Raw genomic sequence first — 72,089 nt, forward strand, 5'->3', positions numbered from 1 at the left:
TGTGCGATTCCACCCGTCTGTTTTGATCCATGACGTCATAAATACGGCGAAAATGGCTATTCTGTCTCCTATGACGTCACTACATACACACAGCAACAAACACGAAGGTACTTATAAATAAGACCATAACATCTCCGCCGGCCAGAGTGGCCTAGCGGTTCTGGCGCTGCAGTCCGGAACCGCGGGACTCCTACGGTCGCAGGTTCGAATCCTGCCTGGGGCATGGATGTGTGTGATGTCCTTAGGTTAGTTAGGTTTAAGTAGTTCTAAGTTCTAGGGGACTGGTGCCCTCAGATGTTAAGTCCCATAGTGCTCAGAGCCATCTGAACCATTTTTTGAACCATAACATCTCCCTTCAAAAATAGAATCAAACTAACGGGGCAACTGCGGGAAGTCGGGGTTTTTAATGTGAGGACGAGCTAAATACAATAGTAGAAAAAAAAGAAAACATACCACGATCCCAAAACACAAAATGACGAACAAAAAGAAAAAAAAAATTACAACATTCTTCTACACCAACAAAATCTGCAGGAATCGGACACTTCCCTTGAGCTATATAGGTCAACCATAGGCGACGATACCAAAACACCAATACTTACAACTATAACGACGAAAGTTGGAATCGGACAGGAGATTTTCCTTGACCTATATAGGTCATGACTACCAAAACACTAACACGTGCAACTACAAAATGGGAATCGGTCATTTCCCGTGACCTATAAAGGTCCACCACAACTATTGATGCCAAAAAACCAACACCAAGAATTGCGAAAAATAAAACGAAAACTACATCATCAAAAATCAACAAATCATACATCCTTACATAAATTACCACATTCAATACTCCATAAACACACAAAACATCACAACTAGAAAAAAAAGACGGTTGCTTACCACCAGCAAATTCCGGCGCTGCAAACTAGATCAGCCAGCCCAATACCCCCCTCCCCCACATACACTTGTCATTCACAATGGCCCCACTAACTATCGTCTATGGAAGCATCACCGAGTCAGGAACACAGACACACTGCTATTCCGTTACCAGCTTCCAGGTTACCTATAGTAGTGGCCCGATGACTGTCAGAGAATGAGAACTACCAGAGAAAAGCACCGATCTCTGACACTTATTTCGATAGTCTCTCGAATTCCTTATGGTAACTCTCTTTGTACTGCCCATCCAAGCTAAATTGACTTATAAGGCGGTGACTCAAGGGAACGACCTTACTTGTTAATGCCTGTACTGCAGCTCCTATCAAACACCGCTCTGACATTAACTTCATTTAGTTGTTTATGCTAAAACTAACGAAGGCGCACGAAATAGTACACAGTTCTTATCAACAGATGGCGCGCAGTCTCACAGTTATTCCCATGACCTATAGAACGCCTTCCAAATGGTCAATCTCTCTCCTTCGTAGCCAGATCTCTGATGAGTTGACGCGAAAGCGTAGCACGATATTCGGTCAACAGATAGCGCGAGGCACTGTTGGCAGTTATTGAAATAACTGTAAGTATCAGATGAGCAGTTATCACAGTAACCGTTACTTCTCAGTAACCGGTTAATTCTATCAGTTACGTTATTTTCTGCCACCTCTAGTGTGGCTGTGAACGCCACGGCAGGTGGAGTTTTCGAAGGCTGTATTATGAACTCACTCTACGCGAGCCCTCTGGGACAGCGGAATAAGACAAAGTCGCCAGAGAGCATCCTGTGCAGCGTTTGGTGGAATGGGTGGGTGATGTTATCGAATTTTTTTATCACGAGTATTGCGGTACGGAAACGAGGTTTTTGACAGTGGGTAGCTTCGATCAGTCTACAACACTGTATAGCGGAAGGGCTTCAGAGTCAAGTGAGGGAACTGTCAGCTCCTATCGGAGATGTTCGTGCATGAAGATGAGCGCTCTGGGGCAGTAGTATAGGTCGAGAAACAGAGAGATCGCACTTTCTAGCAGCAAGAGTGTAGGGTGTTTGCCGATTGGTAACTTGGATTGGGAGTAGAGCAATGCAATGGTGTTATTGTACACTAGCTCAATTGAGCCTTGTGGGGTAGAGGTTTTAGACGGCATACACAAGGTTGATGGTGGGGGCAGCTGTGGAGGAGGCTGTGCCCGCAGAATGTGAGGCAACTGTAGGACAAAAAATAAATAGAGAGAGTAACTTAACATCCTTCCCCTCCAGCAGCTCGACACAGACTGAGTCTTTCACCCACTAATTCGCAAGTGGGGAAGGCGTGGGCGGAAGAGGGGGTTAGGAGGGGAAGTTATGGAGGGAGAGGGGTGTATGGGTAGTGACGTCATGCGATACTAGTACATCTAATCTGCATGGAGAGGAGGTGAAGAACACCCACCCTCCCCTTCCCCCAGGGAGAGCCGCCATCTTCAATAAATTTGGCATCAATTCAGAGTGGCATCAAACGAACATAGATAATCCAACAGATCTACTCTCGTGAGACCTGTCTTCCTGTTCGTTATAGTGAACGGAGCTTCATACCTCACTGGTCATCCTGTTCAACCTCAGAACACACTATTATTCTCTAGACCTTCAGAGATTCGAAAGTTGCGTCACCAAATGTTCGTCGTAAGTGGAAAGGAAGCGGTCTTTGACTTAAAAAAGTACACGTTTTATTGGAAAATACTACGTATTAAATGATGCATTCTGCGTCTCAAGACAAAGTCGAGTCGTAACAGTATCAGCCGCAATGGCTTAACTGCAATATTCTCGTCTTTTGGGAATTCGCCCGTTTTAACAAGAAACGTTTTCATCAGAATATATTTCACTCAAGGATTGAGAAGGTGCTACCGATTCAAAAAATGACGAGTTTAAGTCCCTTTCTTCTGGACATCCTTATCAGAGTCGGACATTTCCATTTCTCTGAACTTCCTGGCAACATAAAATTGGGCAGCACCACCGTGAGGCAGCACCACTGCGAGTGTATTCTAATCACGTACATGCACGTTCGACTTCATCATTTCTTTGTAGTCATTGTCATGACAGAACTGAGAGAAGAATTTTGGATATTTTGTGAGTCGGGGTTCAGCTACGCACGCGAGCGCAGGACCCACCGTGTACATTTGTGCTTTCCTTAGGAGCATCTGCCAAGAAGTCAATATTATCTGTGTTTGTACCCGACTGAATAGTGTTACTTACGTTTAGAGCTTGGGCGTTTATTCTCTGCATTTGCTTTTGTGTGAAAAAAGCTTCCAGTGTTCTAGCACACCACCATAAGGGCTGCTTTCGCCTGATTCATTTTAGTCTAGACGAGTTATGATCCGATTCTGTGGCATTTTGGATACGTTAAAAAGCAACACGTGTTTGAGTTGAATACCACTTCAATCGCGTGAGAAGCAATTTTGCGCAGGGTTATGGCTCATTTTTCTTCATTTCACTGGACTATTTCAATTAGTGACCGTTTTGTACAGTAGGTGATTAGTCAGTGCAGCTCCAGCTTCAGGGTAATATCGTACACACACCCAACTTAAAACGAAAATCTTCGCGCGACTTCCCCCCCTTCTATCCCAACGCCCACGCGCGCGCGCACACACACTCACGCACACACACACTCACACACAAGCGCCCGCGCGCGCATGCCCACACAGACACGCTAATGGAATTTGACTGATGTATATATAAACAAAAGTTTAGACTCTTTCAGTACTTCCATTTTAAACGCTTGTACAGTGTTGGACATTCAGAAATAAACGTATATTTTCGTATTCTTGAACTATCGACTGTAAGCGTTAAGAACCAAATAAGTGTTTCGTTTGCAGGGAAAAAACGTCAAGTGGTCATCAAATTTGGTTAATGTAGTTTTCCAGGCATTTCACCAGAGCGTGGAAGACTTACGGGCAGCCGATACCTTGCACCAGAACTTCAAACTGCTATAACTGTCCGCACTAAAAATAGTGTGGTATCCTTGAGTATGTGACAGATACATCACACCAGTGTGCGCATTCCGTGATACTGGTGCTGGAGAATAATCCGGCGAGATAGTAACGATGCCGTGTACTACGCGAAACTGACTTCCATTTGGCTGAGGCAAGACTTGTTCTACCTTCGGAAATAATGCTTTGCATGGAGCTTTGTTTTTATGTTTTAGTTACGCTTTGTTATGTGTGGCTCACTCTGAAAAATATCATCATATTCGTCAGCTAACGTGTTAAGCTACCTTTATTATTGTAATCTGCCCTCGATTTATAGAAATCATTGTAGTTTCTCAAGAGGCAAGCTGTATTGGTGTATGTAAATCTCAGTTTGTTGAGTTCCAAGAGTTAATCGCCAGACTGCATCTTAATAATAATTTGGCCACTCCAGAATTGATTTCATATTTAATGAGATACTACCAGAGCGCAGAGACATCTTTTTCATTCATATTTGTAGTCGGAGCCATTCGTCAAAGAAAATTTATCTCGAAAAAAAAAAAACAACGAAAAATAACAATGCAGTTAGTTGAGAACAAAGGAGAGATATGCCGAAATAAAGATTTTATTTATTGCAGTGCTTTCAGAAAAACTAAAATCGTATATTGTTCGCTAAATTGCTTTCCGTTTTGAATAAAGTACAGAAGGTAAATAAGATCGAATAAACCTATTATGAAATGGTAATACACTCCAAGACGAGCGCTGACACAGAGTGTGTGAGATATATGTTATTGTACGTTTCGAATTTTATGAAATTTTTCAGTTTTCCGCCATTATCTGCACCATTTCATATTCCCAGATGAGCATTCACCTGTTCAGAAAGCTCGCAGGAAATAGAATTATGTGGGTAAAAGTTTTAACTTGCAAATGCAATCTTGTCAGAAGATATAAGCGTAAGCAGAAGAATCCATTGATGTCAATATTGTGGGTGGTTCATTTTGAGATACATCTTTCCACAATAGAGAAAAAAGAAGGCGACGCAAATCAGAAATTAATCCTCACAATAGCAGTTTGGTTCCATGAGATTCTCGCCTTTAGGCTACAGTCGCACTTGACGCTGTTCGTGACGTTCTGCTGAACAGGTTGGAAAGCTTCCGCCCAGTCACGACGAGTCAGCGCGCCTTGCTGGCGACTGAACTCGGTGGAGGGGCGGTGGCCCGCGACACGACCGACCCCCTGGACTGGAAGCTGACCGAGGGCAGCGGCGTGGTACCGCTTCTCGTCGCCAGGGAGCGGTCCTTCCGCGCCCGCAGCCACTCGTGGATGAGGATGCGGTCCACCGTGATGCGCAGCGTGATGTCCGGCTCCAGGATGTGTCTCACCAGGGCCTTGGCCTGAGCCGACAGCGTGTCCCGCACGCGCGTTCGGAAAACCCAGTTGCGTTCCATCTGATCCTTGAGAAGCCTGCGGAGATTCGAGTCATCGAACGGCATGCCGGCGTTGAGCATAATGTACAGGATGATGCCGAGCGACCACACGTCGGCGAGCTTCGGGTTGTAAGGGGTCCCACTGACAACCTCCGGAGCCGCGTAAGCTGCCGAACCGCAGTACGTGTGGCTGAGCACTCGACGTCCATTCTGGTCCACGCAGAACCGCGCGAAGCCGAAGTCCGCAAGTTTCACGTTGAACCTGTGACAGTACGTCGTAATTCTACAATCGAACGAGACTGTCTGAAAACAGCTGTGAAATACATTATAAAAATACAATTAATTTGAATATATGGTAAATAACTACAGATTGATTTCTATTAGGTCCTCATTCGAGACGAGACACAAGCAAATAAGACAAGTCCTGTACTGGCAACTCAATTTTCACCGAACATCTCTCTGGCAGTGGAACCCTATTGGGTAAAATTGTGTTTTTTGGTCCCAGATGAGATGGATCGTATTAAGCTGAAGGTCGTGCTATCGACTCAGGTCAGCTGGCCATGTTGCTCAAAAAAATATGTAAGAGACATAAAGTATTAATATCCTCAGATATAACAAAATACAAACTATTTGGATCATAGTAAAAAGTGATACAAGACAGATCATAGTAAAAAATGAGACATGTCAAACGAGTTTCGTTAAATGCAGATAACGAACAGATCAAAGGTAACGTAAAAGTGACAGGCGATTTTAATAACAAATATCTGTCATTAGACTATAATTTATGTTTGAACATTTTCTCTGTGGATAGTCGACTACTCTAATAAAACTGAATTGCATTCTACATTATCAACTATGCTATAAATCAATCTTCAAATGGTATCAATCAGATCAGTGAAAATATAATCAGTTGTTTATTTTGGCTTTCCGCCGTATTGGATGGTGCGACTGCAGCCATGTGATTATATTCAATTATAAATAAATTAGTCTTCGGCTGCAAGGATGGTTTTTAAACTACTTTTTTGCAAAAAGTAATTAGAAAACAATCTTGCAGCCAGAGACTAATTTATTTGTAATTGCCAGTAAGCAAATGTTGTTCAGCTGAATTTTGTGACATACGAATTTACTCGCGTAATGAACTTTCTGTAGTAGGTTTCTCCATGCAGGCTTCTCAGTGGTTTGCAGACAATGTTTGTAAGTGTTGAACAACTGAGGCACTGAAACCCATAATACTCCAAACACACAGACAGTATTGAGAAAAATAGATATTCGTGAAAATCAGATTTGTAGGCAAACTACCAGTCTCATAGGTTTGACTTGTTTTTTAACTAAGTCAAAGTATAAGCTATTTCCCGCGAAAAAAATAATACGCCCACTTTGTTATGAAATTTGAATTAATATTTGCGAGTATTTCTACTAATGTTAATTCACCAAATATTTGCTTGTAACCTAGTGACAACAGTGTCTTTTTGAGTTTTAGTTTACGGTTGTAAAACATGTAATTAATGTGAATCTATAATTACAATATTAAAATCAGATACTGTATGCTCCACGTACACAATTATTCCAGCATTCCTTGTTCCTCTTTATTATTTTCATAACCGGATTTTGTGGCTTCAGGTTCAGACAAAACTGTCTGTCCATTTCAGGCATGAAATCTAACAGTTTTGTTACGTCTTTCGGTTTCAAGGTCGATATTTGCCTTGCAACTACGTACAGGGGCAATAGATTTTGCAAGGCATATACAGACTGTGAGGAAATGACAAATTGTGGTCGCCCTTGTCGTGATTTGCAGAAAATTTTGGTCTCCCAAGACTCCAATGGATAATATGTTACTTTAAATATCAATCTGTGGCAAATTTTTGAAAACTTTATCAGTGTAAAATGATGTACATCAATGTTTGGTTTGGTAGTGATGGCGTTAACACTTGTAAAGGTTCTGAAATCATTTGTACCAGTTTTACAGACTATAAGAGGTTTAGGTAGCCTTGCTTTCTGTATAATTTGACACCAACCGTGAAACTGTTATCCTCTTCAATTTTTCGATACGACCGCAGTCAGCATCATATGACAGAAAAGTGTGGCCGGGAACAAAATTGTGCTTTGTGCCCCTCGGGCGCATGTGGAAGTGAATACCAAAAAAATCGGCGAGACAGGTTCTTGCGAATGTTCATATATAGAATATGGGCCTACACCACGGATAAAGCTAGTTCACCATAACATCGACGGATGTCAGGAGCGTGCATAAATGCTACACTCTCGGAATTGACGTTGGAGAGCTTTCGGCTTTATGGTTCTCAGCGCCTCAGTTATAATTACTACCCTTTTTGTAGATGATACCATAAGAATAAAAACGAGTAAGAACTTTCTCACTGCAAAAACAATGAATGAAATATTTGAATACATCAACAGGTGATTCAAGACACATGGATTGACACAGAATTATACGACGGTGTGCTGAAAAATAATGCCTCCGAATTTTTATTTAAAAACTCTTAAAGCTTTTTAAATGAAACTAACGTTATTAACATTCTTTATCTTTATTCTTCGTGACTACGAATTCATTTCTCTCCCTGGCGACGAACACATTTCACCCAATGAGACACCAGTTTGGGGATACTGCCACTGTCTAATGTTTGACTTTGTGAGGTCGTCAAAGTTGTTCTTTACGTTTTGGAAACAAATGAGAGGGTGGTACAGGTGCGGACGAACTCTTCCAATTTGAAAATAGATTACAGCATGCTGTTTCTCACGCATCAACATAGTTACATTACAAACTGCCATCGAACACTCTACAATTCAGAGTCTAGGATAAATGTGTAGAATGTTAACAACGTTTGCTTTATTTAAAAACGATTTAAGAGTTTTCACGTAAATATTCGAAGGCATTACTTTTCAGCATGCACTCGTAATACGCCGCCTGACAAAAAAATAAAGCATCCATAAGACGTGGTAACACACACACACACACACACACACACACACACACACACACACACAAACACACCACTGGCAGTTACGTACATGATTGGAGTTATGATTCTGTGTGACTGGGAGAACGCCCACCACAGTGCATTAAAGCCGTTCGTGCTTAGTGTCGGTACCAAACCTGCTAGCGTATTTATAGATCGTGAACAGCTAATAGCAACTTTTTTTTTAAACGAAGACACCACAACAAGAAATATGCAGCAGGACTACGTTGGGCTAAAAACTAAATTATCACCCGTACTTCTAGCATGCGATGTAACTATCCGCTCCCCTACCACTGTATACTTGTACTGGATTTTAAAAAAAATAATAATAATAAAGGCGATGACGGTTCTGCAGAGAAAGGTATATCTTTCGCTAGTATTCTCCACTCTTGCGGCTCTTCCACCGGGATAAGAATAGGAGTGTCAGAGCTACAGACGTTACTGAAGAACGAATAAAACAGTGGCACCCGTAATCCGAACAGTGTTTTCCTGTTGCACCGCACCGCACACTCCAGAATGCTTGTCTTGAAATCATGAAGGCTGTGGAAGGAGTTCGAGAATTAATTCGTTGTTTAAAACTGAAAAAAAAAAATGCGATAGGACTTCTCCCGCGAAGTATTCAAAGTGCATTAGACCGCTCGGCAGTCGTTACACCTGCCGACTCGACCGCCACGACAGCGCTCTAGCTGTCCGGCTCCGACACATGGATAAGCAAAACGCTAAGATTACACTGAGGCGACAAGAGTCATGGGATACCTTCTAATATCGTGTCGGACCTCCTTTTGCTCGGCGTAGTGCAGCAACTCGGCGTGACATGGACTCAGTTGCAAGCACCTACAGAAATATTGAGCAATGCTGCATCTGTAGCTGTCCATTTGCGAAATTGTTGCCGGTTCAACATTTGTTCACGAACTGACCTCTCAATTATGTCCCATAAATGTTTGATGGGTGAGCGAACCATCCGCTCGAATTGTTCAGAGAGTTCTTGAAACCAGTCGCCAACAATGGTGGCCAGGTCACACGGCACTCACTTTGTCATCCATAAAAATTCCATCATTGTTCGGGAACATGAAGTCCAAGAAAGGCTGCAGATGGTCCCCAAGTAGCCGAACATAATCATTTACAGTCAATGATCAGTTCTGTTGGACCAGAGGACCCAGTCTACTCCATGTAAAGACAGCTCACATCACTATCTAGTCACCATCAGCTTGCTTAGTGCCTTGTTGACAGAATGGGTCCATAGCTTTGTGGGATCTGCGCCACACTCGATCCCTGTCATCAGTCTTACCAACTAAAATCTTACCAACTGAAGTCGGGTTTCATCTGACCAGGCCATCATCGCCTGACGTATGTGGAACGGAGTAATATGTCTGCTCACAACACTTATAAAAAGCAATTAAGACACCACCTCTCAGCCTCCCTTTCGTCAGAGTATCGCTTACCCCCTACCCCCCCCCTTCCCCCATGCTCTCGCCATTCACGAATATTCCAGTCTTCGATCTATGGCTTTTGCATCTACTTGATTTTGACTGACAAGGGTGGCTCTAGATGTCACCAACCAAGTCAGAGAGCCCTGATAACGCTCTTGAAATCCCATCATGTTGCAACAGCACTGTTCCATTCGTCGCAAGGCTATATACGCCTCTACCCGTCACTGGCCATGTAAAGAGCTATCACAAGTAGTAAAACTAGCACACTAACGCACAAGAAGAAACTCACAACCATTGCTCACATCCAGATATTTTTTACGATTGGTACTGCTCCTAGTGATTTGCAGTCAATGACGTAATCGAACAGTATCAGCTCTCTTCGGCTACATTACATTCAATAGTTACATTGATCTACATTCACCTCCAACGCCCGCCAGTCCTCAATCCTCTGCAAATCGCTATAGCTTAGCATTTTCGCAGCCCTGCTGTAGACAGGAGCCTACATCAAATGCTCAAATGTTCAGATGTGTGTGAAATCTTATGGGACTTATCTGCTACAGTCATCAGTCCCTAAGCTTACACAAAACTTAACCTAATTATCCTAAGGACAAAGACACACACACATGCCCGACGGAGGAGTCGAACCTCCGCCGGGACGAGCCGCACAGTCCATGACTGCAGCGCCGTAAGACCGCTCGGCTAATCCCGCGCGGCGAGCCTACATCTAAATACATATTACGCTAACCATAGGACAATGTGCAACATGTCGTAGCAGTGTTATCGATTTCTTCATTCTTTTTCCACTCACATGCATAATGATCGAGTGAAAATGAATGTCTGTATGCCTCTGTACATATCAAAAATCTCCCCTAAGATCGTAACGTCGGAATAGGTTTTTAAATGGCCAATTAAGCCTTGCTGCTGCACCTTTAGTATACGAGGACAACATGTAAAATCTGATACCTAAGACTTGCAAATCATCAATATCGAATGATTACCTATACGTATGCCCCTGCGTGTGGTCCTGTTCTCCATTATCGTATTCTATAGATCACTATGCAACATATGCGATGCTGTAATGATATAGGAATATTCGGCAACAGCATAGTGTTTTGTGAGAAATACATCATCTGTTTTTCAGTTGAGGTACACCTCCATAATACGATTCTAACAGTATCACAGAGCTTTTAACAAACACACTATCCGTTCAGTCATTTACATTGGTACGACAGCCTTGCAGTTCACCGCACAATTCAGAGTTACTGCAAGATTAGGGAAAGATTTGGAGTTTAATGATCGTTCGCCAAATAGAGTAGGAGAACCTGTTCTGGTGTACAGTGAGGGACGTTACTGAATGGATTTATTAGTATAACAGCTGCTGGGAGCGGACACGCCGTCCGCTCTCTTCTGCTGGCAGCTTCCGACCCGACCAGACGTTCTCCTCTCCTGCTCTCTTTGGCGGCTGCCCATTCAGTCTCGGTGGCTTCTCTAGGCCTGCCTTTCCTTTTCACGGCATTAAAACTTCATACAGTTAAAACTATGTTTGATTTTTCACCTCAACGGTGCCTACTGCTTTCCCCTCCTGGCCAATCCTGACGCATTAACACCGGAAACGCATATATCGAGTGGCAGCTGACACCTAAATACGGCACACTGTGTTTTGGCACTCCTGTCTTCAACAGCAGAAGTGCGAGTACACCAATACTCACTGCGTGTGCTGTTTCACATTTCGGTCGTTCAGCCATTGTAATATCATCCAAAGTGCAAAGCAAGATGGTGTACCTACTCCAGCAGGTTTTGGATGCAATAAAGGTGGAGCTCAAAGCATATAAAGAACAGTTATTTGCGAAATACTGTCGCGTAGTTTCCAAACTTCTGCCAGTACTATTTAAGTACAATGATGCTGTGTGCGATACTCCTTCCCACCATTAACAAATGTTACATTAAAACTACAGTCTTCTACACCATATACAACTCATACTGATTTTCGAAATGTACTTCTGTATCGGTAGTATTTAGACAGGATCATACTCCAACAGTACATTTCCATAGTTATAAACCAGGACTTAAAAATATGATAATCCCTCGTTTTATCCGGATTCAGAAGTTAGTAGTTTTCAACACACGGCCATTGGAATAGTATAGGTTCATGATACATTTCAAAGTCAACCACTTCTGCTTCAGATGAATTTCTTATATTCCCTTTGCATTCGTACGTAATCCTCCTGCTCCTGATTGTGGCCAATGAAACAATGTCTCTAGAGTGCACAGACTTCACCTATTAAAGTACTTTTATGACATCATCAATCTCTCAAACATATACCACATACATTAAGAAACGAACCACCTTCTACCGTCAATTACGATTTCACCTGCTGTGTACTGCTCTTTACTAAAAGTAACACGACACATCGCCGTAGGCAGAGCTTAGATTTTCTTTTACTCCTTGCAGTACACCTAAATGCAGAATCTAGTCGCTATTAGCTTGCAATGCACTTGTTACCGGATCGTTCGGAAGTGTGTAGCACATGTCGTAACAGTAGTATTTTGTTCGTACTCGAACTGAAAATTTTTTTTAATCTTAGGGAAGACTCCATACGTTGACAGAGTAGTGGTATCGTATGTCAGTTCTGTGTGTCGACACTAAAAATCTTGGTCCTTCAACAGAGGTCAGGCCCACGTGAGCTTGAAGTCGGGAAAAAATAAGAAAAGAATACATTTTAACGATGAGGCTTTTTTTTTTTCATCAGTCTTCTGACTGGTTTGATGTGGCCCGCCACGAATTCCTCTCCTGTACTAACATCTTCATCTCAGAGTAGCACTTGCAACCTAAGTCCTCAATTATTTGCTGGATATATTCTCTGTCTTCCTCTACAACTTTTGTTCTCTCCAGCTCCCTCTAGTACCATGTCCTATCATCCTGTCCCTTCTCCTTATCAGTGTTTTCCACATATTCCTTTCCTCTCCGATTCTGTGCAGAACCTCCTCATTCCTTACCTTTAATCAGTCCATCTAATTTTCAACATTCGTCTGTCGCACACATCTCAAAAGCTTCGATTCTCTTCTGTTCCGGTTTTTCCACAATCCATGTTTCGCTACCGTACAATGCCGTACTCAAGAAGTACATTCTCAGAAATTTATTCTCCAAATTAAGGCAGATATTTGATATTAGTAGATTCTCTTGGCCAGGAATGCCTTTTTTGCGATAGCTAGTCTGCTTTTGATGTTCTCCTTGCATCATTGGTTATTTTACTGCCTAAGTAGTAGAATTCCTTAACTTCATCTACTTCGTGACTGATGTTAACTTACTCGCTGTTCTCATTTCTACTACTTCTCGTTACCTTCGTCTTTCTGCGATTTACACTCAGTCCATATTCTTTACTCATTAGACTGTTCATTCCATTCAGCAGATCATGTAATTATTCTTCCCTTTCACTCAGAATAACAATGTCATCAGCGAATCGTATCACTGATATCCTTTCACCTTGAATTTTAGTTCCACTCCTGATCCTTTCTTTTATTTCCATCATTGCTTCCTCGATGTACAGATTGAACAGTAGGGGCGAAAGGCTTCATCCTTGTCTTACACCCTTTTTAATATGGGCACTTTGTTCTTGGTCGTCCACTCTTATTATTCGCTCTTGGCTGTTGTACATATTGTATATGACCCGTCTCTCCCTATAGCTCACCCCTAATTTTTTCAGAATTTCGAACATCTTGCACCATTTTACATTGTCCAACGCTTTTTCCAGGTCGACAAACCCTACGGACATGTCTTGATTTTTCTTTAGTCTTGCTTCCATTATTAACCGCAACGTTAGAATTGCCTCTCTCGTGCCTTTACTTTTCCTAAAGCCAGACTGAGCGTCATCTAGCGCATCCTCAATTTTCTTTTCCACTCTTCTGTATATTATTCTTGTAAGCAACTTGGATGCATGAGCTGTGAAGCTGATTATGCGAGAATTCTCCACTTGTCAGCTCTTGCCGTCTTCGGAACTGTGTGGATGATGCTTTTTCGAAAGTCAGATGGTATGTCGCCAGAATCTTACATTCTACACACCAACGTGAATAGTCGTTTTGTTGCCACTTCCCCCAATGATTTTAGAAATTCTGATGTAATGTTACCTATTCCTTCTGCCTTATTTGACCTTAAGTCCTCCAAAGCTCTTTTAAATTCCGATTCTAATACTGGATCCCCTATCTCTTCTAAATCGACTCCTGTTTCTTCTTCTATCACATCAGACAAGTCTTCACCCTCATAGAGGCTTTCAATGTATTCTTTCCACCTATCTGCTCTCTCCTCTGCATTTAACAGTGGAATTCCCGTTGCACTCTTAATGTTACGACCGTTGCTTTTACTGTCACCAAAGGTTATTTTGACTTTCCTGTATGCTGAGTCTGTCCTTCCGACAATCATTTCCTTTCCGATGTCTTTACATTTTCCCTGCAGCCATTTCGTCTTAGCTTCCATGGACTTCCTATTTATTTCATTCCTCAGCGACTTGTATTTCTGTATTCCTGAGTTTCCCAGAACATTTTTGTACTTCCTCCTTTCATCAATCAACTGAAGTATTTCTTATGTTACCCATGGTTTCTTCGCAGTTACCTTCTTTTTACCTATTTTTTCCTTCCCAACTTCTGTGGTGGCCCTTGTCAGAGCTGTCTGTTCCTCTTCAACTGTACTGCCTACTGAGGTATTCCTTATTGCTGCCTACTGAGCTATTCCTTATCTTGCAGCTGCAACCTCAGCGGGGCATGGAAACCAGCATTGAGTCTAATTAAAAAGACGCTCAGTAAAGGAAACGAACGGGCTACTAGGCAATTACACCGGCGCCACCACAGACGCCGACGCCAGCGTCTCACCGACCACTGACGCGCGGGCGCGGACCGCGGTGGAGAGAACGCCTCGCGAGGGGTGGGCATTTAAGATTGCCGCCCGCCCTCAGGAGCTCAGTTCGACAGCATACCTGACGATGGCGACATGTCTGATCGCCGAAATATTGTGCCTGTTGGACACTGTGGACCGGCAGTACACCCGTGGACTGCTCGAGCAAGAAATACGCCGGAAGGAGCTGAAGAATCACAATGCTGATTCAGGTCGGAAATGTGCGAGTACCTCAATTCTGCACAGATTACAAGTATGTTAAAAAGAAATAGTTCACCCTGTCAGAGATACACTTCCACAGATATACCTCCCCTTAGACGTCCACTATATTACGGAGCAACTCTCATTCAAAACAGACAACTCTAAGGCTCCAAGTCGGCAGCTCGTGGTCTAGTGGCTAGCGTTGCTACCTCTGGATCACAAGGTCCGGGGTTCCATTTCCGGCCGGGTTGGGGATTTTCTCTGCCCGGGGACTGAGTGTTTGTGTTGTCCTATCATTCCATCATCATTCTGAAAGTGGCTTGATTGAACTGTGTACAGATGAGTTGGCGGCCCTGACGCCGGCTACGAGCGCTTTTTGCTTGCTATGTTACGAGACAAGTAATTTAGCTAGTAATTAATCGTTTTTGCTGTATATTCTGTAGTATTTACGTGCATTAGTGTCAGATAGACGTGATAAATTGAAGGTCTTGCGTCTGAATAAGATAATCGAAGTTTCTGTTTAGGACAGTTTCGCCTGTACGCAAACGTTTGTTTACATTCTTAACTGACATTAAATAAGCGGGATTATCAATTAAGTCAGTCCACAATACTCAGTATTTACGTTTATTACTGTCATTTAGACTCAATAAATTGAAGGTAGCAGTTTTTATACTTTTTATTAGGTCATTCTTCCCGTGTACGTAAACGTTTGTTTACATCATAAATACGAGGGTTAACCATTTTAAGTTAGTGTACAATACTCAGTATTCACGTTTATTAGTGTCATTTAGACTCGATACATTGAAGGTAGCAGTTTTTATACGTTTTGTTAGGAAAAGTGATACTGTCAGTGAATTTTAACCTCACTTGTATACGTCTGACTAGCGCAACCTGCGACCATTAACAGTTAAGCAAACGTAAAATACGTGGTAAATTAGTGTTACACTACAATATCTGAGTAAATCAGTGTTACAAAACAACTTCTGAGCCCTTCTTACAAACAGTTTAGTTAGCAGAAGGCTAAAACTCACCTCGCCGTCTGCTTAAATTCCTTAGCTTGTTGTAAGCTTTAGTGACCGTGTACTGTAAGACCATCGGTTCCTATATAGTAGAGTTCGTATTTGTGCTTTACATTCTGAACTCTTATTGTTATCTAAAGGTTTTGTTTTGTACCTGCATCTGTCAGTGTGCAATACTCAGTATTTGCGTTTATTAGTATCATTTAGACTCGGAACATTTAAGGTAGCAGTTTTTATAGTTTTATTAGGTCATTTTCACGTGCACATAAACGCTTGTTTACATTATATATACGAGGGATAATCAGTGGGTGTAGCATACCGTAGGTTACTGTTTAATTCGTTAATAATATTCACTAGATAGCCCCTATCAGTTTACTGTAGGTCACTATCTTATTCTTTAGTATTCACTAGATAGCCCCTAGCAGGAAAATAAGCACCAGATCTAGCTCCGATCATACATTTTTATTGTGTTTCATTGTTGAGTATCCTTTCTGCCAACTGCAGGGTAGCTGTTAATCTTGTGTGGCAGTGGGTTTCCTCGCCGACCGGAGTGGCCCAGCGGTTCTAGGTGCTTCAGTCTGGAACCGCGCGACCGCTACGGTCGCAGGTTCGAATCGTGCCTCGGGCATGGATGTGTGTGATGTCCTTAGGTTAGTTAGGTTTAAGTAGTTCAAAGTTCTAGGGGACTGATGGCCTCTGATGTTAAATCCCATACTGCTCAGAGCCATTTTTAGTGTTTCCTTAAGGATCTTATAGTAAATCAGTTATTATATAGATGGATAGCGACTGTGTCTGTTGTGTGCGGATCCAGGAGGAGTTGGCCACAATCCAAACGCAGCTGGAAGCTTTGTTGGCCCCAGTCAACAAGGTCCAGAGTGCCACCCTGAGGTGTGGTGGGGATGGGGTGCCTGGGGCAGCCTCTGCTGTACTAGATTTGCAGGGGGGGGGGGGGGGGGACGTCACAGCTCTCTGTCACTGAGCCGACCTCAGATGTGAGTGAGCCAGCCGGCGCACTCTCACCTCAGTGAGGGTGGCAAAGTGTGTCGAGGTCTCGAGCCTCAAGGCGAAGGCTGCATGGGGGACGCAGGCTCCTGCCAAATCCCACGCACGTTGCTAATAGATTCAGTGTGCTATATGATGCTGGGGGAGGGATGCCTGACGTCGGGGTTCCGAGGCGGCCTCCATCTCTGCAGGAGTGGAAGCCGAGCTGACGATCTGCAGCATCGTATGTGGATGTGCCAACTGTAAAAATTGTTAGTTGACCTAAACAGGTCATTCCAAAGGATTTAAATATGCTAAATCTCATGTTAGTAAATTTTCGAAGTGTCTGTAACAAGATCCCCGAGTTACTCTCCGAAATAAACAGTAGCAATGCCAATATTGTATTAGGTACAGAAAGCTGGTTGAAACCAGACATAAATAGCAGCGAAAATTTGAACTCGGATTGGACAATGTTTAGGAAGGATGCTATGGGAGGTGGTGTGTTCATTGCAGTTAAAAGCCGTTTTAATGCAGTTGAGATCGATACTGGGACGGACTGTGAAATTGTATGGATAAAGCTGTCAATCAGACAAGGATTGACCATTGTATTAGGATGTTTTTATAGACCACCAGCATCCGCAACAAACGTCGCAGAACGTTTCAGGAAAAGTCTTGAGTACATAGGAAATAAATATCCAAATTTACCATTAGTTGTAGATGGAGACTTTAATCTGGGATCGATTGATTGGGAAAATTACACGTTTATCACAGGGGACAGAAGCAAAGACTCGTGTGAAGTGATTCCACGAGCTCTCTCACCATACAACCTTGAGTAATTGGTTAGAAAACCAACTCGAGATGGGAAACTATTAGATATCTTGGCGACAACCAGACCTGATCTTTTTGAGGAAGTTAATCTAGAAGAAGGTATTAGCGACCATAATGCCGTTGTGGCTTCTATGTCAGTGAAAAAAAAAAAAAAGCAACGTAGCTTTCTTGCTTGGGAAAGCAAATAAAAGTGTCATTAATGAATATCTTCATAGTCAGCTCCAAGCTTTCGCCGCGAGACACAAAGATATTGATCTTTGACGGAATTTAAAGGTATTGTCCACCACGTGCTAGAGAAGTATGTGCCTAGCAAAAATATAGTGGTGGGAAAGGATCCAGCTTGGTACAACAAACATATTAGGGAGCTGCTGAGAAAGCAAACAATTTTGCACAGTCGTTTTAAACGTAGTCACTGCCCCGCTGACAAACAGACATTATGCGAAATGAAAGCAGCTGTCAATAGGTCAATGAGAGATTCTTTTAACGAATCTGAAAGCAATATTTTATCTGCATATTCTAAAAATAGCCCCAAAAAATTTTGGTCGTAGTTAAAATCTATGAACGTTACAATAACTCAGTACCTTCTCTTGCTGACAGTACGGGTAATATAACGGATGGTGATAAACAGAAGGCCGAAATTCTAAACCTAACTTTCAAAAACTTGTTTACGTTAGAGGACTGCAGCACCATTCCCCCTTTCATTTATCGAACAAATGCAAGGATGGCTGACATATGTTGACTATGCTACAAATATATCACCATTCTTATCCATCATCTATCACAGATCATTGGAACAGCGGAAAGTTCCACGGGACTGGAAGAAGGCCCAGGTCATAGCAATCTATAAAAAGGGTAGAAAATCGGATGCACACAATTACCGGCCAATTTCACTGACATCGATTTGTTGTAGAATCATGGGACATCTTTTGTGTTCAGACACAATGACCTTTCTAGACTCTGAGAAGCTCATCTACAGAAACCAGCACGGTTTTAGGAAACAGCGGTCATGCGGGACACAGCTGGCCCTCTTTGTGCATGATATACAACAGGCTCTAGACACCGGCTCCCAGGCTGATGCCATATTTCTCGACTTTCGAAAGGTGTTCGACTCAGTTCTGCTCCAAAAAGTGCGCGCTTATGGTCTATCCGATGACATATGCGGTTGTATAGAAAGTTTTCTAACAGACAGGGAGCAGTATGTCGTGCTGAACGGGGTGGCTTCAACAGACACAAGCGTAGATTCAGTTGTGCCCCAGGGCAGCGTAATATGTCCGCTGCTTTTTACGATTTACATAAACGGTCTGGTTGATGGTATTCACAGCGGCATTAGACTGTTTGCCGATGATGCTGTAGTCTACAGGAAAGTAGTATCACATCAAAGTTGTGAACAAATCAATGAGGATTTGCAGAAAATAAACGCGTGGTGTAATGACTGGCAGTTATCTCTCAATATTACTAAGTGTAACCCACTACGTATAACAAGGCGAAAAACCCCATTAATGTACTAGTACATAATAAATGCCCAGTCTTTGGAAGCGGTAACATCCGTCAAGTATCTGGGTGTGAGTATTCGAAATGATCTCAAATGGAATGATCAGATTACACAAGCAACGGGTAAGGCAAACTCTAGATTGCGGTTTACTGGTAGAATTCTGAAGCGGTGCAGTCCTTCAACAAAGGAAATAGCCTACAATACGTTAGTTCGTCCAAAGGGTTCAAATGGCTATAAGCACTAATGGGACCTAACATCTGAGGTCATCAGTCCCCTAGACTTAGAACTACTTAAACCTAACTAACCTAAGGACCTCACACACCCCTGCCACCTTCAGGATTTGAAAGAGAGTATTCCAGTCAACATTGTCAAAAGCTTTCTCTAAGTCTACAAATGCTAGAAACGTAGGTCTGACTTTCCTTAATCTCTTTTTTTTAATGCCTGTCTCTCGCAAAGCTGTCAGTAGTTCTAATGGAATGTTATCTACTCCCGGGGCCTTGTTTCGACTTAGGTCTTTCAGTGCTCTATCAAACTCTTCAAGCAGTATCATATCTCCCATTTCATCTTCATCTACCTCCTCTTCCATTTCCATTACATTGTCCTCAAGAACATCGCCCCTGTATAGACCCTCTATATACTCCTTTCACCTTTCTGCTTTCCCTTCTTTGCTTAGAACTGGGTTTCATGCAAGTGGTTCTCTTTTCTCCAAAGGTCTCTCTAATTTTCCTGTAGGCAGTATCTATCTTACCCCTCGTGAGATAAGCCTCTACATTCTTACATTTGTCCTCTAGCCATCCCTGCTTAGCCATTTTGCACTTCCTGTCGATCTCATTTTTGAGACGTTTGTATTGCTTTTTGCCTGCTTCACTTACTGCATTTTTGTATTTTCTCCTTTCATGAATTAAATTCAGTATCTCTTCTGTTACCCAAGGATTTCTAGCAGCCCTCGTCTTTTTACCTACTTGATCCTCTGCTGCCTTCACTATTTCATTCCTCAAAGCTATCCAATCTTCTTCTACTGTATTTCTTTCCCCCATTCCTGTCAATTGTTCCCTTATGCTCTCCCTGAAACTCTGTACAATCTCTGGTTCTTTCAGTTTATCCAGGTCCCATCTCCTTTATTTCCCACCTTTTTGCAGTTTCTTCAGTTTTAATCTACAGTTCATAACCAATAGATTGTGGTCAGAGTCCACATCTGTCCCTGGAAATGTCTTACAATTTAAAACCTGGTTCCTAAATCTCTGTCTTACCATTATATAATCTATCTGATACCTTCTTTTATCTCCAGGGTTCTTCCATGTATACAACCTTCTTTCATGATTCTTGAACCAAGTGTTAGCTATGATTAAGTTATGCTCTGTGCAAAATTCTACCAGGCGGTTTCCTCTTTCATTTCTTAGCCCCAATCCATATTCACCTACTATGTTTCCTTCTCTCCCTTTTCCTACTGTCGAATTCCAGTCACCCATGACTATTAAATTTTCATCTCCCTTCACTACCTGAAAATTTCTTTTATCTCATCATACATTTCATCAATTTCTGCATCATCTGCAGAGCTAGTTGGCATATAAACTTGGACTACTGTAGTAGGCGTGGGCTTCGTGTCTATCTTGGCCACAATAATGCGTTCACTATGCTGTTTGTAGTAGCTTACCCGCACTCCTATTTTTTTATTCGTTATTAAACCTACTCCTGCATTACCCCTATTTGATTTTGTATTTATAACCCTGTATTCACATGACCAAAAGGCTTGTTCCTCCTGCCACCGAACTTCACTAATTCCCACTATATCTAACTGTAACCTATCCATTTCCCTTTTTAAGTTTTCTAACCTACCTGCCCGATTAAGGGATCTGACATTCCACGCTCCGATCCTTAGAACGCCAGTTTTCTTTCTCCTGATAACGATGTCCTCTTGAGTAGTTCCCGCCCGGAAATCCGAATGGGGGACTATTTTACCTCCGGAATATTTTACCCAAGAGGACGCCATCATCATTTAATCATACAGTAAAGCTGCATGCCCTCGGGAAAAATTACGGCTGCAGTTTCCCCTTGCTTTCAGCCGTTCGCAGTACCACAACAGCAAGGCCGGTTTGGTTAGTGTTACAGGGCCAGTTCAGTCAATCATCCAGACTGTTGCCCCTGCAACTACTGAAAAGGCTGCTGCCCCTCTTCAGGAACCACACGTTTGTCTGGCCTCTCTACAGATACCCCTCCCTTGTGGTTGCACCTACGGTACGGCTATCTGTATCGTTGAGGCACGCAAGCCTCCCCACCAACGGCAAGGTCCATGGTTCATGGGGGGGGGGGGGGGGGGGTCACATATCAGTGCATTAATAGGGGGAAGTCTATGCACTCGAGGGACAATGTACCATTTTTCACAGTCAGGAGCCGGACACACATAAGGAGAAAAATGTAAAGATGCAAGAGCAATGTAAGAAATCCATCTATAGCACAACTGCTTGACATTGAAACGATCATCAGCCTTTACTATTGCAATGATCTTCAATAGATGACTACTAAATTATGGATTCGGATACAACGCGAGGACTTTTTAACAGAATGGATATCTGCAGAAGGAGATGTAAGTATGTGGATGTACATTCCAGAAATCTACATGAGTTACATACGGTGTAGAAGACTATAGTTTTAATGGAAATTTTGTTAGTCATGGCAGGGAATAAACTATACAGCATCACTGCACTTAAATAGCCCTGACAGACGTTTTTAACTTACGTTACGTGCATCTGATTCCATTCACCGCTGGATTACTGGATATGTTTTTCTTCCTAAGCTAATTGCATTTCGAGATCAGGCGGGAATCTAATATGCACGTATATGAAACGGAAGACTAGTCTTTAAGCAGCATTTGTTAATGGGGGAAGGGCGTAACACACTCAGCATCACTGCACTGAAATAGTCCCGACAGACGTTTGGAAACTGTTACATAAATCTGATTACATTGCTTCGCTCGATGGCTGGGTATTTTCATCGTAAGCAAATTACAGTTCGTTATCAGTGGGGAGTCTATAGGCACTTATATGGCATGGAAGACGGTAGTTTGAATGGAAAATTTGTTAATGGTCGCAGGGAATACCGCACACAGCATCACATACTTAAATAGTACTGGCAGAAGTTTGGAAACTACGTGGCAGTATTTCGCAAATAACTGTTTTTTATATGCTCTGAATTCCACATTTATTGCATCCAAAACCTGCTGGAGCAGGTATACCATCTTGCTTTGAACTTACGATGACATTAAAATGGTTGAGTGACCGAAATCTCAAACGGCACATCTCCATCTCAATGCTCCCACTACCTTAAATTAGACGATACCATAGATCTAGTCTCGCACCATGGCATCACATATCGCTTCCTGCGTTCACGACACTTTGATGGTTTCGAAACAGGCTCTACGGCGACTCTGGAGCCGTTAATTTTAACGTTAGCAACACCAAGCACAATGGGTATTGATGCAGTAACACTACTGCTGTCGGAGACGGGAATGCCGAGAAAGAATGTGTCGTACTTAAATGTCAGCTGCCCGTCGATATATATATGTCAGCTTGCCGCACAGCTTCTCCCACTCTATTTGAACGAGCACCAACCACGTACCCTACCATACATTCTCAATTTCCACTGTTCAGCTGTTATCCAGACATAAACATGTATAGACCCGTTTGTGGTTAAATGATACGAATTGGCGCACAGTAACATCGACAGCTCAACACTGCATAGTCACGGTGTACCAATCATCTGAGTCCGCATCTATTCATGTTACGTAGCTGATCTGCGAAGCAAAAGCATCATGTGAATGCTGCTAGGACCGTATAGCTTGGCACACTTCATTATAATATGTAACGGAAAATATCTGTGGGAAAAACGACGTACTTCTCCCGCAAAGGTATGGGTGTTTTAGGATATATAGGGAAGTATTTTTCACTCGATCAAAGATTGGGATTGGGATCCAAGGGTACTCGGTAATACTGGTACGATGCAACCTCCACCATGCGCTGTACAGCGACTTGCGGCGTATGTGTTTTAGATGTAGGATGTTCGTAGGTGATGGAGTTATCTACAGGAAGGTGGGAAGACCTTTGGTGGAGCTGGAAGCTGATCTGAACGTAACGAAATCTACTGCGCGTTAGCAGCACTAGAAATCCTGCACACTGTCACCTGACGTATTAACTGCCTCAGATGCCTGGCAGTAAGAATCTGTAGCGAGTTAAGTGGAATGCACTTGCCAGGGTTACATTCATATGCCACAAATCTCGTCGGCATGTCGCCTAGAAACTGCGCCACTACAATTCGGGCCGAAATGTAAAAGACACTAAAATGACTGCTGCTGCTGGGGGTAACATCAACACTGATTTGATCTGGTTTATACTTGCTGATTATTTGCCTCTTGATGTGCGACAGTCGGATAAGTACTGGATTTGCTTTTAAATAAATACCACCATGCATTTTTGTATTAGTTGGCTCTGAGCACAATGGGACTCAACATCTAAGGTCATAAGTCCCCTAGCACTTAGAACTACTTAAACCTAACTAACCTAAGGACATCACGCACACCCATGCCCGAGGCAGGATTCGAACCTGCGACCGTAGCAGTCCCGCGGTTCCGGACTGCAGCGCCAGAACCGCTAGACCACCGCGGCCGGCTTTTTGTATTAGTTGTGTGGACATATTATGCTCTAAATTCAAATGGCTCTGAGCACTGTGGGACTTAACTTCTGAGGTCATCAGTCCCCTAGAACTTAGAACTACTTAAACCTAACTAAGCTATCACACACATCCATGCCCGAGGCAGGATTCGAACCTGCGACCGTAGCGGTCGCGCGGTTCCAGACTGTAGCGCCTAGAACCGCTCGGCCACCCCGGCCGGCTATTGAGCTCTAGATGGAATACTGTATCATGGTCCACTCTCGAATATAATGTGGGGGAAAATGAACACTGCTATGGTGAAACTCGAATCTTCTCCTACTCTTGCAGTAGATTTGAATTGTGCATGGAGGTGCGAAGCTGTTCCACTAACGCAAGTGATTCAGGGGATAGTGTGTGTGTTGAAAGCTCTGTATTATGGAGATATCCCAATTGAGAAACAGGTGATGTATTTCTCACGAAACACTATCCTGTCGACGAAGACTTCTGTATCATTACGCCATCGCATATCTAGCGTAGCGATCATTGAATACGATAATGGAGATTAGGGCAGGCACAGGAACATATTTATAGATAGTTATTCGGTATCGATGGTTTGCAGGACAGATTTTCTGTGCAGTCCTCGTGTATTAGAGGTGAAGCAGTAGAGCTACGTTGGCCATTAAAAAAACCTATATTTGGAGTAGTGCTCATAGAGGACGTTACGGTATAGACACGTTAGGGTAAATAAAAGTAGCCTAGAGAATAGAGTTCCAGGGTACAAAGGAACACTGCGAAGGGAAGGAAATACTGTAGTAACCTGACTATTGCTGATGTTGAAAGCGATCACCATTCATCTCTTGCTTCTTTTGGGCCCTGGTCGGCAAGTTTCTAAAGGTGAATCAAAGGTGGACTGCTTGAATTGCTGCAGTCTCATCCGAAATGTTCTGCTGCAGTTCACGAAGACGATGAAGGTTGTTGCGATACACCTTATACTTGTGGGCTCCACACACAAAGTAATCGCACACTGATAGATCAGGTGACCCAAGTGGCCAGCTAGGGCCGCGACCAGACTGACTTTTGCTAACAACTCTGTCAGGAGTGAAGACTATACAAATATGCTGCAAGGTTCGGTTGGCTGTATGAGCTATTGCTCCATCCTGTTGGAGGTAACTGTAGGTATTTTCCTCCTCCGTCAATGCTGCTACAAATCCACGTCCAGTCGTATCCTCTCGTCCGGGGCACTTTTATTTGCCACAGCCTGTATAAAGGCATACAGACATTCATTTTTACTTGATCATTACGCATGAGTGGAAAAAGAAGGAATATATAGACAATACTGCCACAACATAGCACCGACCACTGGTCTGCGGAATATGTAACTAGATGTAGGCTCCTGTCTACAGCAGGGCTGCGAAAATGCTAAGCTATAGCGATTTGCAGAGGATTGAGGACTGGCGGGCGTTGGAGGTGAATATAGATCAATGTAACTATTGAATGTAATGTAGCCGAAGAGAGCTGATACTGTTCGATTACGTCATTGACTGCAAATCACTAGGAGCAGTACCAATCGTAAAAAATATCTGGATGTGAGCAATGGTTGTGAGTTTCTTCTTGTGCGTTAGTGTGCTAGTTTTACTACTTGTGATAGCTCTTTACATGGCCAGTGACGGGTAGAGGCGTATATAGCCTTGCGACGAATGGAACAGTGCTGTTGCAACATGATGGGATTTCAAGAGCGTTATCAGGGCTCTCTGACTTGGTTGGTGACATCTAGAGCCACCCTTGTCAGTCAAAATCAAGTAGATGCAAAAGCCATAGATCGAAGACTGGAATATTCGTGAATGGCGAGAGCATGGGGAAGGGGGGGGGGGGGGGTAGGGGGTAAGCGATACTCTGACAAAAGGGAGGCTGAGAGGTGGTGTCTTAATTGCCTTTTATAAGTGTTATGAGCAGACATATTACTCCGTTCCACATACGTCAGGCGATGATGGCCTGGTCAGATGAAACCCGACTTCAGTTGGTAAGATTTTAGTTGGTAAGACTGATGACAGGGATCGAGTGTGGCGCAGATCCCACAAAGCTATGGACCCATTTTGTCAACAAGGCACTAAGCAAGCTGATGGTGACTAGATAGTGATGTGAGCTGTCTTTACATGGAGTAGACTGGGTCCTCTGGTCCAACAGAACTGATCATTGACTGTAAATGATTATGTTCGGCTACTTGGGGACCATCTGCAGCCTTTCTTGGACTTCATGTTCCCGAACAATGATGGAATTTTTATGGATGACAAAGTGTGTGCCGTGTGACCTGGCCACCATTGTTGGCGACTGGTTTCAAGAACTCTCTGAACAATTCGAGCGGATGGTTCGCTCACCCATCAAACATTTATGGGACATAATTGAGAGGTCAGTTCGTGAACAAATGTTGAACCGGCAACAATTTCGCAAATGGACAGCTACAGATGCAGCATTGCTCAATATTTCTGTAGGTGCTTGCAACTGAGTCCATGTCACGCCGAGTTGCTGCACTACGCCGAGCAAAAGGAGGTCCGACACGATATTAGAAGGTATCCCATGACTCTTGTCGCCTCAGTGTAATCTTAGCGTTTTGCTTATCCATGTGTCGGAGTCGGACAGCTAGAGCGCTGTCGTGGCGGTCGAGTCGGCAGGTGTAACGACTGCCGAGCGGTCTAATGCACTTTGAATACTTCGCGGGAGAAGTCCTATCGCATTTTTTTCAGTTTTAAACAACGAATTAATTCTCGAACTCCTTCCACAGCCTTCATGATTTCAAGACAAGCATTCTGGAGTGTGCGGTGCGGTGCAACAGGAAAACACTGTTCGGATTACGGGTGCCACTGTTTTATTCGTTCTTCAGTAATGTCTGTAGCTCTGACACTCCTGTTCTTATCCCGGTGGAAGAGCCGCAAGAGTGGAGAATACTAGCGAAAGATATACCTTTCCCTGCAGAACCGTCATCGCCTTTATTATTATTATTTTTTTTAAAATCCAGTACAAGTATACAGTGGTAGGGGAGCGGATAGTTACGTCACACACTAAAACTGGAACATTGAGGTTGGGTCAATAGGAGGGCGTACTGTGGCACCCTTACACGTCTCAGAGGCATGATTCAGCGCAGGAGGCAACAGGGAAAGCAGTCGAAAGGATTGCTCTGCTACTAGCAACTGTTTTTTTAAGAAAACACCACAACAAGAAATACGCAGCAGGATTACGTTCTGCTTAAAACGAAAACTAGCTTGCTGCATGGTTAAAGAGCAACAGAGTCGTAAATTAATTATTTTCCAGATCTAAGATGTCACAATATTCTAAAATGTCTGCAAAACACATCAGCAGCGCAAAAAGTGCAATGTTTACATTGATTTATTTATGATCTAGTTGTTGTTAACTTCAAGAAAAAAAGGCCTCAATCAATTAATGCTATGTCACGTATGGCTATCATGTAAAAGAAAGTGCAAGCTAATTTCCACATGTATGCTAGGATATCCCAAAAATACTGAAATACTTTTTTGTATGCATACAATTTTAATCTATTTCTAAAATTTCACAACAATTTTAAATAAACTTTCAGAAACGTAGGACCTCGATAACCCTTGCTGACTTGTATCGAAACACATTAGGTCGGCAGTACTTGCTTAGTAAGGCAAATGCACGCTCCTGTCTCGATGTGTTTGTAACATTGTTACTAACCGTATTGTTGTTAGTCAGATAAATTATTTAGTAGCTCTAAAAGGCATATATATTTTAATAGGTGCCGTAAGACATCAAATAAAAGGTTCAAAACTGCCCTCTAATGGACAAGGTCTGGCAGTTTTATTTTATTATATATGTGAAGTAAATTTAAATGTGAATGAAGTGTAAATCTCAATATTCGTGAATACATTACCTTTTGGGAAAATGGGCGAATACCTACCAAATGTTTACCTAATTGTGTGAAGAAACTAGTGAATATACATCAAGGCTAGTGTGAATTACAAAAAAAAGCCACAAAAAGCCAAAACGTATTTGAGCAGTGCCGACAAGAGTTTATTAACAAGTTAAATGATTTGTTTAACGTTGCACACGCCGATGCACTTCAATTAACGAAATTAAATGAAGATAGAATCTTCTTAAAGCATCAGACAGAACCAGGTTAGCCTGGCCACTTAGCTGGAGTGGACAGAAACTGGCTAAAGAGGAACGGTCGCGGCTCAGGACTATTGAGGAAGAAAAACGACGTGCTAAATATTTCTCCATGCTAACACCTTCGACATCATCTTATGAACTGTTACAAAAGTCTCACATTCTGATTGTAAATGACTTGCATTTACAAGATGATTTCTAAACTGTGGTCGAGAAAAAAGAACCTGGAACTCGTAAAACAACTACATGGAAAAATTTCATTACTCCAAAATTAATCACAAGTGCTACATAGACAGGTGTCAGTTAAGCATGAAAGATACAGTGTTCATTCTTGAAGCTACCATTGAAGCAGTTGCATACACACTGATAAATTTCCTGTAGTTAAGTCCTCGATTAAAATAATTCATAAACTAATTTTCAAGACGAGGTACCAGACGCTGGGACTGTTCACTGGGATGGTAAAGGATTGTCTGCTTTACATTGGCGAAAATCAAAAGAAGAACGTCTTCTGATAGTTATTTCACGTGGAAATAAAGAACAACTTGGAATGCTATTATAGACTACAGTCTCGAGGATAAAGTGCAATTTCTTTGTTGTGATACTACAATTTCAAATATAAGTCTTATCAATAGTGCCTGTGTGCTTCTCAAACAAAAACTTATTAGAAATCTGGATGTTTGTGCTTGCTGTCATCGCGTGTGTGAAATTGGTGTCAAAATAGCGTGTTCGAAACGAAAATGAGTCAAATGACAACAAATCCTGATATTACACTGTTCAAGGAACTTTCTGTGAGATTTGTAGGAAGAGATACACGTAGAAAATTTAAGATTCGATCTCCAGGTGCCATACACAAAAGCGCGAAGTATGGTGAGAGCTGTATATTCTCTGAAAATATCTTTACGTTCAATTCAAAATTACGAGCGAGGATGATGCACCAATGTTAGACGTTTGCCTCCTCATTGTGATATCCTACGTCAAGACATAGCTCCAACATAATTTGGCCGTAAAAGCACTCTACCAAGACCTGTGATTTTTGAAGTTGATGAAGACTTACGAAAAAAGCATCTCAAAACCAGCTTGCACTTTATCTTCGAGATTCCAGTCTACAACTGCGTTTCAAGCATTATTCGCCTGTTCGCATCCTAAAGTACTTTAGAGAGGATAAATCAACATTTATGCTATTTGCCTGATGAAATTTCTATCTTCTCTCTGTTTGACGTATCCTCAACCATGTGTTGTTCAGAGGACACTACTTTACTTGGAATATGTGCCTCAGATTTAATATTTGATACATCGTTTGCTGAAATTGTCGCACTTTTAGTTCGACAGACAGTATCCACAAAGTCAGTGCCATTTACACGAAACACAAACATACATTTAGAGAAGCACCGGTGTGTGCCGTCCGTGGATCATCCTTTTCATGCCAATGCTTCAAACCACCACCACACTGTTACCAGTGTAAAAGCACATGCCTCACTTAGCCCATCCGGTTACTGCTTAGTAGTAAGATGCTAATCAAGCCTCTTGAGTGCCACACTGGTCCTATCATGATTTCAGCTGATCTGTATTGAGGTGTTGGTTCTGGAAAGCAATTTGGGTATAAGCAGGTATGCCTCCTACACACACACACACACACACACACACACACACACACACTGAATGGTTACATGAGCAGCATTATCGATAACAGATGATGAGTTACAACCTTTGGTTATAGGTTTTAAATTTCCATGCACAGCTACTTGCGGGGAGGAAAACGATTATGTCTAACACTTCCACAGTAACGCTCTCCCGTGTAAGGCATAAAAAAACCTTTCTCGCATTTATAATAGGGAGCAGCAAGTCTACCGGTAACATCACATGCTTTGCATGGGGTTTCAGAAAGCCAGCCTCCCAACCGATGGTTTCATGGCGATACGCTCCTGTGGTTATACACTTGTACAGTAACCTCACTATTTATAGCGTGCACGTGCAGTGGAACCGGAGAATCGGCGGCTCAGCACGACAACACCATGCCTCCTGCGACCTGCTGGTGCAACCTGAGCGACAGGTAGGGTCCGCAAGGCTGTTGTTGGTATTAGCCAAACCTGAGCAACTGCGAACCCGAGACTCTGCTCTCCGCCTGCTGGTGCAGCCAGAGAACAGAAGGGACTAATCATTAGCACCTACAACTGTGCCACATCTGCCAGGTATAAGAATTCCATACTCACTGTTCACTTTCATTTACGTATTGGACGATTGGGATTTTACCATATACAGAGAGGCTCACAAGAGACCTGGGATGCAAGTAGCAATCGGCTGCCAGTGCTGTGATTGTCGTGTTAATGATGTCTCCAAAATTATTTCTCCTTTTCTTCAAGCAGAGCACAGATGATGTGTGTTAAATACTTACATAAGTCCAGTTGTGAGGAGATGGAAAATAGGAAGTGAATAAATAAATACAAAGTTCTGTTAACAAGAAAACATTTTATTTCCTGGCAGACTGCGTAACAGTATTACGTAGCAGCAACCAGCCAGTGCAAACGCTCACGCCACAGTCGACCAAGTGCATTTATGTTTGATCATGGTCACAGACAACCCACAGTGCTCCCGCTTAGCAGAATACACATAACGCCTAACGCCTGACACCTAAATCAAGACGTTCTCTGTGCGCACATCATTGTATGACCACTTTCTACTGTAACAAATGCTAAACAAAAGCCGCAATGCATATTAAGGTGATTTATAGCCTAAGGACTGCAAGACTTTTCTGTAAGCGCACCCAGCTCCCATAATTTTCCAGAACTTTTACTAATTTTTTTCTCCAAGTACTCCCACGTCTCCATTCTGAGATATATAAGTAAACAAGTGATTATAAATGACTAACAAGTAGCGCAGTGCAATATTTTAACACAAATAATTTTATAACACACCTTAAATCAAGTAATACATCATGATAATTTAGTTAAACATTACAACCATAAGGTACAGAGGACTGGTTGTTAGATAATATAATATATTATAGTATGACTGTTATGTAGAATGCATGCATTTTCTAAGGTGATAATGGTCTACACAAAGCTGTTGCAATAGTTACACTCCTGGAAATGGAAAAAAGAACACATTGACACCGGTGTGTCAGACCCACCATACTTGCTCCGGACACTGCGAGAGGGCTGTACAAGCAATGATCACACGCACGGCACAGCGGACACACGAGGAACCGCGGTGTTGGCCGTCGAATGGCGCTAGCTGCGCAGCATTTGTGCACCGCCGCCGTCGGTGTCAGCCAGTTTGCCGTGGCATACGGAGTTCCATCGCAGTCTTTAACACTGGTAGCATGCCGCGACTGCGTGGACGTGAACCGTATGTGCAGTTGACGGACTTTGAGCGAGGGTGTATAGTGGGCATGCGGGAGGCCGGGTGGACGTACCGCCGAATTGCTCAACACGTGGGGCGTGAGGTCTCCACAGTACATCGATGTTGTCGCCAGTGGTCGGCGGAAGGTGCACGTGCCCGTCGACCTGGGACCGGACCGCAGAGACGCACGGATGCACGCCAAGACCGTAGGATCCTACGCAGTGCCGTAGGGGACCGCACCGCCACTTCCCAGCATATTAGGGACACTGTTGCTCCTGGGGTATCGGCGAGGACCATTCGCAACCGTCTCCATGAAGCTGGGCTACGGTCCCGTACACCGTTAGGCCGTCTTCCGCTCACGCCCCAACATCGTGCAGCCCGCCTCCAGTGGTGTCGCGACAGGCGTGAATGGAGGGACGAATGGAGACGTGTCGTCTTCAGCGATGAGAGTCGCTTCTGCCTTGGTGCCAATGATGGTCGTATGCGTGTTTGGCGCCGTGCAGGTGGGCGCCACAATCAGGACTGCATACGACCGAGGCACACAGGGCCAACACCCGGCATCATGGTGTGGGGAGCGATCTCCTACACTGGCCGTACACCACTGGTGATCGTCGAGGGGACACTGAATAGTGCACGGTACATCCAAACCGTCATCGAACCCATCGTTCTACCATTCCTAGACCGGCAAGGCAACTTGCTGTTCCAACAGGACAATGCACGTCCGCATGTATCCCGTGCCACCCAACGTGCTCTAGAAGGTGTAAGTCAACTACCCTGGCCAGCAAGATCTCCGGATCTGTCCCCCATTGAGCATGTTTGGGACTGGATGAAGCGTCGTCTCACGCGGTCTGCACGTCCAGCACGAACGCTGGTCCAACTGAGGCGCCAGGTGGAAATAGCATGGCAAGCCGTTCCACAGGACTACATCCAGCATCTCTACGATCGTCTCCATGGGAGAATAGCAGCCTGCATTGCTGCGAAAGGTGGATATACACTGTACTAGTGCCGACATTGTGCATGCTCTGTTGCCTGTGTCTATGTGCCTGTGGTTCTGTCAGTGTGATCATGTGATGTATCTGACCCCAGGAATGTGTCAATAAAGTTTCCCCTTCCTGGGACAATGAATTCACGGTGTTCTTATTTCAATTTCCAGGAGTGTAGATTCTACTCAGAAAAATGTTAAGTTGAGATCACCAAAGATCACCTCTTCAACATTTGCAGTATTCCGAACCTAGATGGCTAGAAGTGGAAAGGTGGCTTTCTGTTAATGGTAGATAGTAAGGCAACATTTTATCCTTGCATGCTGGTACAACATGTCGACATTACAGTTTGTAGGGAATAGAGCAGCACCATGTCATACAGTAAGCGGAGAAGCAAGGCATCCGATGTCACTCACAAGTAATCAGAACCGCCTAGGGAATTTCGAGTTAACGATGATGTAAACGACGTAGTTGTAGATACTACGTTGCGAGGTCCGACAGTAGATGCAGGCCTCTATCTGTAACATATGTTTATACCATGACACCCATGCAGTCTGTAGTTTTATCGACGAGTGTGGAGGTGGGGATGCTTGATTATATGAGCAATGACTTGAAATTCCCCAGGTGGTTCTGCCTATCTGTGAGTGACATTGGACATCATGTTTTTCTGCCTTCTTTACGGGCACCGGTATGTTGCCGCACCATATATTATAATGGAAATCTCGACGTGTTGTACTAGCACATGTGATGCCACGACTAATAACGAGATATAATTGCTTTCTTTTCTTTTACTACCTTGTACTTCATACATATATTTCTGGTCACGTAGAACATTTTTCATTTGATTATATAGTGTAGAACATTAACTGTGACTATGTTTTTGAATAGGGTCCGCCTTTAGCAAAACACAGTTTTGTTATTTAGCCTGAACATGTTTCAATGCAGTTGCAGCATCTTCAGTGGGCTTTTATTTCTCATCTTTCTACCAAATGGTGTGGTTTTTCCGATGTGTTGTGTTTGTGCAATGACTGTTTTGTTCCACAGTTTGCCATCTTCAACCACTTACACGTTTTCTTTTTCCTCATCCTCACCACTGTCAGACACTATATATTGAGATGCCACTGTCACTGTTTCACTGTTTAAGAGCTGTAAAAACAACCACCGTCCGCCATGTTTGTTTTTACAGCTCTTAAACAGTGAAACAGTGACACTGGCATCTCAATATATAGTGTCTGACAGTGGTGAGGATGAGGAAAAAGAAAACGTGTAAGTGGTTGAAGATGGCAAACTGTGGAACAAAACAGTCATTGCACAAACACAACACATCGGAAAAACCACACCATTTGGTAGAAAGATGAGAAATAAAAGCCCACTGAAGATGCTGCAACTGCATTGAAACATGTTCAGGTTAAAAAACAAAATTGTGTTTTGCTAAAGGCGGACCCTATCCAAAAACAAACATATTGTTAAAGCAAGCACGGGAAAAAGAGCTTCAGATGATTAACTGTGGCTATGTTTACTTTGCCGATTTCTATAAGAGTTCCTTATGTAATAGATTTCTTCTTACGTGTGTAGTAATGGTGTAGGTTTAACGGTGTAGGTTTCGCCGGACTTCCGCGTGTTAGACACGGGTTGAAATTTGAGTTTATAATGGACGTTCTAAACGGACGTTTTATTACGCGAACGCTGTTCGTTTTTGGAGAACTATGCCTGTGGCAGGGACAGTGCACTCGTGAAAAGAGAGTATTGTCGTCGGTTTAGAATTGAGCTGCATTACATAAACTGTGAATTCAATACTGTTCATTTTCTTGGCTATGATATATGACGTATGCTAAAACAGTAACAGCCAATGTGGAAACTGTGAACTGTGTTGCTACGTAAGTGACTGTTTTCGCGGGAACAGTGTTATCGTGAACCACGAATATTAACCGTAGAAGTACTGTCTAACTTCGCAATGACGTGCGGACTGTGCCAAACTATCGTGCGTGAAAGTTGCAGTTGAACTACTACGATCTTCAAGTGCTGCATAGATAGTTATTTTGTTCCGGCCTACGACAAATGGGTGCTACACAACTTACTACGACCGCCAGCCGAAACAGGATGTAAGGAAAGAGGATATATTAATGCCAAGGACACGACTGGCTAAATTTAAAGGAATCATATCAGCAACTTCAAGCTGCTTCTACCGCCGTCACCACATCACGCCGACCCAGAAGAGATATGACTGAAAACCATTCCTCTCTTCGAGAAACTCGTAATTGTAAATGATTTAATTTCTTTCTGCCTCGTAACAGACCACCTCTTAACGTTTCTCTCCGTAAATAAAGGCACAGTAGCGTATTGCGAAGACTGTTCACCTTCAGTGATTGTTGACCCCACCTCTAACAGTGGTTATTGGCATCATTTATTTGTTTTTGCTTTTCAGTGCATTTACTAGTCGTTGCATGCGCTTTGTGTGTTGTACTGTGAAATGTGGCCAGACGTGCAAGTTGAGGCATCCACCATTAAAGTTATTTACACCGACCAATTACAAAGAAGTAGCTTACTCGCCATTGGTTTAAGTTGACGTATTAGAGAGAACTTTGAATCTAACAGCTGTCAAAGTACTTGATCTATGTTTAAATGCTACTTAACGTCATATTTCCATTCATTCGTGTTTAGATACAGATTTATCTGAGAGTAACTGTTACTGGTAAGCAAAATTACAGTATACTGTGTCCTTATTTATCAAATTAACTTCAGAATGTTTTACTGTTTTCACTGTCAATGGATTTTATTAACAGGACTGGGCAACTTCTCATATAGAGGCTTGCTTCTGAAGTTTCCGGAAGTAAAAAGGGTTCTTGGGGTTTATACAATATTAATTTACTTCGTGCAGTTTTTCTTTAAACATTTTCTGAGTACAAATTCACGGTCATAGTAAATCTCCAGGAACCATTTTCTTCACACACACCAGTATGAGGTGTTGACCTACTATCTACCATTAACAGAAAGCCATTGTTCCACTTGCAGCCATCTAGGCTCAGAACATTATTTTGTACAAATAGATAATCTGCTGTGTACACTCCCACCTCATGGTGATCTTGCTAATATCGACTTAACACTTTTCCGAGAAGAATCTAACTACTGCAGCAGCTTTGTGTAGGTAACTATTACCTTAGGAAATTCATGAGTCCTACATAAGTGTCTTTTATTATATTATATAAAAGGCAGTGAGTGTCTGCATCTTATGGTTATAATGTTTGATTAAATTACTGTGGTGTGCTGGTTGTTTTAGTGTGTGTTATTAGTGTATTTGTGTTAATATATCGGACTGTGCTACTTGTTATTCATTTAAAACCAAGTATTTACCTATACATCTTAGAATGGAGACATGGAGGTATTTCGAGAAATAAACAGCAAAAGTTATTGAAATAGCTATGGGAGGTGGGTGTACTTATAGAAAAAGTCTTGATGTCCTGCAATACATATTGTGACATTTGTTTAGCATTTGTAGCAATAGAAGGCGGTCATACAATTGTGTGCCTACAGAGAACGTCTTCCACGAGGTGCCAAATGTCAGGCATCAGATGCAGCCATTGGGCATTACGTGTTTTGTGTATTCTGCTTAGTCTGAGTACTGAGAGTTGTCTGGGGCCACTATCACAGGGTCGTCTGTGGCACGACCGTACACCCGACTTGTTGCTACCACAAAATACTATCATGTAGTCTACCAATAAATAAATTGCTTTGTTTTAAACAGATCTTTGAATTTTTTTTATTCACTCCCTTCTCCGTCTCCTCACTACAGGATACTTTCCATCTCCTCACTACAGCATTTAGGTAAGCGTTTAACATACGTCTTCTGTGCTCTGCTTGAAGACAAGGACAAATAATTTTGGAGACATCGTCAATACGATGACCAAAGCACCAGCAACCGATTACTTCTTGCATCCAAGGCCCTTTGCAAGCCTCTCTGTATATGGTAAAATCTCAATCATGCAATACGTAAATTAAAGTGCACAATGAGTTCCGAAAGTGAACTAGCTTTCTGGCATTCAGCTCTCCAGCAGACACGGCGCACCTGTAGCTGCTAATCAGGAGACCCATCCATTCTCTGGTTGCACCAGCAGATCCAACAGGCACAGAGCCAAGTCTTGGTATGTATTGTGATTTCTGTTAGCAAAAGTTGCAGAACAATGGATACCAGAGTCGTAGTTGTGGTGTCACCGCCAGACACCACACTTGCTAGGTGGTAGCTTAAATCGGCCGCGGTCCATTTAGTACATGTCGGACCCGCGTGTCGCCACTGTGTGATCGCAGACCTAGCGCCACCACAAGGCAGGTCTCGAGATACGATAGAGCACTCGCCCCAGTTGTACGACGACATTGCTAGCGACAATACGGACGAAGCCTTCCTCTCATTTGCCGAGAGACAGTTAGAATAGCCTTCTGCTAAGTCCACGGCTACGACCTAGCAAGGCGCCAATTGTAACAGTGCATGTATCTTACGAGTCGCATTTGTATAGTCAAGAGAGATGTATCACAAGGATACAGTAAAGTTAAGTATAAAGCAGCTACGTACTTTTCTTGCTACCATTCAATAGTTATCCTGTTCCAGACTTGACGCCCGTCGACGTGTGAGTACGCGTGCCTTTCTGTCGGCTACCTCAAGTGGCGTAACAGTCTTGTTACGTCACTACAGTAGTCTTGAGAATGAGGGACACCTCCTGATGCCACTACATGTGCGATTTCTACAGAAATATGCCCCACACACCTACATAACAACATTGATTTTGTCATGGCAGTTTTAGGTCCCAGAAGCATCATAAATTTCCGCAGAAATACACGTGTCAGTATGCATTCTATAGAAAAAAATTGTAATTTTCTTGCCAACCGGCTCAGCGATGTTCTCGCATGTGCAGCCTGTAAAGAGTAGGACATCTGAAAGTGTGATTATTGTACAAATCCGGAAGCATCTTTGGTGATAGCTGTTAAATTTCCATGTGCAGCTGCATGTGGTGAGAAAAAGTATACATGCAGTCTATACGAATATATAATGTAGAAATGTGCTGAACCCAATTTCCTTTCCAGAACCAACGTCTCAAAACCGTTCAGCTGAAATCATGCTAGGACTAGTGTGGCCTAAATACAGCACTCAGCAGGTTAGATTAACATCAATTGACGAGTGACCTCTTACTACTAAGCAGCAACCGGATGAGGCATGTACTTTTATACTGGAAATGGTGATGGAACAGTGTATTGGTGGTTTGAATCATTGGCATGAAAAGGATGATCCATGGACAGCAAACGCTATGTGGTTCTGCAAATGTATGTTTCTGATTCATGTAAAGGGCATTGACTTTACGGATACTACCTGTCGAACTAAAAATGCCTCATGTGGGATTCACATCCTATTCTCACAAAACTACTCTATAAATCTACATTAACATAACCAGCCTGTTTCTGTAGCTCTATAAAGTTGCCTAGGTGGAGTGTCAAGTTCACTTGGAGGTGGTGGCGCATATATAGAGCAACACCAAGGGTTGCACATTGAGACAGTTACAGTTGACTGTTTAACGTGGATGATTTCCAATTATAGAGTAAACCTTATACACTATTTTACATAACAAATCATAAGCGCAGGAGTGAGCAACTTTTTTTTCTTTTTTTTTGTGGGGGGTTGAAATACAGCTTCACTGGCGGCTCAGGGTCTTACTGTTTTGGTGGATAGTAAAACTGTTCCATTCGACAATGATGTCATTCCAAGATATCACTGGAGTGCACGTTGAAGGTGTGGTGGTGGGACTTGAAGTCCCATACCACCCTCCAACGGTGGAAGTTCAGGCCGCGGGCAAATTTTAACTAACTGCAAACTACAGTACATATCAACACTGGTGGTTTCTGATAGTCGATATCCATCAAGGGGTCAAGTCAACACTAACGCTTCAGTGCTATAGTTAGCCATGGTCAGAATTGGAGTCCTCAAGGATGATGAGAGGAACAGGGTGTCAGTGCCAGTGCAGGGGAGGCGTTGTGCCAATGCTTTGTAAGCCAGCGACTGTGTCGCATAGGGTTTCCACTTTGGTATAGAGCCGCCTCGCCTTCTCTCACATGGATGTCTTGAGAGTTGCCATGTCAGTTTCCTCGTAGAGGGTAACTACCCTCGTGAGGGGAGGGGCATGCAGGCTCCATCAGAGCACCTTATTCTGCAGGTGCTGGGTTCCCTGCTGGTGAACATTTGGTACAACGCTTTTATCAGCTTTAGTCCTTTTTGGGTTACATATTCGACATGGCGGTGGAAGAGCAGTTTTTTATCCATCCGGACACCTAGGTATTTGGAATCATGGGACCTGGACGCCTGCAATAGTGATGATGTGACGGAGGATGGGGCGCCGTTTATTTATTTATTTATTTATTTACACACACGTCAAGTTCCATAGGACCTAATCGAGGAGCAAATCTCCAAGGTCATGTAACATGTCAATATATGGAATTACAACATAAAAGTAATAACAGATAAAAATAAAATGTTTATGAACCCGAAAAAAGTCTATCTATAAGATTAAGTAAACGCAGTCAACAATACAACAAGAATCAACTTCATTTTTCAAGGAACTCCTCGACAGAATAGAAGGAGTGACCCATAACGATACTCTTCAGTTTCGATTTGAAAGCGCGTGGATTACCGCTAAGATTTTTGAATTCGAGCGGTAGCTTATTGAAAATGGATTCAGCAGTATACTGCACACCATTCTGCACTAGAGTTAAGGAAGTCCGATCCAAATGCAGGTTTGATTTCTGCCAAGTATTAACTGAGTGAAAGCTGCTCATTCTTGGGAATAAGTTAATATTATTATATTGTTAACTAGAAATGACAGTAAGGAATATATACTCCAAAATATAATACCATACGACATAAGCGAATGAAAATAAGCAAAGTAAACTAATTTTCGTGTCGAACGATCATTCACTGCAGATGCCGTTTGAGTAGTAAAAATGGCAGCAATGAGTCTTTGAACAAGATCCTGAACATGGGCTTTCCACGACAGTTTACTATCTATCTGAACATCTAGAAATTTGAATTGTTCAGTTTCACTAATAATATGCCCATTATATGAAATTAAAACGTCAGGTTTTGTTGAATTGTGTGTTAGAAGCTGTAAAAACTGAGTCTTACTGTGATTTGGCGTTAGTTTGTTTTCTACAAGCCATGAAGTTAGGTCATGCGCTGCACTATCTGAAACTCGGCCAATGTTGCACACAACATCCTTTACTATCAAGCTAGTGTCTTCAGCAAACAGAAATATTTTAGCATTACCCATAATACTAGAGGGCATATCATTTATATAAATAAGGAACATCTGTGACCCCAACATTGATCCCTGGGGCACCCCCCACTTGACTGTACCCCACTCAGACCCCACATCACAGCTATTCTCACCATTGTGAATAATGACCTTTTGATGTCTGTTGCTAAAGTAAGAGGTGAACCAGTTGTGAGCTATTCCCTGTATTCCGTAATGGTCCAACTTCTGGATCAATATTTTGTGATCGACACAATCAAACGCCTTAGTTAAATCAAGAAATATGCCTAGCGTTCGAAACCTGTTGTTTAACCCATCCAGTACCTCACAAAGAAAAGAGAATATAGCATTTTCAGTTGTTAAACGACTTCTAAAGCTGAACTGTCTCATTTGATAGCAAATCGTGTGATATAAAATGATCAATTACCCTTACATACACAACCTTTTCAATAACTTTAGCAAACACAGATGACATAGATATAGGTCTAAAATTGTCTACATTATCCTTTTCTCCCTTTTTATAAAGTGGCTTTACTACTGAGTATTTTAATCATTGAGAAACTGACCATTCCTAAAGGAAAAATTATAAATCTGGCTAAATACAGGGCTAACATCTAAAGCACAGTACTTTATTCTGCTACGCACTCCATCATATCTATGAGAGTCCTTAGTCTTCAGTGATTTAATTATTAACTCAATCTCCACCTTGGCTGTATCACAGAGGAATATTTCAGATATCAATCTCAGAAAGGCATTTGCCAAGAAAGTTACATGATTCACCGTAAAAACTAAATTATTATTCAATTCGCCAGCAATGCTCGGAAAAGATTGTTAAATACTGTACATATATCTCACCAGTCAGTAATGGAAATACATTTACTACTAACTGACTGTATATCATCGACCTTGTGCTGCTGACCACCAGGCCAGTGAAGAAGAATGCCGTAGTTTACGTGGCATTGAGGGCAATCTTGTTGGAACCACACAGGCCACAGCCGCGTCCACCTGCCTCTGGAGGCGAGCAATGAGCTGGTCTGTGGCATAAAGCGCCGGGTGGCAGGACTGGCATATCGTTAAAAAGGATGTGACATAAGATGGAGCGTTGACTTTGCTGAGTAACCAACAAAGTCCTGTCGTGGAGGAAATTATCAGCGATCTTCTCATAGACGTCAGAATTTTGTACACAAGATTGTCCTGCCAGATCTTGTCATATGCGTTTTGCAGGTCCAAGAAAACCGCTGGCATCGACATGGCGGAGTTAAAACCCTTGCTGACATGTTCCGTGATCCGAAGCACTTGGAGTTCGGCTGACAGGTGGGAAATGAATCCACACTGTTCCAGATGGATTGTCCCAGCCGCCGCTGGAGGCTGGGAAATGCGGTGGAGGATCAAAGATTCCGTCTTCTGTGACGCATACAAATGCCCACCAAACTGAAAGACAGGCTGCAGCCTCTTCTGCCCACCTGTTGAAGTGCCACAACCCTCTATTGCGGCGCCTTCTCCACCAGCCACCACGCCCACCCCTGCCTATTGCAGGGTCATCGCCCTTGTTGAAGGGCTCAACCAGATTTTGTTATAATGGCGAATTGCCCACCACACAACCACCAGCCCCTCGGGATCTAGTTGTCTGTATCTTTACTGCTAATGGCCTTAAAGGTATGAAGACTCAACTGAACACTTTCCTCTACGACCACCACGTGGACATTTGACTCGTCTCAGAAACCCACCGACGATTTTCGTCTCCGCAACATACTTTGCTATCACACTGACTGACTCCATTTCCGAGGTGGGGGCACGGCAATGCTTTTGCATAAGTGACTCGTCGATAATCACGAGGTTCTCCAACCACTCGAACATATAGGGGCCGCAGCAGTCACTGTTTCTATCCGCCTTGGTGCTATAACTTTTGCTGCGGCGTATTTGAGCCCTAACCTGCCACTTCTTGAGGCTGATCTCCGTACCTTGACATCATTTGACAAATTCATTGTTGGGTCAAATCTCAACACCAACCATCTGGCTTGGCATTCTCGCGCTGCTAATCCCAAGGGATTAGAGGACCCTCTGGCGCTGTCGGTGTATGGCCCCCACAGTCCCACCCCTATACCAGACCGCTCTGACTGCCAGCTGGACGTTCTGGATGTGGCCATTTTCAAGATCAGTGCGGTTCAACGTTATTGGTAACCACATTATAAATATTATAAAGTGTCCAGACATGCACCTGTGGGAAACAATTACGTCTTTTCTTTGTTAAAGAACGTGCTATTACTAGGCTGGAGACCACAACAGAATGCATTGTGTGTTTGATCACTGTACAAAACTGTTTAGGTATGTACATGATGACTTCTTTTTTTCTCTTCAACGACTATGTTATAAAAGATAATTACATTATTCTGACAATTATTGGTATCTCTACACCGCTACTGCTGCTGTAATCACATTATTTCGTCTCTGCTTTCTGTATATTGCGATGTCGATATCCCATCTCTGCCAGCCGGCAATGCCATGTCCTCACACTGCAGTGTTGCAGTATCACACCTCGTCATATTTATGGTCGTTTTGTTTAAGCTTGGCTTATTGGAAGTCCGCACATGGAACGATGTGATCGAGGGCTTTTTGTTAGTGTATATTTCAGCTGTAGCAGCCTCAAGGGTCGGAAGAATCTCTAACATCATTTCCGGTTGCGACTCACCAAATTTTAGAACACAACTACGCTGAAGAGAAAAAGAAACTGGTGCACCTGCTTAATATCATGTAGGGTCCCCGCGAGCACACAGAATTGCCACAGCACGACATGGGGTGTACTCAACTAATGTCTGAAGTAGTGCTGGAGCGAACTGACACCGTGAATCCTGCAGGGCTGCCCATAAATCTGTAAGGGTACGAGGAGGTGTACATCTATTCTGAATGGGACGTTGCAAGACATTCCAGATATGCTCAGTAGTGTTTCGTGTCTGTGGAGTTTGGTGACCAGCGTAAGTGTTTAAACTCAGAGGAGTGTTTCTGGAGCCACGATGTAGCAATTCTGGACGTGTGGGTTGTCGCATTGTTCTGCTGGAATTGCCAAGTTCGTCGGAATGCACAATGGCCACGATTAAATGCAAGTGATCATACAGGATGCTTACGTACATGTCAACCTGTCAGAGTCGTATCTAGACGTATCAGGGGTACCATATCACTCCAACTGCACACGCCCCACACTGTTACAGATCCTCAGCCAGGTTGAACAGTCCCCTGCCGACATGCAGGGTCCATGAATTCATGAGGTTGTCTCCATACCTGTACATGTCCATCCGTTCGATATAATTTGAAATGAGACTTGTTCGACCAGCCAACATGTTTCCAGTCTTCAACAGCCCAATGTCGGGTTGACGGGCTTAGGCGAGGCGTAAAGCTTTGTGTCGTGCAGTCATCAATGGTACACGAGTGAGCCTTCGGCTCTGATAGTCCATATCGCTGATGTTTCGTTGATGGTTCGCTCGTTGACGCTTGTTGATGGCCCAGCATTGATACAGTACATGCAGCAATTTAAGGGCTGCACTTCTGTTGCGTTGAACGATTCTCTTCAGTCGTCGTCGGTCCCATTCTTGCAGGATCTTTTTCCGGTTGCAGCGATGTCGGAGATTTGATGTTTTACCGGATTCCCGATATTCACGATATAATCGTGAAATGTTCATACGGCAAAATCCCGACTTCATCGCTGCCTCGGAGATGCTGTATCCAATCGCTCGTGCGCCGACTGTAACACCGCGTTCAGACTCACTTGAGTCTTGATAACCTGCCACTGTAGCAGCAGCAGCGATCTAACAACTGCGCCAGACACTAGCGACCGCAGCACCGTATTCTGCCGGATTACATCTCTGTATTTGAATACACATGCCTATACTAGTTTCTTCGACGCTTCAGTGTAGTTCCACAGGTAAATCTACATATGTACATGTTATAGAGAACAGCAGCTCTTTAACTTCCGTTGCGGCATTTGTTTATCATCTGTATCAATGGAGGCTGGTCGTAGACTTGCAAGGCGTACGAAATTGAATTTTCGTAGCGATGGTGCTTAATTGTGATAGACATTAATTTTAATGAGTTATACAGAGAATTTATTAGCAACAGTATTTAATTTGTGCTTGCAAAATTGGAGATGTCTCACAATACATGGTAAGTAGTTGTATCATTTCGAAATATCAATTCAGACCTTATCTTTGTAAATGTCTCAGTGTTACTATTGTTGGTCATGTATGCGTAAGCAGTCCATGTCCTTCTAAAGTTTAAGTGGTACTTGGTAGTAAGGACACCTTATTCCTCCCACCCCTAATAAGACAATTGTGTGTATGTCGTGGTGTAGCTGGTTGCAGGCTTTATTTTTGTAAGCCATAGTTTCCAGAAATACAACTGCACATATTGCATACACACATTATGTATTTAGATACTGCTGCAATGTAAACATTACATTTTCATTACATTTTCTGACACACTTTAGAATACTGTGACTTCATAGAAGTTGATTTCAGCGTTATAGCGTGTTTTTCTTGTAGTTAACCTTAACTAGATCCTACAGAGTCCATGTAAACATCGCACTTTTCACACTGCTGACGTATTTTCCAGACATTTTACTTTATTGAGACGTCGTAGATGTGGGAACATGATATCGGAAACATGGTCTATAAAGCTTTTAGACAGCCTTAGGCACCTTAGCTTCGATCGCAAACTGCTGTTATGTACATAGCCTCCAGTATACCTTTGTCATCTGTAATAATAGAAATAACTGTCAACCAGTGTCATCAGTTATACGTTTCTAGTGACTAACATGATTCATTATTTTGCCCTCCTAACCTGGTGCTTGAGAACAATTTAAATGCTGAAATATTTACCCTGAGGATGTATTACGATTTATATCAAGATTAGTCCTACTTAGTTACTTCCAGAGTGTCAGTTTGCTTGTGTGTTTGTCTGCTCAGCGTAGTACTTTAGCCAACATGTTTTTTCTGCATTAATAATACTAGTCACGTTCCTTTTTTTATGACATCGATTCCCTCTTAAATGTCAGCTATTATCAGGCACGGAACGATGCATTGCAGTATGGACGGAATTTTCAATTCTAAATTGGCGTACATGTGTATTTACAGAAATTAACTTGCATTTTCTTTTACACTGCAAGTGTACATGAAATCAGATTAATTGACTTGAGCCTTAAAATTTTTTTTCTTCTAGATAACCTCAAATAGGTCCTAGATAAATCAATGAAAACATCGCACGTTTTGCGCTACTGACGCATTTGGCCGATATTTTAGAATATTGCGAGATCTTAGATGCGGAAAATAATTAATTACAAGTCTGTTGCTTTTTAACCATACAGCAAGCTATTGGTGGCAGTACGATATCGTGGTTGACAGATCGAACTTGGCTTATTTTATGTTGCAGACGTTTGCTAGTGACAGTAAGTATTCGTTATCTACAGTACAGCCATCTGCTTGTGAGAAGAGCAAGCGGGATTTGAAACAGAAACTGTTTTATTTCACGTTTCAGGTAAAACTCATTTTCAATAAACAAGAATTCATATTTTGTTATTTATATTTTATAATGAAATGTTGGTTTTTAATTATTTATAGAGCAATGTACTCTCTACTCGTTCCAGTATTCCATGGCGAATGATACATACGTAGCTTCAAACGAAATTTAGCAATGTGACTTAAACGAATTTTTGGAAGTCAGCAATAACAAACATAGTTGGCAAAATTTTGAACTAAATAAGATATTTTATAGTATTTGGCTGCTGAACAGGGGTGTGGGGGGATGTGGAGAATGGGGTGCCCCCCCCACCCCCTCTCCCCAGTACATACCCTTGGCATATGGCTAGGTTCCTGGTATGGTCGATAATGCTGAAGCTGATATGAAACAATTCCCAGTCCCCTCCTCTGCTCCTCCATGACCTTGGCACAATGGTAAAGGGTCTAGAGATTCGTTTGAACACCACAGTGATTTTTTTGGCATGGTCCTGTTGGAGGTGGTCTGCCGTTGTCTCCCTCCAGCCTCTGAACTGACTCACCCAGTGAGATGTCAAATGGCTGATGACGATGATCACATTTCAAATTAAAATGCAATGCACAGAAACGAAATTCAAAAAATAATACATCGTTACATGTACCCGTCGATGTTTAAGTGTCAGAATACGAATAAAATATTAGAGTTGAATCTTTGGATGGTCCTGAGATTTTTTAATCGTTTCTTTCAGTTCTAGCAATAATTCACATGTGTCTAAAATCCAAGTTTGGTTGGGGCTTGGAGTCCATGTTAAACCATACATCCCCATATAACTACTTGGTTAAGTGCATTCACAGGTCCAAAGAAGGCACAGCCACGCCGTCTCCAGTACGACTATGCCTAGCAAATACTGTCGTGTTCTTATTACGCTTACTACAAAAAATCTAATAAGTGTATTATACTAATGTGAAAGTAAATTATTTTGACGATGATATTTTACATTGCCTTCTCTATATGAAGGGTCTTCTCTATTCGATAACAATTGAACAGGTGTAGCTTCCACAGGATCCAACATTACACGAAACAGACGAGAATGTATGAGCCCATAGATACGAACCTGCGGGAGAGGAGTATGTTTTCGCACTTGAGGTCCCGGTGTGCAATGTTCTTGCCATGTAAGTATTGGAGTCCAAGTGTCATCTGCTTGAACCAAACCTTGGCCTGTTGCTCTGGTACTATTCCGTTGCGCTTTATGAAGTCCAGAAGGTCGCCATTATCCGCATAGCGCATGAAGATGAAGACGCGTGGTCCTCGTTGCAATATGCTGTGAACTTGAATTATGTTTGTGTTCTCTATTTTTGTCAAAATTTCCAACTCGCGAGGGAAAAACTTTTCTAGGAAATCCTTCGGCGCCTTTTCTTTGTCGAATATCTTGCAAGCAAGTCGCATCTTCCGCGGACTTTGGCCATCCACGTAATCGGCAAGATGGACAGTGGCATAGGAGCCTTGTCCTATTTTCTTGCCTATGAAATAACCTCGTTGTTCTAAGGCATTTACTTCTGAAGTCCGAGGACTCACTCGGGACGTCATTACTTCCCCACTAGCTCCCAGGGATGTGCTCATAGGCCTTACACCTCCAGGAATTCATTGGATTCAAGATATGTAGTCCAGAGCGGCGGTTTTGTACTCCATACATCCAATTTTGACAAATGAAGGCGATGCGCTGAAAATAAAACATTCAGAGAATGAGATATTGGCATACATTTTAGTTTCAGTTTGTATTCAGCGCAACGTTAGAAATCAGGAAATGGGCATAAAACAAAGAATTGCGTTTCCCATCGCAGCTCATCTACACCACGAATTAAGAACAGTGTTATTTAACACAATGTATACTTGGTTTGTAACGGGAAATCTTGACTTCGCAATAACAAATAACGTAATAACAAATAATTCTTTTCTGTTAGACCCATTGGAAAAATTGTACTGTCGTAGCTTATTTGCAAAACTAGCTACAAAACGAAAGCTAAATCCACTTATCAAAATCGGAAGTATGAGAAGAACGGAAATAAAATCACAGTCAATGAGTGTTCATGGTAGTATTCTCAACTGGCTACCATAAATATACATTATTAGGTATAGATTCAGGAGTCTGGAACTTTATCGGTTTTATAAATGGAAGTTTTAAATATTTGAGATTATAATAAGTAAGTAACCCCCAATCTCTAAGATAAGTACACTAATTAGAAACACACGACAACGTTTACTGCAATGACGTACTGTTAAACTTATTGATGATGTAGAGCGGGAAGGAATGACAGCACTCAACGGAAAATATGATGGTACAAGCAATAAAAATGCTTAAATTGAGTAAGTGGAATATCTACACATTACACAGTATGAGGGACATGATACAAACTGAAATGGGATTCAGGCATATCCGTATAGAAGAAGAAGCCAAGTGAACACAATAAATAGTTTATTGGTGCTGCACATTTTAGCGATTTTGACTTAGTTACTCACGCCGCAGTGTTCTTCTTCAGCTTAGAAAGAGCTAAGTGAAAAATCCGTGCAATTCGCAAGTTTATTTACATATAAAATCCGACTTCGGAATATTCCTTAGTGTGAGGCCGCATGTACAAGACTCGTGTGCGTATCTGAAGTCGTAGATTCGCATATTTTACTGTTCATGTAACGTCTGCATAATCTTTCACTGATTGTACCAGTACCCGTTTGTATTGTGATATACTGTGAACTTTTGAACATTCGCGAGCGCTACAGTAACCTCTTTTTGCTAAGACTTAAACATATCCTGCTTTTTTAAAAATTTTGAGAACACTACTTCTATCCTCATCCAAAACAGTCGTTCTCTAATTTAACTTTATATTTACGTGAGGAACAGATGATTTTTGAGAATTTTCGTATGTTACAGGTTTGAGTGTTTTGGATATGCAACTTATTTCACAGCAAATACGCGTTTTTGGTTCACAGTTACTACCAAAGAGTACAATCATCCTTTAATTTCATTGTATATCAACGCAAATAAACGCGCGTTTTGAGAATTTTCGGAAGCTACCATTGTCCTGTACATATTGTATGAGTAATTTGTAGTAAATTGGCGTTTGTGATAATAGTTACTATATCTGATCTTCCAACTAACATATTGTGCTACATCTAGTTTTACCTTAAGGTGTAGTAGCCCTACATGTTATCTACATTATCTTAAATTAACTCTGTTTTCAAGTTTGCTAACAACTCTAATTAATCTCAAAAAGTTTTAGGAAACTAATAATTTTTACCCCAGGTGTTTGCGTTGCCTTAATAGAAATATCGTTTTGTGTATTTGCTTCAATTCTTACATGCATTTCGCAGCTATCAGCTCAACAGACTAAAAGATAATCAGCAGGCTTATTTTAAAATTATCTGTTCATTGTCCTGTAACACATTGCACGAGATAAAATGAAGCCCCGCTGTGAAAGCTGTTTTCGAAAACGGGATGAGTTGGTTGGCGTTCGTAAGCAGCTGCAAACCGCCCTGACTTGTCAAACAATTGGCAGCTGCTGCGAATCGGTGTATTGGAAGAGCTCCCGAGAGTGATACCGGTACGAGAAATACCTCACTACTATACTCTCCTGTTGATCCTGTCTCCTCTGTAGAATGAACAGCATCTGTCATTACTCGCCCACTTGACTGCGAATCGCATTTCAATGGTAGAGCAAGGCGCCCTGTACAGGGTGGATGCGGACCAGGGAGGACTCACGATGGTGTACCAATCTACATTTACGTCTACTTAGCTACTCTGCAAATCACACCATAAGTGCCTGGCAGCGGGTTCATCGAACCACATTCACAATAATTCCCTATTATTCCACTGTCGAGCAGCACACTAAAAAGACGAATACCTGCACCTTCCCATTAGAGCTCTGATTTCTCTTATTTATGATGATCGTTTCTCCCCATGTATGTATGTATGTATTAAACTGGGGACCTAGAAACGACGGAGAGACTTCGTTCCGCCGTAGCCCTCAATAGTTCACAACCCACAATAGGCCACAGCAGTCCACACCCACCCCACCGCCGCCCCATACCGAACCCCCCCCCCCCCCCCCCCCCGCCCTCCTCCCGGGGAACGTCTCATACCAGATGAGTGTAACCTCAAATGTTTGCATGGTAGAATAATAATGGTGTACGCGTACGTGCAAACGGTGTTCGCGCAGCAATCGCCGACACAGTGTAACTGAGGTGGAATAAAGGGAACCAGCCCACATTCGCCAAGGTAGGTGGAAAACAGCCTAAAAAGCCATCCACAGGCTGGCTGGCACACCGGACCTCGACACTAAAGCGGGTGTTACACGACGATTCGCCGCAAACGGTACTGGTTTACCGCGACAGACATCTAGCTGTGGAAGGGGTGGAACTACGAAAATTTACAGACAATGCGCGCGCCAGAATAGCGAGCAATTCTAAACTGTCGTCAATCCGCGCATGCGTACTAGGCAGCGATAACGCGCGTGCGCAAAAGGGGCTACCGCAGTGTTTCTGCTTGATATTTGCTTACTGTTTGGTGGCTAGTGGCTCATTTTAGATTTTCGTGTTGGGAATTTTCAGCGTTTTTTTTTTTCAGTAAGTAGGTTTTCATAAATGCAGAGAAAAACCATTTTTTTAACCAATAGACTTTCTTTTATACTAAGAAATGATAACTAAATCGAGACCCTACGCTGTCACCAGGCGCTGATATACATCAATGAGGACAGCTGAAAATATGTGCCCCAACCGGGACTCGAACCCGGATCTTCTGCTCACATGGCAGACGCTCTATTCATCTGAGCCACCTAGGGCACAGAGGATAGCGCAACTGCAGGGATTTATCCCTTGCACGCTCCCCGTGAGACCCACGTTCTTAACTTATTGTCCACACACTACATTCGTAGTGCCCCTGCCCATTACACTCATTACTCGCGGCAGACAATCTGATCGAGTCCCGTAAGAGTTCGGGCAATGCGTGTGCATCCGCAGAGAAGAAGAAGGTCTATGGCCTGTTAGCCTTAACTATACATGGAGATGGTATCTGTTCTTTCGGAGATGTGCGAAAGAACAGATACGATCTCCGCACATTCTTTTATACTAGCTTCGTATTGTAGAAATGAAATGGAGCAAAGAGGCGTTAAGCGTCTTAATTTAGGCACATAGCGAGGAAAGGTGTAAGTGTGACTTGCTGTATCATAATACGATTCGTCGGCAATAGTTTTTCTGAGTAGTATGCATATAGCGCCACACTGTGGTTTTCGATTCGTATCGTAATGCATTAGCTTGCGAAAGTTCATGTTTGTTTTGATTACATCTCTTGTTTATTTCAGCATGCCAGAAAAGAAACTGGCAGTGATAGGCGACGAAGTCTGTGCAGTTTCGCCCAGTGCGATAGACGAGGACTGAAAAACGCTTGAGCAGCACTTATATAGCGTATATTCAAAACTTGGACAAATAAAACAAGTACACCTTAAAGTATTGGTCCTTTCAAGTGCTGCAAATTGCAGTGCATACATCCACGACAACTTTTGAAATGGTGAGCTGTGTTATTCTGTTGCTGAAAGCTAGACTCTTTAAAAGATTTCCCATTCGCCAGGAAACGTAATGTTGCAACCAGCCAGCAACACCACAGGGCGTTTACCGGTATTTTATCAGTGATCTAGTGTGGTATGATCACAAAACGTATGATATTATTTAATTCTTATTTTCGAGACTGTGAGACAGCCTCCCCTTGCTAAATCCGTCTTCTATCATAAACAGCAGATACTCGAAACAGGCCATGTCCATCCTAACGAAGTTCCGATATACTTGCGAATCTTCGGGCCTCTGTTCTTTCACTAACAGCGAATATATTCCCCTGCCTTCGCCCCTTCTTTTCAGCCAGGGTCGAACATAACAACGTCTGACTTTTCGTTTTCGTCGCCGTTCTGCCCTAATCCGCAGATTTACTGTCACTGCTAGGGCAATAGCTCCAAAAACAAGTGGATCCTCCATGTGCAATAAGCTGTATAATTGTAAATTTCAATATACATATACCTGTGTAACCAAGTGTCTGTAATTCAGAACAGTACTAACCTACATAAGAGAAAAACAATTATTAATATACAATTGTAAAAAAACAATTTCTTATTAAATAGGAACCTTGAGCTCACAAAGTAATTTGAACGTATGACGCTCCAGTCGCCCTTGAGTTGCGGGCGGTAGAACGAACGACTTTACAAGACATCAGACAGTTCTATTTTCTTTTCGCGCGTATCGTCTGCTGCTCGCGCGATCGTCTGCTGCTGCGCATGCGCCCTAGGTATATCCCGCGTGAATGGTGTAATAGGTCGGAAGTGAACCAGATTGTAGTTACAGGTATGCACGTTAGGGCCGCTGGTTCAGGCGCATCGTGTAATACGGGCTTAACCCGCCGGGAGGATTCGTGCTGGGGACCGGCACGCCTTCCCGCTCTGGAAGCAACGCGGACTCTACCCATGTACGTCGCCGTCAACAAAATATTTTCGCATTCGAAGCAGAAAGCTAGCGATCGAAATTCGATGAGGAGATCCTGCCGCTTCGAGAAACGCCTATGTCTTAATAGCGTCCATCCCGAAATCCTTTATCATGTCCGTGACACTCACTCCCTTATTTCTCGATAATACAAAACGTACTGCCCTTCTTTGAACTTTCTCGTTGTACTCTGTAAATCCTATCTGATAAGGATCACTCACAGTGCAGTAGTACTCCAAAAGTGGTCGGACAAGCATAGAGGCAGTCTCCTCACTAGATTTATTGCGCAATACTTCCTATGTGTTCTTTCCAGTTTAAGTTGTTTGTAACTGAAATTCCTACGTATTTCGTTCAATTTAAGGCCTTTTGATTTGACTGATCTATCGTGTAACCGAAGTTTAACGGATTCCTTTTAGCATTCATGTGGATGATCTCACACTTTTCATAATTTAGGGTCACAATTGCCAATTTTTGCACGATACAGATATCTATCCGAATCTTTTTGCAATTAGTTTTGATCTTCTGATGACTTTACAAGACGATAAACAACAAAATCATTTGCAAACAATCTAAGATATCTGCTCAGATCGCTTCCAAAATCGTTTATTTTCCAGATGACCACAGTTCGTGCGGAGCTACGGCCTTAAAATGACGGCCAATTAATGACGAGCGGCCGGAAATGTGTCCGGTATGCCACTAGGTGTTTGGCATCTGGCAGGGCCATTTTGTCCAAGTTGCTGCTGCATTAAGCTGCGATTTTTGGGCTCCACTGCCGCTGGTGCCATGTCTTTCGCGCAACTGTTGTAAAATATGTGATTTGAGAATAAAATGTGTTTAAAAATTTAATTTCTGTTTTCTTTGTCACCACTGTCTTAGTTTAAACATGCTGAACTACTGTACTTGTTAAGAGTCAGAATCCATGCCTGTCGTCTGTACATTACCAAAAATTAAAACTTAACAAATACTGTTTTTTGTATTTTTTCAAAAAATTTATTATGGTTACTGCACAACCTAGGTTTCACGTTATAAGCCTATTTTCAAGTACAATTAAAAAATTAAAACATTTGGCCTTTAGATTTCATTATTATTAACATTATACATGTCAACTAATCTCACTAACGTACTGTTTTCTGAAATATATCTTATTGTCTTTACAAATTAATGGCATGATGCTACTTTTAGCATCGTTGTTTTAATCAAGCTTTACCAGTAAGCATCACGGAAAATTCGCGTCTAACGAAATCAGCCATAGATGGGAACTTAATGTTCTTTGGCAGTTCAGTTGAAACGATTGTCTTCAGCTAGTTCAAGTGGTAACTATAATCCCTAGCATAATGTAACGCCACCTCTGTTTAGGATAGGGAAAGTTAGTTTTGTGCGATATTCAGAGCATGAGTTACAGACAGGTATGGATTGCAGTAAGTTATGCATACCAGCAGTTGCGAAGGCAAATAGAAGCCACAGGGGGCGCACACAGCAGTTTCCATGGCGCAAGTCACAGGCAGAAGAGGGCCACTGGCCAACCTAAGGGTTATGCATACGTGACGCGAATCTGCGCACTTGGCGAAACAGAGGCGCACAGCCGAGATTAAATAGGTGCTGTTTTCTAATGAGATTGATTCAAGTGTGGCAGCTCTCCTGAACGGCAGGGCGTGCCATACCACCGGACTACACACAGCAACAAATGGGGCGTCTGCGTCCCAGTCCACGGCGAGTCGTTGGTTCGACCCTCTGAGGCTGACGCCAGCCAGCAGCGGGCCACTCATCGGCTCGCTACCGAGGGCAGTTGCTACGGCTCCCGACACACGCTGGAGACTTCCGAGGCGAGAGCTGCCGGATCGCAGGTGGTCGTTGCCGCCGCGTTCTCGGCTACGCCAGCGAGGAAGAAGCAGCAACGGGGCCAGCCTACGGCTCCCGGAAGAGCAGCGCAGAGACAACGGGGACGGTTGCCGCTGAGTCGGCCGCTGTTGCAGCCGTCCTGACGTAATCGGAACTCTGCAGCTGGCGTACGAGGCCGGCACGACACAGCGTTGCATTGCACAGGCCGCTGGGGTGCTTCCTCAGCATTGGCCCTGTGACGCAGGCCGAGGTGAAAAGAGCACTGTAGTGGAAACAAATAAATCATTTGGAAAGTTCTCGCCAAGTTTTAATACAGCACCTCCTGGCACCCCACCCACTACATTTGGTGTCAGAATAGTGGACGTCGCCTGTCCAGTACGACGTTCGAGCCCACCGCCTGCAGTACAGTCACAAGATGTGATGAGTTTGGACCAGTTTTCTTTTTGAGTGTTGGGCGTTTTCTTTCTTTTTTGTTTTTTCGAGTATGGCTCCTGGCAAGCCACATTTTAGGTGTTTTGCGTGGGCATAGTATTTTCTATTGTCAGAGTAATTGTTAGTATATTTGAAGCAGTAAGATTTTTTTTCCGTGGATTTGATTACTTTTGTATTGGTTTATGATGATACTGAATATGACGATATGGAGCTGTAGGAAGTCAGATTATTCTTGTACTTAATCCCGAAACAAAACGACTAACTGGGAATGAGAGCAACACAATGGCAGTCAAGGACGCAAGGTGTTACGGAACCAGAAGCGGTGCGGATTTTGATGGAACAGATAGCGCAATTGACAGCAGACAATAAGCAGTTGAGAAATAAATTAACATCTAGAATTGCGCGGGAAACCCTGTCCGATCAGTCGTTGTTGCCTAGGATGCGGGAGATTGATCCAGCCACCGTGAGTTTGATTATTCCGTTTTATGGCAAGGCATCTGAGGACGTGCGTTCGTTTGTGGAGGACTTGGAAATTTCAGCTGCGATGAATGGGTCGTCTGATGAACAGGTGTTACATGTATCCAAGATTAGATTAACGGGTGGAGCAAAACATATGTAAGATGTTCTGAGGGCTTAAGGAAGGCAGGACAGTTTAAGCAGTTTTGGAAGGGCTTTTACAAAGGTACAAGAAACAGAATAGCGCTTGGTACTTTAGGGAGAGGTTAAGTACAATGACAAAGAGACAGGGGGCGATGGTGGAGAAATTTGCGGACAGGATAAGGGAAATTAATGAGTATACTTACGAGTTGGGTCAGAGCTGAAGCGAATAGTGTTGTGTCACAGGAGGCCGAGCAAAGGGCACTTGATGTATTTTTGAGAGGGTTACCGGCGTATATGTCACGGAGAGTGCGTGAAGGGACTCCGAAAGATTTGTATTTGGCCTTTCAGCTGGCAATTCAATGTGAGGAAATATACTTGGCAACAGGGGTACGCGAGAGGCAAACAGTATTTGCAGCGGGTATAAAACGATATAAGTGTGGTCGTACGGGGCATATGCAGAAGCAATGTACCCAGTTGAAATGATTGAAATGGCTCTGAGAACTATGGGACTTAACATCTGTGGTCATCAGTCCCCTAGAACTTAGAACTACTTAAACCTAACTAACCTAAGGACATCACACACATCCATGCCAGAGGCAGAATTCGAACCTGAGACCTTAGCGGTCACGCGGTTCCAGACTGACACGCCTAGAACCACACGGCCACACCGGCCGGCAATGTACCCAGTCACCGAGGAATAGAGGAAGGGATGGAAATCAGCAGCGTGGAGCATAGAGAGGTGGAGTTGGAGAGGTGGACAAGCGTTAAACGGCAGAGGGGGCCAAAGACCCACCTAAGGGAGCCCCCATTTAATTTCAATGCTACGAATACGTATGCAGAGGTGGAATGTTCAGTGGTAGGATCCGTAGGAACTAAAAGGTTTAAAATTTTGTTGAACACAGGGGCGCAAGTGTCAGTGGCTACTAAGAATACAATGGGACGAAGGACGTTAGACCCACCACGTTATAGGCTGTGTGGAGTGAGGGATAAGGTCACACCTTTGGGGTCGGTGACAGTTGACTTTCGAATAGAGAAAGTCCGATTTAATGCATGCATGGAGGTAGTACCATGGGTAAGTGAGGGCTACGACATGATCCTAGCAGTAAATTTCTTGCATCAACATTATGCCAAAATTTACCTTGGACAACGAACTGTGGAACTTAGTGGAATGTTATTTCCGCTAGGGGAAACCGTTGTCAATGCAGAGCTGTCACGAGGGGTGTTCAACGTAATGAACAAACCAACTGAACCGAGTACATTAGCATTAAGGCTTAATTCGCATGAGTGCGTGTCTAGTGGTACCGGGAAGCGCATACAGGAGGGGAACGACGGGCGAATAGTTCCCGTGAATGTGGATAATATTAGCGCTGTAGACGCGAATTTGAAGAAAGGAGTTTTAGTAGCAAAATTTGGCTGTGCCAGATGACGAAGACTGGTGTTCGAGAGGTCGGCGAAGGGATCAACCACTAACTGCCGATAGAACTGTATTGCGTGACAAAATTAAGCTTTGTAAGGAGGAGAAAGAGATCATATGGAAGAATTATCAAGGGAATTTAAGGATTTGTTTTTTCCACAAGAGCCGTTACCAGCAACTCCATTAGTTCAACATAGGATACCAACAGGAATGAAGCACCTGTTTACCGTAAATCATACAGTATACCGAGGTATTTGCAACCGACTGTGGAGGATTTCATTGATCAGCAGCTTGCGGACGGTATTATAGAGCATAGTAATAGTTGCTGGGGAGCAGGCATTGTCGTTGTGCCTAAAAAATCTACGGATGGAACTAAGAAATACAGATTCTGTTGTGACTACCGATACCTCAATAATAAGACAGTAACAGACACATACCCTATTCCAAACATATCGGAGACTTTGTATCACTGAGGCCAGTGCCAGTACAATGGATATGACAAGTGGTGATCACCAGTTAGAGGTGGCTCCAGAGGACCGTCCAAAAACTGCTTTCTCTTCTCCTGGAGGCCATAACCAGTACATCAGAATGCCATTCGGTTTGAAAAACGCTCCAGCAATATTTCAGAGGTTGCTAGACAGTGTCTAGAGGGGTTTGAAATCATGGCACTGTCTTGTCTATTTGGATGACACCATAGTGTTTTCAAGTAGTATGGAGCAACATAGACAGCGGTTACGGGAAGTCTTTATGAGGTTAAGAGCAGCTCGTTTGGCGTTGAGCCTGGAGAAGTGTCATTTCGCATTAGAAGACGTAAAATATTTGGGTCATATTATCAGTAAGGACGGGGTGCGAACAGATACGGGGTTGGTACAAGGTGTAAGGGATTTTCGGGAACCGAAAACAGTTAAGGGGGTGCAGCCATTCCTCGGAATTTGCAATTTCTATCGAAAGTTCGTGAAGGGTTTTGCAGATTTAGCACAGCCGTTGACGCGATTGTTACGGAAGGGTGTGGAATTTGAGTGGGCAGAAGAGTGTCAGAAAGCGTTTGACAAACTGAAAGAAGCGTTAACGTCAAGTCCGGTTCTTGTGTTTCCAGATTTTGAAAAGGAGGTTATACTAGCATGCGATGCATCGAATCAAGCATTAAGGTGTGTTCTTACAAGGGAACCTCCCCATCGCACCCCCCTCAGATTTAGTTATAAGTTGGCACAGTGGATAGGCCTTGAAAAACTGAACACACTGGTGACGGCATGTGCGTCACATGACAGGAATATGTTGTCGACCCACCTAACTTGTACACTTGGCGAATGAGTAGAAAGATTCTTCTGCCTTGCCCGAGCTACGTTTTCTTGTGGATGTGATAATCACTCCCAAAAAAGTGATGAAAACATAAGAGTTTGTCAGATAATAATTGTCTGAAAATAAAAAATTAAACTTTTCACTCGAGGGAAGACCAAGGACCTCTCGCTCCGCAGCTGCTCACGCAAACCACGGGACCACGGGCGCTCCTGAGCTCAAACTATCCTGGATGTTGCCTATCTTGCGCATGAACTACTCAGTTTGTATATTTTGCTTATTTTTTTCATAGTTCCACACAACTTCTTCCTGTTTTCTCGATTGATCTGTGTTCAGTTTTTCAAGGCCTATCCACTGTGCCAACTTATAACTAAATCTGAGGGGGGTGCGATGGGGAGGTTCCATTGTTAGTCAGGAAATCGATGGGAAAGAACATCCTGTAGCCTATGCATCTAGGCAGAGAAGAATTACTCAACAACAGAGAGGGAGATGCTTAGCGTAATCTATGGAATCACATATTTTAAATGTTATTTATATGGGAGAAGATTTCGGGTGGTGACAGATCATGCTGCGTTGAAGTGGTTGTAGGGGTTGAAGGATCCGTCCACTAGACTCGCTAGATGGGCTGTGAGGCTTAGTGAATTCGACTACGAGGTGGTGCACAAGCCTGGGAAGAAGCACAGTAATGCGGATGCACTAAGTAGGAAGGTGGCAAAAGTAGAAGTCACAGGTTATGACCTAGCAGTATGGCAAGTATAACAGGACAGGGACAACGATTGTAAAATGTATCGGACACAGCCACAATTTAATGTGTACGACGGTCTTCTGTCCAGGGAAACGAAGTTAGGGCCAAGGGTAGTAGTGCCAGCGAAGGTGAGGGATGAGGTTTTAAAGGAAGCACATGATCATGTGTTATCCGGTCATGGAGGGTGTAAAGCGACGAATAGGAGAGTGGCGGAGAGGTATTGGTGGAGAGGTAGGAAATGCGATGTGGATCGGTATGTCAAGAACTGTATATCATGTGTGCAGAGAGCAGATTTGAGTCGGAAACAGATACAGCTACAACGATTACCGGAAGCGACGTTTCCATTTTCTTTTCTGGGGACTGATGCCTAAGGACCTTTTAGGCGAACACCATCGGGTAACAGATTCGTTCTGACAATAATAGACCATTCTTTCAAGGTATTTGGAGATGGTGGCTGTGCCAAATCAACAGGCAGCAATGGTCGCGCAAGCGTTAGTAAACAACTGGATTTTGAAGTCTAGTGTAACAGAGAGGATAATTACTGACCAAGGGACCAACTTCATTTCGTATTTAATAAAGGAACTATGTAAATTGTTAAGCGTAAAGAAGTTGAGGACGAGTGCGTTGCATCCACAGACCAACGGAAGGACAGAACAGGTACACAGAACACTCTGGAAGATGCTGAATTTTTATGTGGATTCTCATCACCATCAGTGGGACGAGTATTTGAAGCATACCCTATGCGCATACAATGCAAAAGCCCATACAAATGCCGGTTTGTCTCCATATGAGGTAGTGTATGGGCGAAAAATACCGTCACCGTTTGATTTAGTGAAGCTACAGAAAGGAAGGACCGGTGAATCTGTACGTTAATTCGCAAGGGCAATTCGAGATGTTTGGAAACGGGTACAAAAGGCGAATACAAAGGCTTTGGAAAGGCAGGAAGACGCAGTAATGCAGAAAGGAAGTTTACCACAGTATAGAGTGGGGCAATGGGTAATGCTGTCCATATACGCAAAAAGGGAAAACGAAGAAGTTCCTCATGAAGTATCACGGGCGATACGAAGTTCTTGAAACCACATCCCCCGTTAATGTTAAGCTTCAGCTGCCAACGAGAACAACGATAGTACACACTGGGCGGTTACGGTCATTTAAGGGTTGCCCAGATGTGATACCAGGCGTGTCACAGGAAGGAAAGAGGAAGAAAGAGAGAGTGAAGAGAGGTGCTAAGCACAGAGAAAACCAGGAAGATGAAGTACAGCAAGAAGTACCGCATGCTTTGCGATCTAGAAAGTAGTAGAGTATTTGTAATTTTTGTTGTTTTCTGGTTATGTATCATTGGGTTTGCATAGATTAATTAGGCGTTGCATTTTATATGTGTTTTCGAGTATTGTGATCCTGCTAGGGACATCAGTCCTTTTGAAGAGGGAGGAAGGGTGATGGTGATCCCTGTCCTCAGGTCACTGAAAAGGGAAGTGTAGCGTCTGCCGTATGTGGAGAGTTGTTGGAGGAGAAATCAAACACAGTTCTGGAGAGATAAATGCGTCGGAGTAAATTTTGTGGCACAGCCGTAATAAAAATGTGTTGACGATGTCAGAGTTGTACGATCTCCTGTTTAAATTTTTTGTTATCGGCAGTGCTGGGTCAGGAAAGTCATGTTTATTGCACCAGTTCTTATTATGTAAATTTAAGGATGAAAGTAGCCACACAATCAGTGTTGAGTTTGGATCAAAAATAGTGAATGTTGGAGGAAAATCTGTGAAGCTACAAATATAGGACAAGTATACCGTGCAGTTATTTTTAGGGAGGGGAAAAGGAATAGACTGTCCAAGGGTCATAGTGGAGCCAAAATTGAGCTTACAACAGGTCGGGATGCATTGATCTTCTCCACCTACGAGAATTTGGTAGTAGTAGCAAGTTGTTTTGAGCGGGGAGTATTTGCAGAAGCGAAACGTATAGAGCTCGAAGGAAGCGGAATTTTAATCAGTGGAACTGCGTGTAACATAATAGGACCAACCTTCCATCTGCCAGCGTCAATTTCAGGAGTCACGCAATTGAACGTTGTACAGCCACAGCTGTACTGGCCAGAAGCCACTTTAGAGTTTTGCCAAGGCAGAATCTGACCTTGTTAAATCAAACTCTGAAGCCAGGTCTGTTGAGATCCGTAAACCAGTTCATTTTAGAGCAAGAGGGGCGCATATCTTCCAAACAGCTTGTTCAACATGTCGCTCAGTACAGGGAAAAGCGATGGCAAATAACGATCATTTTGAGCACCTCTGTGTCAAGTGTCATTGCAGCCTTAACTTTGTTATGTGTTGTATTCTTTCTGATCAGGCAGAGAGCTAATTCCAAAACGGAACCAAGGGTTGTCCATGTCCCAGTGAATTGGATACCGGGGGCGTGAGACGAGTAGGTAAAGGGTTGATCGAGTAGTGGTCGTCCAATAAGGAATTTTTACATTTTGTTTCGTGTCATGGTTTTAAGGAGCACTAGACCTCATTTAGGTTTTCTAATACTAAGGAAATATGCCATAGGTACCGACCCAAACAAGTTAAGAGCTGGAATGAGATTTTCACTCTGCAGCGGAGTGTGCGCTGATATGAAACTTCCTGGCAGATTAAAACTGTGTGCCCGACCGAGACTCGAACTCGGGACCTTTGCCTTTCGCGGGTAAGTGCTCTACCATCTGAGCTACCGAAGCACGACTCACACCCGGTACTCACAGCTTTACTTCTGCCAGTACCTCGTCTCCTACCTTCCAAACTTTACAGAAGCTCTCCTGCGAACCATGCAGAACTAGCACTCCTGAAAGAAAGGGTCTATACAAGGGCAAAGTACTTGAGACCAATATTATGGAATTGGAAGAGGACGTAGATGAAGATGAGGTGGGAGAGATGATATGCGTGAAGAATTTAACAGAGCACTGAAAGAATCAAGTTGAAATAAGGCCCCAGGAGTAGACAACATTCTGTTAGAACTAGTGATAGCCTTGGGAGAGCCAGCCCTGACAAAACGCTCCCGTCTGGTGAGCAAGATGTATGAGACAGGCAAAATACCTTCAGACATCAAGAAGACTATAGTAATTCCAATCCCAAAGAAAGCAAGTGTCCACAGGTGTGAAAATTACCGAACTATCAGTTTAATAAGTCATGGTTGTAAAATATTAACATGATTCTTTACAAACCAATGGAAAAACTGGTAGAAGCCGACCTAGTTTGGATTTCATAGAAATGTCAGGATACACGAGGCATCACTGACCCTACGACTTATCTTAGAAAATATCTTGAGGAAAGGCAAACCTGCGTTACTAGCATTTGTAGACTTAGGCAAAGCTTTTGACGATGTTGACTGGAATGCTCTTTCAAATTATAAGGTGGCAGGCGTAAAATACAGGGAGCGAAAGGCTATTTACAATTTGTACAGAAACCAGATGGCAGTTATAAGAGTCGAGGGCCATGAAAGGGAAGCAGTGGTTGGGAAGGGAATGAGGCAGGGTTGTAGCCTATCCTTGATGTTATTGAATCTGTATATTAAGCAAGAAATAAATTAAGAAATAAAAGAAAAATTTGGAGTAGGAATTAAAACCCATGGAAAAGAACTACAAACTTTAAGGTTTGCCGACGACATTGTAATTCTGTTAGAGACAGCAAAGTACCTAGAACAGCATTTGAACGAAATGGTCAGTCTCTTGAAAGGAGGATATAAGAGAACACCAAGAAAAGCAAAACGATAATGGAATATAGTCGAATTAAATCAGGTGAAGTTGAGACATTTAGATTACTAAATAAGACACCTAAAATAGTAGATGAATTTTGCTATTTGGGGAGCAAAATAACTGATGATGGTCGAAGTAGAGAGGATATAAAATGTAGCTTGACTACAGCAAGGAAAGCATTTCTGAAGAAGTTTGTTAACATGGAGTATAGATTTAAGTGTCAGGAAGTCTTTTATGAAAGTATTTGTATGGAGTGCAGCCATGTATGGAAGTGAAGCATGGAAGATAAAGAGTATAGACAAGAAGAGAACATAAGCTTTCGAAATGTGGTGCTACAAAGAATGCTGAAGATTAGATGGATAGATCACGTAACTAACGAGGAGGTACTGAATAGAACTGGGGAAAAGAGGAATTTGTGGCACAATTTGACTAGGAGGAGGATCGGTCCGTAGAACCCGTTCTGAGGCATCAAGGGATTGCCAGTTTAGTACTATAAGGAAGCACAGAGGATAAAAATCGTAGAGATGACTACACTGAGCAGATTCAGAAGGATGTAGGTTTCATTGGTTATTCGGAAATGAAGAGGCTGGCAGAGGGGTAGCATGTACAGCTGGATCAAACCCGTCTCTGGATCGAAGACCACAACAACAACATAACAAAAACAGATTAGTCTCAAGAGTATACTCTGTTTATTTAGGTGTATAGTTTGACAATATTGTCTGTTTTGAAATTCTCTAGAGCGGATTGCACCTGCTAAAATAACTGTACTGTGATCAGTTCTGCAATCTCATCCACCTCCACCTCTACCTCCTCATGTTATAGAAAAACGAGGTAAATGTTTAATGCACAGTGTCTACTTAATGCTGACTCATTCTGTGATGAACACTCGAGGGAAAAAAACGACGCACCGTGAAGGAATTAACCGAATGCGACAGAAATTGGCAGATGAGATGTACGAGTGTAGAAAAAATACGATTTCTGATAAACTGGATGATTTATTCAAGAGAAAGAGCTTGACAAATTGAGCAAGTCAGTAACACTTTGGTCCACCTCTGGCCCTTATGCAAGCTTGGCACTGATTGATAGAGCTGTTGGATATCCTCCTGAGAGACGCCATGACAAAATCTGTCCGATTGGAGCGTTAGATCGTCAAAATTCCGATCTGGGTCGTGGACTCTACCTGTAAAGCTCCAAACATTCCCAACTGGGGAGAGATCTGGCGAATTTTCTGATCAAGGTAGGGTTTGGTAAGTAATGTAAGGATGCCGCAGATGACAACCAAAGGGGTCCTACTATAGAAAGGAAGGGCACCCAAGACCCTCACTCCTGGCTGTCACGCCATATAATGGGCGACAGTCAGGTTGATATCCAATGCCTGTCCATATCATCTCCAGACATGTGTTCGGCCTGGAGCCTCATGACTGGAGTAGAATTGTCTTCAGTGAGGAGTCCCGCCTCGAACTGAGCGCCTATGGCCAGCGAAGATGTGTCTGGACTGCCTCAGACAGTGGCTGTATACCAACCTGTCTGTCTCCCACCACATGGTCCGACAGTCAGGAGTGTTGATCTGGGGTGCTATTTCTTTTCCTAGCAGGACCCAATTGGTTGTCATCTGCAGCATCCTTACAGCACAGCGGTACATCGACGATATTCTACACCTATTTTGCTGCCCTTCATGGCAAGCCATCATAAACTTATATTTCAGCTAGATAACGCCCACCCCTCATGGCGAGTTGCTTGTCTTTGTTTTTGCCAAACCCTACCTTGGCCAGCAAGGTTGTGCCAGATCTCACCCCAACGTTTAGAGCATTATGGCCAGAGCCCTGCTGCCAGCTTGCGATTTTGACAGCCCAGCGCACCAGTTGGACAGAATTTGGCACAACATCTCCCAGGAGGATATCCAAAGCTCTAACATTCTATGCCGAGCCCAATAACTGCTTGCTCAAGGGCCAGAGGTGGACCAACAAGTTACTGACTTTCTCAATTTGAGAACTTCTTTCTTTTTAATATAGCGTCCACTTTTTCTCAAATTGTAATCATTTCTTTGCCTGTACACATCTACTGATTTCCATACTATTTGGGTAATTTCTTCATGGTGTATAGTTTCTTTCTTTTTCAGGTTGTTAGTAATATGACAGAAGCTCATCAGATACTGCAGCTACCTGAGGGCATAAGATTTTATTTCATATGACGTTTGGTCAGTACTGGCACTATAAGTTCGTGAATCTCTTTGAACTACGCATATTTTCCTTACATTTCAACCTTTTACTCTCGTTTTCAATATGTTGCTTCTCTGGCATCTAATTTGATTCCAACATTCTATAAATAAATCAGTTCATGATATCCATGTTTTGGGTATCGTATTTGTGACAACTACTACAGCGTAGATTGTATGTTTACAAATGAGGTACATTGTTTCTGCGGAAACATAGGAAATTTTTGGTAACTGGCAACACCTAAAATCACAAGCAAATTTATCAAATATTTTATAGTTGCAGAGCTTGCTTCATTTCTGTACAAGAATAAGGTACAGACAATTTTTGTTCTTATTGTTACATTTATGAGCAGTACTGTTATTTTCAAATTGGGACTGGTCCTTTACAACAAATTGGATCATAATTTAATTGCCCTTTTTTTAAAAAAAAAATAATTGCCTTATGAGGTGCCAGGCCAGACATTAAACATTGTCATTACTGCACATTTCTGTGTAGCACAGCCTCAAATATTTATTATTCTATGTGACATTATTGGACGCAAGTATTCAAAGTAAGCCAACTTTCTGATGCTTTCATCACAAAATTAGCAATTACATCTAGAGGCAATGTTGTTGAACTCATATATGTAACAAGATCTACAATATACGATTTTCAGTTCAAATTCTGCTTAATATGCACACTCAGAGATTTTGAACATTCATTTTTACATAATTCCTTCTCCTGAGCTATATTTTCATCCGTGATAGCATACCTTCTACTGATAACGTACCCTGTCTTGTACAGAATTGAATTAACTACGAGTTTTCTGAGTTAAGTGACTGGCCATTAAAAAAAAAAAAAGAAAGAACCAGTCAATATTTTTTCTGACTGTTTCATTTATTCATAGAATCTAAAACAATCTTTAACTGCAAATTTTTATGTTGTTTCTCTTGTTATTCCGTTTCTATTGGATTTCATGGTGAAGCTTGCATCTTCAGGAAATAATACTATTTCTACTGTATCAGAGATATCTGGAAAGTCATTTGTATATGTAAAGAACGGGAGTTGTCCCAAACACAAATTTATGTAAGTAAATGTTTAACGTCTACTTTAAGTTTAACTTCAACAATAGTTCCCTTAATTTCTTTGTTCTTGCTCTATTGTGACAAATACACTGTTATTCAGGGAAAATCTTAACAATAGCTGTCTTCTACATATCTATTACAGATTTCTCATTACTTCAGTGACATGTTGCTTTGAATTTATTATCTTACCAATGAAACCTCTGTGAACTGAGTTCTCTAAGATCGGGTCTAGGAAAAATATCTCCAGGTACACACAACTTCGTGAATTTAATATTTAAATCTGAAAAAAGGAGAAAAAGTCATTATAAATGGATCACACCACAGTACAGGCAATAACAGGTGACCAATAAATAAACTGATACAAATTCAGCGAAACTGATACTTGTATGAAGTCAGATTTCTGTGTTTAAGGATAATAAATGGAAAACATTAATGGTCTTAGTATATACTTTCCATATGTGTGTAAAACTATCTTGCTCTCTGCGAGATGTGGAACCTTGAATAAATAAATATATCATGTACGTTAAATTCATTTCATGTGCCAACGTTATGTTTCAACCACTTGCACTGGAAGAAATACAGAATACGACAGTAGCGTACTGAAAGAATATAACTGCTTGCATATGGAGTTCAAACCTGAGCAATACCGCTGACTTCTAAATACTTTTTTATTTTTACTGGTGGCAAATAAAAGTGCTAATAAAGATGCTACTTCCTGTGGTAATAACATACTGGCCATTTCTACCGATAAACAACTGGCTTTACGAATGGCAAGGGATCACTGTCTTCTTCAACTATGTGTGCTGTGATGACTAAGTTCCAAGACTAGGCAAATTTATGTAATCAACGCTAATCAAAAATTCTAGAAATCTATTATTAATGCATCAGACTAACACCAATTTCTCTCCTTATTTTGATATTTTGTACAGATACTCTCCAAACATGCTACATGGCCAAATTCATTATTTCAAGATGTTCAGCCATGTAACTGATGACACTGTTGTCATGGTCTTTAGTGTGAAGGCTGATTTCATGCAGGTCTCCACACTATAGTCGGATCTACGAATGATGCCAGTTCGCGCAGGTCGAGACAAGGACGGCGATTGTATTGTTGTCGGTTCCAAGCGAAATTTGCAGTACGCGCATACACATCCTTTGCCCCTGATGAAAGCATGTATCCCGCGAATTATGTCTCCCGCTTGCTTCTGTACAATTGGTTTGCCGCTCATGACTACCATCAGGCTTGACAACTCGCAACAAATGAAATAAAAATTTACTGAATTACTCGTTACGATCGCGCACAACATTCACAGCAGTGCGTTCAGAACACTCCCGAACGCCCGTTGACTGTCAGAGAATGCGTGACGTAGGAGCGCAAAACAAGCCTTAACTCGACCATCATCGTCTGTGGCGCCAGCTATAATCTATCCCATGAAGTCTCTCCATCTCAGCATAAGTACTGCAGCCTACATCCATTTGATACTGCTTACTGTATTCAAGCCTTGGTCTCGCACTATAATTTTTGCCTCTCCTCCCCTACACAGTTTCTTCCATTACCAAAATGACGATACATTGATGCCTCAGGATGAGTCCTATCAATTGGTCCCTACTTTTTGAAACATTGTGTCATAAATTTGCTTTCCCTCCTGTTCAATTTAGTACAGATTCACTATTTAGCCTATCCAATCTATCCACCCATCAATCTTCATTTCTCTTCCGTGGCACCATGTTTCAAAAGCTTCTTTCCTCGTCTGTCCTGGTTTATCATCATCAGATGCGGATCCAGGGTTCACATCCAGAGGGTTTCACAGTTTCGTACCATCTCCTTGCACACACCCATCTCCCACGTGCAGATCCATAGTTCGGTTCTGTGGAGAAGGGCAAGGGGAGGGGTCACAGTTTGTTACTTTGTGCATCCTTGCCCCACAAACATAATATGCTGTTACCCAGATTTTAACATGTCATAGATGCCTAGAATTTTAATAATGATAATAAAATATATAACTTGATTTCATACCTATTATATATAATCAGTGGTGGCTCATCAGTACACATTCCGTGTGTTCGCAAATTTTTAGATTCAGACAAGTTTGAGAGTGTGAAATTAATAACATCAGCTGCATAACAGTTAAACTTATCAACAAATTTATACAACTACAATTACTGCAAGTAAAAACATGCAATGGGCAATGTTGATTGCCTGGCATTTGCCGGTAGAAACTTCAGTGAAACAACTCGACGTTCTCAGACAGCAAGCGGAAAAGGTTGGGCTTCATGTATCTTGAAAAAACGCAGTACATCACGAACATAGGTGAATCTCCTAGTGCACTGCATCTAGACCAGGGAGAAATCAAGGAAACCAACAAGTTCAAGTACTAGGGAGAATGGCTGGAACATAATCTATCCGAAGGAACAGCACTGTAAACTCGAGTCAACAAACTAAAGCTGGCATACCGGCTGACCAAGAACACTTATAATAAAAGATCTCTCTCCTGTAACACTAAACTGAAGCACTACCTGACAGTCATCCCAACAGAGAGCTCTACGAGTACCGTGAAAGAATCACAGATGTAGCTAGGGAAAGGCGTCTAGCATTTTATGGACACATTTACAGGATGCATCGTGACAGATTGACCAACCAGCTCCTCTGTTACTGGCAACACAGGAAGACCAAATCACGATGGTTGATGGATGTAAAGAAAGATCTTCAGGAACTGGGAATAACAGAAGGAAACTTGAAGGATCAGACAATACTCAGGAAGAAGCTTAGACAAAAGAGGTTCCAGGACAGACCACCAAGAAAGAAGATTGGTGCCCTCTGGACACAGGAGGAAGGAATTACACAGCGAGAGGATGCGTAACTACTGGGCAAACGTCAAAGCCTACTCCAAACGCAATAGTTAAATTTCGTGATCCTTAGTTGGCCTATACGAAATAAGAAGAAGAAGAATATGTATAACATATCTGACACATGAAGGTATTGTTTTTGTGGAATTTTGTTGTTTTGTAGATAACTAAGAGCAGTTTAGGGCAATAACGAAATTATGTGTAAGCTTCTGCAAATCTTTTTTTTCTTAATGGTAGTTTTCGTGTTTTCTATTTTTTCAGAGAAATGTACAAGATCCCTAAGAGATGTATTAGTTTACGAATTTACTTCCAGGCTGAAAATCTTACGCTGCACCCACACAACAACTTGTACTAACTGTACCTTTGTTCAATGTTCACTTGTTGTCACGCTTGTTTGATATCGTCACTCTCCCAATCAAAGAATCTGTTTCTGAGGCCCTAGTTCCTTTGCGGCTAACTTTTCCTGGTAATTTAGGTTTCTGTTCCCAGTATGAGACTTTCAATGTGCAACAGAGTGTGCACTGACATGAAACTTCCGGGAAGATTAAAGCTGTGTGTCGGACTGAGACTCGAACCGGGGACCTTTGCCTCTCGCAGGCAAGTGCTCCAACAAGCGAGCTTTCCAAGCACGACTTACGACCCTTATTCACTTACTTTTCTGTTAGTATTTAAAATAGATTCAATATATTTCATGTTTACACTGCACACGAAAGGCGATTCCCGCGCAGAAAAAAAGCAACTCCAAACTCAAAGTGCCGTTTGTGGAAATGATTAAACTCAAGTAGTAATGTCTACCAGCTCAAATAGTAATGTCCACCAACAGGGTCACTTGACTACAATACAAATGAGGCGCTGAGATCCATAAGGGCCTAAAGCACACCGCCGTCAACCACGTTTAAGTGAAAATCAGTGAAACCAGTGCTGCATCTTTTCGTTAATTTCCATATATGCATTTTGGACCTACAGCACAGATAAACCTGACTCACCACAAGATCAACAGATTTCAGATGCATGAATAAATACTACAGTCTCACAATCGATGGTGCTGTGCTTTAGGCCCTTATGATTCTCAGCTCTCCCAATGGATTACTGTACAATAAAGTTCATAATTTAATGTACAACAACTCAATCAGAAACTCACAAAATACACTCCTGGAAATGGAAAAAAGAACACATTGACACCGGTGTGTCAGACCCACCATACTTGCTCCGAACACTGCGAGAGGGCTGTACAAGCAATGATCACACGCACGGCACAGCGGACACACCAGGAACCGCGGTGTTGGCCGTCGAATGGCGCTAGCTGCGCAGCATTTGTGCACCGCCGCCGTCAGTGTCAGCCAGTTTGCCGTGGCATACGGAGCTCCATCGCAGACTTTAACACTGGTAGCATGCCGCGACAGCGTGGACGTGAACCGTATGTGCAGTTGACGGACTTTGAGCGAGGGCGTATAGTGGGCATGCGGGAGGCCGGGTGGACGTACCGCCCAATTGCTCAACACGTGGGGCGTGAGGTCTCCACAGTACATCGATGTTGTCGCCAGTGGTCGGCGGAAGGTGCACGTGCCCGTCGACCTGGGACCGGACCGCAGCGACGCACGGATGCACGCCAAGACCGTAGGATCCTACGCAGTGCCGTAGGGGACCGCACCGCCACTTCCCAGCAAATTAGGGACACTGTTGCTCCTGGGGTATCGGCGAGGACCATTCGCAACCGTCTCCATGAAGCTGGGCTACGGTCCCGCACACCGTTAGGCCGTCTTCCGCTCACGCCCCAACATCGTGCAGCCCGCCTCCAGTGGTGTCGCGACAGGCGTGAATGGAGGGACGAATGGAGACGTGTCGTCTTCAGCGATGAGAGTCGCTTCTGCCTTGGTGCCAATGATGGTCGTATGCGTGTTTGGCGCCGTGCAGGTGAGCGCCACAGTCAGGACTGCATACGACCGAGGCACACAGGGCCAACACCCGGCATCATGGTGTGGGGAGCGATCTCCTACACTGGCCGTACACCACTGGTGATCGTCGAGGGGACACTGAATAGTGCACGGTACATCCAAACCGTCATCGAACCCATCGTTCTACCATTCCTAGACCGGCAGGGGAACTTGCTGTTCCAACAGGACAATGCACGTCCGCATGTATCCCATGCCACCCAACGTGCTCTAGAAGGTGTAAGTCAACTACCCTGGCCAGCAAGATCTCCGGATCTGTCCCCCATTGAGCATGTTTGGGACTGGATGAAGCGTCGTCTCACGAGGTCTGCACGTCCAGCACGAACGCTGGTCCAACTGAGGCGCCAGGTGGAAATGGCATGGCAAGCCGTTCCACAGGACTACATCCAGCATCTCTGCGATCGTCTCCATGGGAGAATAGCAGCCTGCATTGCTGCGAAAGGTGGATATACACTGTACTAGTGCCGACATTGTGCATGCTCTGTTGCCTGTGTCTATGTGCCTGTGGTTCTGTCAGTGTGATCATGTGATGTATCTGACCCCAGGAATGTGTCAATAAAGTTTCCCCTTCCTGGGGCAATGAATTCACGGTGTTCTTATTTCAATTTCCAGGAGTGTAGGTTTACTGTCAGTATCATGTACTAATGTCCGATCTAATTTCACTACAGTATGTAGTGAGTGAATTGGCATATCTGAGGAGTATGCTAACATCCAGCAGGATTTATGCCAAGTGAACAGAGATAAAAGTCTGCCATAGTGTGCTAAAATCTGGTGACACTGACAGAAACTTCTAGTTGAGTGGCAAGGGCTAGCTGTGCAGGTCCCCAAGCGTTTATGTTGTTTATCAAAGCCTTATGTATTTGGCCAGTATATCAATCACGTCACGCGAGCTGCGCATGCGGAAAAGCTCCTTAACACGTGCACAACTGAAGGTGCGCTCGTGACTGTTGCCAAATTTCACGGAGTCTAAACGAGCAGTAGCGCGGTAGATTTAAGTGCCGTATCTTTCAGATTACAGCATCTATGTTACATTTAACAGCATTCAAAGAAAAACAACCAATAAAGCTGTCGAAAGTTAGGGTGTTCATGTGCTCTTGTGTTCTTACACAGCAGCCGCCACTCTATATAATAGTCTATGAAACATAGGCACAATAATTTGAATAAATTTGTGCTTAGCACATCAATGTAACACGAGTTTCAAAAAACTGCAATTTAGAAAAATTTAAGTATAAAATTTTAAAGCCACTTGTGAAGTTCATGTTCCAAACAACTGACTTAAAAACTGTAACACCAACAGTCCTCACAACTTTGACAGTGTTATAATGTACTGTCACATTTATCAGTAATTCACTTAGCATTACCACTGTGAACACAGGACGCAGTTAATGGGTATTTGAGTAAATGCAGAGTGGGGATGTGTTTCTTTCAGTCATTTCCACTTCCGTTTTGAAATATCTGTCGTTCTCTCTTTTTTCCTTAGAAGCGGATCATTCCTTTTTTGCATTGCCTTATTCAGCTTCCTGTGGTCTGCCGGTCTCAAGAACAGTGTCAAGTTTGTTGTTAACACCAGACACATTCAGCCTGTGAATGAGTTGGTTCACCTGACTGACATGTTTCCTCCAGTCAGTCAAGCTCCAAACCAATCTACAAGTGCAATCCCTCAGGCAAGCATCTGAAAAGTATCCTGTATTAAAAATAGCTTTTAATTTTCTAGAAGCTCTTGCCATTTTCGAGACTCTCAGTTTTCATGCTCTTTATTCTCCAAAAGTTAACTAAGAAATTTGAAAAGTGTTAAATGGAAAAATACGAACGCATTTCCATCACAGATATTTCCATGAGTTTAAGATATCGTAATATTGCTTTCACGTAGCTTTATTATTTAAAGAGACATCAGCATTATCTCTTGTTTAAATGGAACTGTGGTAATTTCTGGGTCTAGTATGATAGTACCCAAACAGACGAATTCAATCATGCTTCAGTCTTCAAAATCCGACAAGTAGTTTTGGAGAACATAGAATATTCAGAAGTCATGGGACACGGGCGGTTCTGGCCCAATTGGGGGGGGGGGGCAATGTTCTCCTTAAGTGAACAAACCGACTAGAATAATTGAATGACCCTTTTGTTCACCTGGGTGCATGTTTTGATTATTTAGGTCGTAATTAATGGGCAATAACTCATGATAATTACCATAATTTATGTGCAAGATAGTGGCATGTGTCCAATGCTTTTATCGTAAAGTATTAACTGTCGTTTTAATGATGATAATTTATTATATAAAAAATGACACCCCCACTGCTCCCACTGTGCTGTTACTCACTCCTCTTCAATGTTCTCCTAGCATCCTGAGACTCAGTTTCAATCTGGACCTCACTGGAGCAGCAGCAGCACCTGTAAATTCATGCGATATTACAAATATCTAGCATAGCACAGCATCCAGGGGAATTGATCTAGTTTTCGTGAAACTTCAGCACCCAACATTATTTTCTACAGCATGCGATA

The 72,089-nt window shown here is 42.8% G+C and overlaps 1 protein-coding gene across 1 annotated transcript; it reads right to left on the reverse strand.

Moving 5' to 3' along the window:
- Positions 1 to 4,798: 4,798 nt before the first annotated feature.
- Positions 4,799 to 46,544, reverse strand: LOC124796376 (testis-specific serine/threonine-protein kinase 3). Its single transcript, XM_047260537.1, has 2 exons — positions 46,072 to 46,544; positions 4,799 to 5,541 (listed from the first exon to the last, which is right to left on the reverse strand). The coding sequence occupies exons 1-2, from the start codon at positions 46,542 to 46,544 to the stop codon at positions 5,025 to 5,027; spliced, it is 990 nt and encodes a 329-aa protein (XP_047116493.1). The 3' UTR covers positions 4,799 to 5,024.
- Positions 46,545 to 72,089: the final 25,545 nt, after the last annotated feature.

This window comes from Schistocerca piceifrons, chromosome 4 (genome assembly GCF_021461385.2).
Source record: "Schistocerca piceifrons isolate TAMUIC-IGC-003096 chromosome 4, iqSchPice1.1, whole genome shotgun sequence".
Lineage (NCBI taxonomy): Eukaryota > Metazoa > Arthropoda > Insecta > Orthoptera > Acrididae > Schistocerca > Schistocerca piceifrons.

Excerpts from the sequence above, each read along its gene's own strand:
- LOC124796376 (XM_047260537.1), bottom strand. The coding sequence starts at position 46,544 with ATGACGTCCCGAGTGAGTCCTCGGACTTCAGAAGTAAATGCCTTAGAA. Across the intron at positions 5,542-46,071 it reads AACATACTCCTCTCCCGCAG|GTTCAACGTGAAACTTGCGG; the intron begins GTTCGTATCTAT and ends GTACTGTCACAG.